Consider the following 72,089-nt stretch of genomic DNA (forward strand, 5'->3'; position numbering starts at 1 on the left):
ATCTGAACTAATACTGTTTGTTGGAGAAGGAAATGGCAAACCCCTCTCATAATCTTTGTCAAGAAGACCCCCAGTGGGGTCATAAACAGTCAGATGTGATACCACCACCACCACCACCACCACCACGATAACAACATAAACATTGCTTGTAATCATCCATCATTCTCCTTGAATAGACTTTGTAGATAGATTTATGTTCTAAATCATACTGCTCTTGGCAGCTATGTCTCTCTGCTTTGTACCAAACTCACATTTTCTGGTTGAGTCACCCTTTGCCTTTTTTTTTCAATTTTTTTGTCTCATATTTTTATTGCTATTTTTACCTTTGTTAAAATGCTACAGGAATGGAGATGACCCATGTTGATGTCTTCTGTTTGATTAGGTCATGTTGAAACTGCTGTCACTGAAGGTGGTACCTTTTCTATCTCTTAAAAAAAGTTAGTTGATGGTCTAATTCACCAGAGATGAATGAGTCAGAAATATCTCTCATATATGTGATAAATTGCTTCTTCTTTTCTTTTTGTCAGGGCAATGGAGTTAAGTGACTCGCCCATCACACAGCTAGGTAATTGTTAAGTGTCTGTGGTTGGATTTGAACTCAGGTTCTCCTGATTCCAGGGCCGATGCTCTATCTACTAAAATTGCTCCTTGAAATTTAAGATATGCTTATTTTCATTTTTTTGGGCTGACAGTTGACATGTTTTTTTTGGTAAGGCAATGGGTTAAATGACTTGCCCAAGGGCCACACAGCTAGGTAATTATTTTCTGTGGTGGAATTTGAACTCAGATCCCCCTGACTCCAGGGACAATGCTCTATCCACTATGCCACCTAGCTGTCCCATTTGCCATGTTTTCTAAAGAAATATTTCAATAACATGTAGGCATGACACATTTGAATGGTCTGTAAGACTGATTTCTTTTGATTCCAATTCCAAAACTTTTTGTTTTTCTTTTCATTGCCTTCCCTTGTGTCCTGGGGGGCAATATGGCATAGTAGAGTGAGAGCTAGCTTCAGAATCATGGAAGACCTGGGGTGAGCCCTGCCTTCTAGGTGTGGGAAGTCTATCCACCAAAGGGGATCAACCTTCGGTGTAACTTATAGTTTTAGAGAGTCACCTAGAGGAGACACAGCAAACCCTCCCCAGTGAGACTCAGTCTAGATATTGTTCCCATTGTCACAAAGGAATCAGGTGTGCAGATAAATCTCGGTCTCTCTGACCTGTCTCTGGGAGGCCCTGGTTTACATTTCATTCCCTGTTCATGCTTCTTTTGCAGAGGCTGAAAATGAGATTGGGTGCCACAACAGTGTTGTCTTTGTTTTCCATTGTGCTATAGAGTGTGCATTTGCTTCCTTGGAATCATATTTCATGATAACAACTCTGCAGTGCATTTGCATTAGGGTAATGGCTGATGGTATCTTTAATCTGGAACAGCCTGCTGTGTTTGTCCTGTGAGATGAGGTTCATTAACTGTTGCACTAACAGGATTCTCGAGAGCTTTGGCTCTCCTCTGGGTCACAAGGTGGCTTCTGGGCCTTGGAGATGTTTATGGAGGTGATCTTGTTGGGTGGGTGCGTAATATTCTCTTGGAGATCCCTTTAGATGCTTTATCCTTCCTCCTCCCCCCCCCCAAGAGCAAAACACCCCCTTCCATCTGATTTTTCTCTCCTAAGGTTATAACCCAATAATTGCTTAATTTAATTAGGTGTATCCAGGCAGTGTTGGGTTTTTTTCTAATCTTGTAAAAGATGAGGGTTAAAAAAAGAGAGAAAGAAAAACAGACACAAAAGCTTGAAAGAGGCCCTTTGGGCTCCATTAACTCTGAGTTTGTTCACCTGGAGAGTGATATTTACAATTATGCTCCTGCCTTTTTGTCCGGTCTTATTTAGACTTGCAATGTGGACATGGACGGGAACGATGAAATGGAATAGACTGTGTTTTCCATTACTTTATGGCCAATTATGGGAGAGTTACCTGAAGCTGAACAAATTGTAAATCACCGTATGAAAATTCTCCATCCTGGAGCTGAACAAAATGGAGAGCATGACCCACTCTTTCTTTTGGAGTCAGAAGCTGAATATATATATATCCTTCTCAGACCTTAGCATTCTGTTAAAATGTAGACTTCTTAGGTACGTTGCGGGGTGGGGTTCTGGGGATAGTAGTCTGGGGTTGGTGTTCTGGACAGAAATGATGAAGACTTGCATGGACTCCATGATCCAGTCCACTGGTTGACTTGTTTTTGACTTTCTTTGTGTCCCAGAGTTTATCATAGTTTATGGTACAGAATAAGCACTTAATAACCATTTGAAAATTCACTGACTTTAGCCCTGTATGAAACAAATCAGAAGAATGTGATATATATATCCTCTGCACTTTTCAGAAACATGGCAAGATCTAAAATGCCTAGAGTTTGGAACATTTTGACAATGTTAGTCCACTTACTACGAGGTTAAAACATGGTGTTTTTCTCATAATATGCACATCCAAAGAATTGGGAAAAAATGTCATCAGGGAAAGTGTGAGGGAGAAAGATGTTGGTCTTGCGGCAAGAGTGAGGGAGCAACCCGGTGCCCCATGGGTATCCTTCAAATGGCAGGAGAACATGAGGCAGAGCTTCAGCACATAGCACTCCAGGGAGGAATGAAAGCTAATTGAATAGCAAACTGGAGAAGAAGTAGGCTATAAAAAGGCTGTTCTGCCCAATGTTGGGTGGTTGCCCTACGAGGAACTTATGGGAGGATTTGGACAAAGGTTGCAAGGGATGGGAAGACATGAATGGGTTGCAATCTTTATTGTTAGAGAGAGCATTCAAATTGACATAAAAATGAGAAACATTTTTTTTTAATGTAAAAGCCTTAGGATGTATCCATACAACTGTAGGCACTCATGTTCAGAAGCCAATATATCATGCATACTTTATTCTAGAAAAGCATCTGAGGCAACAGACCTGGTGAGCATATATGTAGCCTAAAAGCAAATTAACTGTATTTTAGCAAATAGGAAGTTATTACACCAGACTCTCTAGGTGATACCTGTGATTCAATGACAATCAAGAATGATGCACATTGGTTATAGGAAAATCTTCAGACTTTCCCCTATACCTGCTCAGCTCTTCTCTGGTTCCACTGCTCACTCTCCTGGTGGCATCCACCCCAGCAATTTGGGCTGTGCCCTATCAACCCTACACAGCTTCTCACATTTTGTGGTCCCTGATCTGGGTGTTTTGAACTGTGACTTGAGGAAAGCATCCTGTGTAGAGTTCTGGCCTCAGACATTTACTAGTTGGGTGACCCTGGGCAGGTCACTTAACCCTGTTTGCCTCAGTTTTTCATCTATAAAATGAGTCAGAGGAGGAAATGGCAAACCACTCCAGTATCTTAGCCAAGAAAACCCCTAATAGAGTCATGAAAAGTCAGCATGACTGAAAAAAAATATAATTCTACAACAATGATATATGATAATCCCAGAAAGGTCAACTGGAAAAGGCTTTGAATACCAGCCCTGGTGATTAGTACCTACTTGGGGAGTGGGGAGCAGCTTACGTATATTCTGAAAGACTTAATCTTAGGTTAGCGACTGGAGGCTGAATTTTTCAACCATATCAACTTTTGAAGACTCTGCTGAGACAGATAGGGGATGATTCACTGTTTGAGGAGGTATCCAAACTAAGGAAATCACAATTCTTTCAGGTCTTGAAATTTTTTTTTATTAACTTAACTTCTTATGAAATCTGAGGGTGGTTTAATAATGAGTAGTAAAAGGCAAAGGGAGTTGGTGGTTTTGTTTGAAGTTCTAACCATTAATCATATGCATCAGATTTGCCTTAGAAGGACAATATAAAAACTTAAGTGGAACTTTTTGTTCATTTGAGATGAAGAGATTTTGACCAAACCCCCACCTCCACCCCTGAAATAATTCAGGTTATTCAAACACTGGTTTGGTTGTTTGAACTGGGGTAGAGGAAAGCTTGTCAAGATGTCAGTGGCCTTTGTGGAAATGCATTAGGAGACAGAACCACTGGGCCAAGGCAGCTTGCTCAACAGAGTATTGAGGGTTAGGAAAGAAACTCATAGATCTTTTTTTGAATAAAGGTCTCTTGAAGTAAAATATTTAAAAATATTTTTAAAGTATTTAGTAATAGAAGCATCCTTTACCAAAGTCTGTGTTTTTGAATTGTGGCCAGAAATATATATTTTTTTATTTTTTAACAATCCTTAAATAAAAGCTGCTTTCTGGTCCTAATTTCTGGTTGTTCAGTTAGAGTTGAGCTCCAAAGATGGGGTGGGGGGGAAGGAATGGAACCTGAAAAAAAACAGCAAAAAGCATGGTGATTGCTTTCCAGTTTTGTTATTTTTGTGATCATGTGTATTCTCTAAAAACATTATGCATTTGTACTTAAATAATTTCTGACTATTTATTTTAAGCATAAATAGTATGGTTATTAATCAAATAGGTATATTAGTGATATAGGGAGTAAAAGCTTTAACAATAATTTTATCCCTTTTGAAATTCAATATATGCATATAATTTATATGTAATAATGATCTTGTAATTTATATCTATCCATTTTTTCTTTCTGTTGTCCTAGCTAACCTCTCTCTCTCTCTCTCTCTGCTTTTGCAAGGCAGTGGGGTTAAGTGACTTGCCCAAGGTCACACAGTTAGGAATTAAGTGTCTGAGGTCGGATTTGAACTCAGGTACTCCTGACTCCAAGGCCAGTGCTCTATCCACTGCACCACCTAGGTGCCCCTCTAACATCTATCTCTAAGCTCTCTCCTCTCTCTCTATCTCTCTCTCTCTCTCTCTCTCTCTCTCTCTCTCTCTCTCTCTCTCTCTCCTCTCCTCTCCTTAATTTCTTGCTCATATGTTCATATAATTTTAAGAACATTAGTGAATTTTAAAATTTTGGTGGTCTGAAGCATAATTTGGGCTACATTGATCTAACTGATACCTCACAAGTCCTCAGAAGAGGAAGAAATATAAAATTGGTAGAAAAATAAATTAAAGAATGGTGCTAATTGAGGCAGCATAATGGATAGTGTGCTAACTCTCACTTCATGAGGACCTAAGTTCAAATGTGACCTCAGATACTTGCCAGCTGTGTGACCCTGGACAAATCACTTAAGTCTCAGAGAATAGAGATGGAAACATGGAAATTCACTCTAGTATTTTTTTTAAAGAAGTAGTTTATTTATTTTGAGTTTTACAATCCCCCCCCCCCCATTCTTGCTTCTTTCCCCCTACCCCCCCACAGACGTCATTCTATTAGTATTTTTTTATTTTTATTTTTATTTTTTGTTTTTGCAAGGCAATGGGGTTGAGTGGCTTGCCCAAGGCCACACAGCTAGGTAATTATTAAGTGTCTGAGACCAGATTTGAACCCAGGTACTCCTGACTCCAGGGCTGGTGCTCTATCCACTGTGCCACTTAGCTGCCCCCAGTGTTTTTTTTTAAAGAAAGAGTTTATTTATTTTGAGTTTTACAATTTCCCCCCCCATTCTTGCTTCCTTCCCCCACCCCCCACAGAAGGCATTCTGTTACTGTTTTCATTGGTTCCATGTTATACCTTGATCTCAGTTGAATGTGATGACAGAGAAATCATATTCCTAAGGAAGAAAAATAAAGTTTGAGATAGTAAAATTACATAATAATATAATGCTTCCCCCCAATTTCTTTTTGTTTGTTTGTTTTGTTTAGGTTTTTGCAAGGCAAATGGGGTTTAAGTGGCTTGCCCAAGGCCACACAGCTAGGTAATTATTAATTGTCTGAGGCTGGATTCGAACCCGGTACTCCTGACTCCAGGGCCGGTGCTTTATCTACTGCACCACCTAGCCTCCCCATTCCCTCCCACACACAATTTCACAGTAGTAGTCTTTGGTCTTTGTTCAAAGTCCATAATTCTTTCTCTGGATACAGATGATATTCTCCTTTGCAGAAAGCCCCAAATTGTCCCTGACTGTTGCACTGGTGGAATGAGCACTTCCATCAGGGTTGCTCATCACCCCCATGTTGCTGTTAGGGTGCACAGTATTATTCTGGTTCTGCTCATCTCGCTCAGCATCAATTCATGCAAATCTTTCCAGGTTTCCCTGAATTCTCATCCCTCCTGGTTTCTAATAGAGCAATAGTGTTCCATGACATACATATATCACAGTTTGTTAAGCCCCCCCCCCCCATTAAAGGACATTCACTTAATTTCCAATTCTTTGCCACCACAAACAGGGATGCTATAAATATTTTTGTAAAAGTGATGTTTTTGCCCTTTTTTATCCTCTCTTCAGGGTATAGACCCAGCAGTGGTATTGCTGGGTCAAAGGGTATGCATATTTTCATTGCCCATTGGGCATAATACCAAATTGCTTTCCAGAAAGGTTGGATGAGTTCACAGCTTCACCAACAATATATTAGTGTTCTACATTTCCCACAGCCCTTCCAACGTTGATCATTGTCCTTTCTGGTCATATTGGCCAGTCTGAGAGGTGTGAGGTGGTACCTCAGAGAAGCTTTAATTTGCATTTCTCTAATAAGTAGTGATTTGGAGCAATTTTTCACATGACTATGGATTCCTTTGATTTCCTCAGCTGTAAATCGCCTTTACATATCCTTTGATCATTTGTCAATTGGGTAATGGTTGTTTTTTTTTTTAAATTTGACTCAGTTCTCTGTATATTTTAGAAACTAGTCTTTTGTCAGAAATACTAGTTGGAAAAATTGTTTCCCAATTTACTACATTTCTTTTGATCTTGGTTACAGTGGTTTTGTCTGTGCAAAAGCTTTTTAATTTAATGTAGCCAAAATTATCTAGTTTGTTTTGAATGATGTTCTCTATCTCTCATTCTGACATTTTTTGAAAGAGAATAGATAATTGGTGTGTCATTTAAAAACCAGTTCCCCTACTACAAATCTTCATTTGCATGATTAAAAAATAAAAAGCTTGCATTTTAAGGCTTGCAAAGCACTTAAATATAACCCCATATTATCATAATACAATTATATATATAATATAAAAATAATATTAAATAAGATAAGATACATTATATCTATAATTATATATATAATTTAAAATACATATATATACACATATATAGAATGTATCTTATATTATGCTCACAGCAACTTTGGGAAGCAGATGTCAATATTTTCTTCATTTTTTAAATGAAGAAACTGAGGCTGAATTACTTGCTTAGGGTTAAATAACTTATATCTGAGAGTGGATTGGAACTCAGATCTTCCTGTCTCCAGATTCTATCCTTTACCCACAATGCCATTTTTCCTAATGGCATTGATTCATTATCATCATCAATGGCAGCAAGATATGATAGTTAAGGACCTGGCTTCAGAGTCAGAAGGACATGAATTCAAGTCCTGCTCTCAACATATATGGGAAAATCATTTAACCTGTTAATGCTCTAAGAATTTTTCCTGAGAATACAAGGTGCAAAACAACTGATAATTTTTATTATCAAGAGAGTTAGGCCCCACAACATCAAAGAAAAACAGAAAAATATAGGCATAGCAACTTATTTCAACACCATTTCTATCCCAACCCCCCTGAAAAAAGGTGAGAAAATGTAGTGATTATAATAATAATGATATTAAGTGATATAAATATAGCAGTGTAGAGTTTGCAAAACATTTTATAGAAATTATGTCATTTAGGCCTTAGGGTCAGGTAAATTTGATGGGTATTATTACCTCCATTTTGCAGATGAGGAAATGGAACTTAGAGGGGTCAATAGACTTGCCTGAAATCATATAGCTAATTAGTGTCAGAACTGGGAGATGAGACTGGGCTCTCTCTTGGCTCCAAATCTTTCTACATATACTATTTTGCATTTATAAAAAGACCACCTTTCTACAAAGGACAAATTCACTTATCTTTTAAAAATAGTAGAAGAATAACAACACTAAAAATAGCAATGATGTAGTTCTTTAAGTTATACAGAGCATTTTGTTTATAATTTCATCTGCTGAGAGAGGTTTTGACTTGTCCAGGGTCATATAATATTTTAGGCAGGAGTCAAATGCAAGTCTTTTCTGTGCTTGTAACTTCTTAATAGTGAGAGCTGGCTAAATGTGGTTTTGTTTGACCCAGGTTCCCTCTCACTAGAGACCAGACTGGTGGGATTCTTTTGGGGTAGAAGTCTTGTTTGATTGCAGATGGAACCAGATGGCATCCCTCCCAACTCTCAAAGTCTGTAATTCTGCCCATTTGTCTATTAGATTTCACTGTGTCAGTCTGATGAAAGTATAGTCAAATTATCATAGAGTTGACTGGGTAGCAAAGTAGATGGATCATTGAATCTGGAGTTGGGAGGAAGATCTTTCTTTTCCTTCTCTCCCTCTTCCCCTCCCCTCCTCCTCTCCCTCCCCCTCCCCCTCCCCTTCCCCTCCCCCTTCCCCGTCCCCTTCTCTTCCATCATGAGGAACATCCCATCACTTTAGTTGGTTCATCTTGGAAATTAGCTCAGTAACACTTCTATCTGTCTCACAGCCCTTTTGAGAGGCGCAAATAAAAAGATGAATATAAAGCATTTTGTAAACTTTAGAGTGATTTAGAAATGTCAAATATTATTATATTTCCATATTACCATCATGTATTCCTATGATCATATATTCATAATTCAGTTCAATTTGCTAAAGCTTTATTAACCAGTTATTGGGCCAATCTTGGAGGATTCAAAATTAAAAATTGCAATAATGCCTGTCTTCAAGGAACTTAGATTCTAAGCACAAAAGGATCTAAACAGATCTAGAGCTAGAAGTGACCTGAGAAGTTATCCAATTCCACCACTTTTTTGTGGGTGAGGAAACTGGGCACCAGGAAGTTGTGACTCACCCAAGATCAAACAAGTTATAATTATTACAGACAAGATTTGAACCCCCAGGTCGTCTGAGTCCTCTGAGCTCTTTTTAGTATAGAGTAGTGCCTTTTTTTTATTATTGGCTGGAAATGGCATGTACCTAGAAATTTCCTTATAAAATTTATTTTCCAACTACATGCAAATATAGTTTTCAATAATCATTTCCTGTAAGGTTTTGAATTTTACATTTTTCTCCCTTCCTTCCCCACCCCCCTGACAGAAAGCAATCTAATATAGATTACACATATATAACTATGTTAAACATATTTCCAAATTAGTCATGTTATATACAAAGAAAATCAAGTAGAAATGTCTACAAAGTAATTTCAGGGACAATAAAGGGGACAGAGCTATATTGTTGAAAATAGAATTGGAAATTCAGAGAACACAATAGTGGAGCAGGGAAAACAGAATAGACGTATGCAAAGGATGAAGCTGATATAGATGAGTATGAGAGAGAATATTATAGCCAGGGAATTAAGTTTCTGACTAAGGGTTCATAGGAATTCTTAATAGAGCAGGTGTATTACTCAGTATCTTGCTGAGTATATTCTTAGTAAAACAGTGTATTGTTAGGTCCCTCATAGTGACCACAGAAATGTTCATTTGATTCTCAACCCCTGTGCAGGAAGTGTGTGTTTGTGTGTGTGTGTGTGTGTGTGTGTATGTATATGTACATGTGTGTGTGTATGTGTGTGTGTGTGTGTGTGTGTGTGTGTGAGAGAGAGAGAGAGAGAGAGAGAGAGAGAGAGAGAGAGAGTCCAAGGTAGATATGGCCATTAATGGCAGTGCAGATGGTGAGTTCATGGTCACTTCTGATGGTTAAGGCAGGGGTCTATGGAATCCTGGGGCCTGGCTTCTAATTGTAAGCCAGATCAGCGCTGCACCTGGGCTTACTCTGCTGTTGTTCAAGTGATTAGGGGAGGCATCCACCTAAGGCAATAATAAAAGGTCAAGAAAAGAAAAGAAAATAAAAATGTACAGAGAATATCATTACACCCTGCCAAATACACTGGCACAAAAACACTGACAAAGAAATACTTAATTAAGCAATCCCAATTACAAGTAATCATAGCCTGTTTCCTTTCTCAAACAGAGGGTGCCCGGTTTATTAACCTGCTCACCTTTTAAAACATGACCTTGTATTTCAGATCCAATTACATGATGTGAATGTAGTACTGACCTTCATGTGGGTGAGAAGGAAAAGAAACACACCATAATGACAAATCTTCATATCAGCCATAGCTGTAGCCACAGAAGAAATTGCAGCAGCATCAAAACCCTTTAACAAAAGGAAAATTTGCTCAACTGACAAGGGAACACCCAAACGGAGTTCTGTGTATCCTGGAGTCTCAGCTCTGCTGCCTTCCCTTGACCAAGAGAGAATTATGGAAGATGATGGATCATTTTACATGGGAGAATACAACTTTTAGTTTTGATAGGTCCCCTTTCTAGGGGGACAAATGTATGTGCATTTTATACATCCTGGAGGGAAAATTGACAACAAAGTGAGACTTCTGAGGCATGCAGATATACATGAGCTCATCATAAAACTTTTAGGTAAAGATGGAGCCAAAGTCCAGTGGGGAATGAATAATTCTCTCTACAAAATAGCTATGAGCTCCTTCCTTACCTAAGTATTACTAGAGAAAACTGTGTACCTTGTATGACACAGGAGACCAGAATTTAAATTGCAGCACTTTTTTCCTGCCTAGGAAATAGTAGCCAGAGAGACAAAACTTCAATCGCAATTATAATTTTTCTCTAAAATCCAATAACTTTAAAAAAATTTTCAATGTTGAAAAATATGATTTGAAATGAGTGTTGTTTCTTTAACAAAAGAATCATGAAAGTATTTTGAGCAATGTCGTCTTTGTTAGAACTGAAAGTTGAGGGCAGCTAGGTGGCACAATGGATAGGACACCAACCCTGGAGTCGGGAGGACCTGAGTTCAGATCTGACCTCAGACACTTAATAATGCAATGACTCAACTTGTCTTGCCAAAAAAAAAGAACTGAGAGTTACAGCTAGGTGCCACCGTGGTTAAAGCACTGCTCCTGAAGGCAGGAGGACCTGAGTTTAAATTGATCTTAGACATTTGATATTTTCTAGCTCTGTGACCTTGGGCAAGTCACGTATTTCTGATTGCCTCATATTCAGGGTCATCTCCAGTTGTCCTGATTCCTATCTGACCATTGGACTCAGAAGACTGGAGGAAATATGAGGTTGGTGACTTAGCATAGCCCCACTCTTATTCAAATCTAATTCTCATGCTTGTCGTGACATCACCTCTCTGACGTCATGGCCTTCCTCCAGAATGAAGGACAAGCAGCAACAACGCAGATTCTCAGATAGGGATACACAGCGAGTCCATTACCAACCCAGACTTGAGGCTTGGGTTTGATAGATTCTTTCAAAGCACACATTTTGCTGGTATTGACCTTGATGTCCTAGGATGACCTGTAGAACATGGTGATGATGATGATGATGTTGACATGTATCCTTTGTTATTTAGCTGGGGGGCAGCTAGATGGCTCAGTGGAAAGAGCACCAGTCCTGAAGTTAGGAGGACCTGAATTCAAATCTGAACTCAGACACTTGATACTTACTAGCTGTGTGACCTTGGGCAAGTCACTTAACCTTGCCAAAAAAAAAGAGTTTGGGAATGAAGCCTCTAGTTCTAAATTCCAGGAGTCTATGAAATATTCCTTTCTTCACGAAGCCTTTCCTGATCCCCATGGTTAATAATGACCTGTAGAACATGATGGGGGATTAAAAAGAAGAGTCTGGTAGAGGATTAACATATACATATGTGATTATGCTTTTGAAAAAAGATAATATATTCTCAGTATGATGTTGTTGGATTTAGCATCTGGAGACTTCTGTTCTGGAGACTTCTGTGCCAATCCCATCTTGACTATTTATTGCTAATGTGACCTTGGGCTAGTAAATCTTTTAAGTATATGGGGAGAGAGTAAATGTCAAATGAATAAAGAGCTGGTTTGAGAGTCAGGAAGACTTGGCTTCAAGTCCTAACTTTGACATATACTGGCTATGTGACCTTAGCACATTTGCCCTCAGAGTTCCAGGTTACTCTTGTCACTACAAGTTGTGAAATAATGGATCTTCATTTGCAGAGGATGCTGTCTAGTCCAGTGAAAACACAAATCCATTTTTAAAAAGATGAAGAAGTAGGTATGGAGGTAGGTAGATGTCCACATGGTTTTGGCTCTTGGGTGGTGAGACTAAATTCTGGATTTTTATTATTTTATGGGCATCTTCCCTTTCTTCATAAACTTGAGAATCTGTTCCTCAGTATATCCAACACGTTCACCTGTAACATAAAGCTCTTTTGTGTATATTTGACCTAAAATTGCTGTTTTATCCATCTTTATTTTCTTCAATACAATTTTCACTTCCTCTGATTCTGTCTGGAGCTATGTTTTGATGCCAGAATACAAATGTAGGGAATTCACTTCCTGTGATGATGCAAAGTTTGCTATAAAAATCTTTTCAGTTTTTTATATCTTTCATTTGTTTTATTTTGGATTTCATCCTTTGATTAAAAAACTATTTGACACTTTACTTCCTCCACTAATATTATTGTCAACATATATAGCATTTATTTTGTTCAAAGGATTGACTCAGCCAACTTGATTCCATTTGATCCTTGCAATAACCCTGGGACATAGATGCCAGGGTATTATCCCTATTTCATGAATGAGGAAACTGAGAGGTTGTGTGACTTGCCCAGTCTAATACAGCTACTAAATGTTTGAGTCTGGATTTGAACTCTAATGTTCCTGATGCTAACCTTGAATTCTACTCACTGTACTGACTAGCTACCCACTGATTTTTTGCTCTTTTTTGAGGAAAAAATTACTCTTAATTTTCTATCATCCTTCATTATAAGACATTACTAATGGATTTATTCTCTGGATTATTGATTCCTTTGGTTGTCCTATATCTCTGTGAGACAGGTTGGTTAGTTGTTTGTTTAGTGGTTATAGTAGTATTACATTTGACTTATATCAATTAAGTATCTATATTTAACTTTTATATTGTGTCAATGTCCTTTCCTCCATCCATTTTCCATTCTTTTACATCAGGGGCTTATTTAAATAAGTCAGGTTAGAATTATTTTAGTTGCATTCCATATCCCCCCCCCATTTTCAATATTTCTTCAAACTTTATGCTATATCTGACCTTTGTTCTAACAAGTTGGTGATGTGACTGTGTGTGAGCAACTGATTCAGGAATGATTCTCTTATCTGCTAGAAGTAATTTCCTGTTAGAAGTCAATTAATTTCATTTTTAATGTGATATTATTCATTGCTTGGCAGTGTGGGCTGCTGGTTAAAACCCCCTAAGCCTCTTGGCCTGTTCGGAGAAATTTCTCCTAACTCTCAGAACAAACCTCCCACCCATTCATGTGAGCCAGGCAGTGCATCCTCCCCTTGCGGTTGAATGGTCCATGGAACTCAGGGGTATGACTAAGTCCTCAGTTGGACATCATAGATATTCAATAAATATTTACTTTCATGGGATCATGGATTTTGATTAATTTTACATTTTAATTATCTGAGTTGGGGCAGGGTAGGGGAATTATTTATGTAAAGATTATTTATAGAACACAACTTATTCCATAATCACCCAATCTTCTCTCTGTTTAGTTCCAGATTTGTACAAATTGAAGACATCATTGCCAAATGAATGAAAGGAAATTCATTCATTCAATTCAATAAACATTAAACATATTTCTATTTTGTGTAATGTACTGGAAGTCACATGATTTAAATTTAAAATGTGTCCATGTTAGAAATCCAAAAATATTTCTATAGTAATCATAAGTTTAGATCAATACAGCAAGCATTTATTTAGTGTTTGCTATGCTTTAGAAATTGTACTAGACACTGGGTGAAGAGAGCTCTTACCAAGATAAAAAGAAAAAGAAAAAAAAAGAAGGGTGAAGACCCTGTTCTCAAGGAGCTTATTATATTCTACCTCTGGCATGTTGCATGCAAACATGCTCCTGTAACAACCTGCACATCCATGATGATTCTGAAACTTTTAGCAAATATATCTGAAAATGGAATGACATTTACTTAGTGAATTGAAATTTTATGCCATTGGAATGGTTGGGGAAATTGCATTGATAGCATTATTTATGAAGAAGGGTGCATACCATTTAATTAGTTCAGACTTTTCTGCAATAGTGAGACTTTTCCAGGTTGTTGGATGAAACAAATGAACTAACTCTAATACAGCCCTTAGTCAATCATGTAAACATTTGTAGCACCAGAAAAAGAGGAGAAAAGGATGATTAGCAATCTGAAATGTCAGGAGAAAATGGTGAATTCATTTTGCTGTCCCCCGACGTTTTCATTATTGCTGTTTTATTTTTAATTGCTTATAAAAGTACAGGCTTAGCACTGTCTTTCAAAAACTGCCAATTTTCAACTGTGTTGCATCGACATTGTATATTCAAGAAAAGCAAACTTGTATTTAATACAAGACAGAGTGTTTACACATTTTTTGAAATTAGAACACTTGGCTCTAGTTTGTAATTCACTGGGTTCCTTTATAAAATTTTATGAGAGAAAACATGTCTATAGAGAACCCATTTTTCTCCCCTCTGATTTTCTGTTAATTTCTGAAGACAATTGGCTGATTTCCGAGAGAACCTTTTTCAGCTAAGAATATGCCAAACTATGTGATTTCAGTCTTAGGGAATTAATGTTTTGGAGGGTATTATCGTGACTGACTACTCTGTGGGACATATATCTAGATGTCACATGTATATCTTTGTATAATCTAGGTTTCTGTGAAGAGTTCTAATTCTTCAGAACCAGCATGAAGAGCACAGTTGATTTTTTTGACATGTTTGATTTGCCTGTGAAGGGATTTATGAGGAATTTCTCATAACTTGATGAAAACAAGACTCAAGTCCTGCAGCTAGTACTTGTAATGGTTAAAAGGGGGGAAGGGGGAAGAGGTGGTTAGTTTTCTCCAGAGAAACAATTTAAGGGAGAATCTCAGTCGACTTCAATAAAGAAAGGTTGACAGGACGACATTTTTCATTTTAACAGAATACTTTGGCAGATAGACTCAGGTCGGAGGTATCCAGTAACTGATGGTTCCTCAGTTTTCCCTCAGAAAATAACCTCAAAGACTTCGTATTCTAGAACCTTGAAATCTCCTTTTCACTCTGAAAAATGTAGCAAAGATTCTCATAGGCAGGAACTGGGTGTATTATGACTGATTGGTGGCAGAGAAAGGACTGAGTACATTTTGGCATCTATTCTCTCTATATTTTGCAATCACCTATTTGTGTATAAAAGACAATAAACTCTTTGAGAACATGAAGTAGATTTTTTTTTCCTTCCATTGTATCCCTGGAATAGAACCTGTGGACTGCCGCAATTTTATTGATTTTTGGAACTGGGGCATTGATGATTATGATTAAGGAGATAATGAATGTATTCTTGATGAATGAATGGATACTGAATGAATCATGACACTTCTCAGCATTTGAGTTTCAATTTGTCCTTTTTTTGAGAAGTTTATGCTGTGGATGCTTACCACAAGCTCCAATCTTGGACCCAAAAAGATGAAAAATGATGATGATGATGGTGGTGGCAATGATGATAATAATAGCTAACAGTGATAAATAGAAGTATTTATAGTTTTAAATATATCTATACATACATGTGTATCCACATACATGAATACACCCACACCCATAGACACATACCTATTTGTGTCTAATGGTAGACATCTCTAGGATGATGGAATAAAGGAAGAAAAAGGTGGAAAAAAAGAAATTAACATGATAACTTTATTGGATATTTGGAGGAATAGCAAGTCATACATGATGGATTTGTAGTTTCATGCACAAACATCATTTTTTATTGTGCTGTCTTGTGGAAATGCTTGTTTTATTTCCTGGACTAAAAATAAACCAAACAATCAACTAACTTACTAAATAAAGGCTAGTCTTTATGTAAAACTTTAAATTCTTCAAAGTAGTTCCCACATATAAATATCTCTTTTGTTCCTCACAGCAACTGTGGGAAATAGATGCTATTATTGCTCCCATTTTACAGATGAGGAGAGCTTAAGGGACTTGATTAAGGTTAGGATTCAACCCAATTCTTATTTGGCTTTCATAGAGGTGAACCTGTGGACCTTGAACTAAATATTTTTCTTTTTAAAAATATATTTTAATAACTATATTTAATTTGGGGGGGTATTTATTTATTGGCAAGGCAGTGGGGTTAAGTGACTTGCTCACACAGCTAGGTAATTATTAAATATCTGAGGTCATGTTTGAACTCAGGTCTTTGTGCCTCCAGGACTGGTGCTCTATCCACTGCACTACCGAGCTGCCCCAATAACTGTATTTCAACACAATTGGTTTCATAGAGATGAACCAGTGGGTCTTGAACTAATTTTTTTCTTTTAAAAAATATTTTGAAAACTGTATTTTAATATAATTTGTTTCCTTTATAATTTTATGTATTTCGTGCATTTAAAAAACATTCTGACAAGGGGTTTATAGACTTTAGCAGAATGTCAAAAGGATCTATGTCACAGAAAAGGAGAATCCTGTATGCATATCCATATCAATATATTCACATATGTAGACAGGCATATCTCATTTTATTTTGCTTTGCTTTATTGCACTTTGCAGTTCTTGAGATTTTTATAAATTGAAGATTTATGACAACTCTGTGTTGAGCTAGTCTGTTGGTACCACTTTTCCAATACCTTGTGCTCACATCATGTCTTTGGGTCCTATTATGGTAATTATCTAAATAGCGCAATCTTTTTTGTAATTATCATATCTGTTATGGTGATCTGTGATCAGTGATCTCTGATGCTATTATTGTAATTGTTTTGGAGTGTCATGAGTCACCCATACACAAGATAGTGTGACAAGCCATTCTCTGTCTCCTTCTTCCTGTACCTTGCTATTCCCTGAGATACAACAATATTGAAATCACATCAATTCATAACCCAACAATGATCTCTAAGTGTTCAAATGAAAGGAAGAGCCAATCAAAGAGTCAATCACTATTGATTTATTTTAAGAAATTTCCACAGACCTGCCCCACCCCCCGCCCCTCCCAACCTTCAGTCAACAGCCATTTACATTGAGGCGAGATTCTCTACCAACAAAAAGGTTATGATTTGCTGAAGGCTCAGATGATGGTTAGCACTTTTTAAAGCAATAAAGTATTTTTAAATTAAGGAATATAATTAAGATTTTTTAAAAGACAACATTATTGCACCTTTAATAGATGATTGGAGAGTGTGAACAACTTTTATATATGCTGGGAAAAATTTGTGTGATTCAATTTATTGTGGCATTTGCTTTATTGTGGTAGTCTGGAACTGAACCTACAATAACTCTGATATACATACCCACATGCATACTGTCTCTGAATACATACATTGATACATATATATATGAAGGGAACCCTTATTTCAAGAAATTAAACAGTCTCTCCCAGTCCCCACCTTTCTTCCCCCAGCACTTTCTTTCTCCTTGGTGATCTTTTCCTGAAAAGGGGATGGGAGAAGAGGTAAGAGTTACCCCCCTCATCTCCTTCCTTTCCTCTTCCTCCTTCTCCTCCTCTCTCCCCCTTTTCTCTTTCTCTTTCTTCTCCTCCTCTTCCTCTTCCTCCCAATACATATATCTTCCAGTATACTTTCAGAGATGAAGAAAAATAAGTTAAGTGTACTTTAGATAAATTTGAAGATGCCGAATCATAAATAATAGACACAGTTACAAAGCTGTTTGAGATTTTATGAAATTTTCACATTGAGCTCCAATAAGCCACAAGGTTAGAAGTAGGTATCTACTGCTCAATTCTCTGAGGCAAGCAATTTTGTACACTTTGAAGCATCATCTTGCTACCAAAGAATGTGATGAAAGATAAGGTTATTTTTTTCTGAGTTCATTAATGTGATAGAGTTTTGCTCTCTTTTTTTCTAGAAAACTTGGGAAAAGATACCAGTAATATTTGTGATAAAACATTCATGAGGAAACTGTATTATATTTAATCCTAAATTAAAGGAAAATATAATTGTTCTCAAGACCAAATCCCCTTTCCTTTTCTATTTTTCAAGGGAGTGAATTATGTCCTTTTTTAAAAAAACCTTTTCTTTCCTTCCTTTCACCATTCCTCCCTCTTTTCTCCCTCACTTCCATCCTTCTTTTCTCCCTCTCTTTTTCCTTCTCTTCATCCTTCCATCCTCCCTTCCTCCCTCTCTTTCCTCTTTCTTCTTTCCTTCCTTCTTCCACTCTCTTCCCTCTCTTCTTCGTCCTTGCTTCCTTCCTTCTTCACTTCCTTCCTTCTATTTCCTCCTCAATTGCTTTCTTTCTTCCCTTCTTCTCCTTTCTCCTCCCTCCCTTTCCCCCTTTTCAGCTTTCAGTATTCAGAGGTATCTGGTCTTTCTCCTTGGCAGCATCTTTCTTTTGATTGTTATTATGGTCCTAAAATAGACTAATATTTAAACCAAAATGGGTTTAAATGAGGGAGAATATTACCGATATCATGAGCTGTAGAGGATGAAGAAGAAAGGCCCACAAAATGAAAATACTTATGTTTACTCATTTACTTATGTGTTGTATCTCCCAAAATGATTTAAGATTTTTGAAACTAGGGACTATTCTTTTTTTGTCTGTGTATCCTCAGTTCTAGAGAGGATACATGACAGAGGAGATAGAGCATTGGCCTCAAAGTTAGAACCCACAGTCTTGGGTTCAATCTCTCCTACAAATATTTTGCAGTGTGACTTGGAGAAGTCATGTATTTTGCTCAATGCTCCAAACAGTTCTCTAAACCCCTTGATTACAGAAAAAGTGATCTACTCTGCACTGGTAGATGGAGTTCTTCACCTGAGAATCCCCCATGGCCATGAACTGGCAGGTCAAATTCTCATTCTTCAATGCCTGCCATAAAGTTGGTACTTAATACTTTCTTATTGATTAATTAAGAAGTGTCTTTAAATGCATTCTTTGAGAAAATGGGAGTGGATTCCATCAGGACTCCAAGGTCTTTGGAAAGATACAAAACCAAAGCTAAAACAATTCATTTGATACTTTTCCAATTTTGATTGAGTATATAGGATTACCTGAATGAAACAGTTCCTTACCTGCAGGAGCCGTAGACATATAAATCATTAACAAAGTTCACACATGCCATCATGTTTCATTTCTTATTGGATCTATTTGGTAATGATTCTTTCTAAACATGACAATGGGTGTTGAACAGATGTTCAGGTTGGTAGCTCTGTCTCCTAGATGAAAAAGAAGACAATGAATTTCTGGAGTTTTCACTGTTTTTAATTTTTTTTAACAAAAGAGGAATATCTGACCCTAGGGCATTCTGAAGACTCTTAATAGGGATATGTACCTTAAATTAAAAAAGAGTATTGTATAGGACTTGATGCAATGAGAATGATGAAAAATGTATCACTTAACGAGGTTTGCATTATTCAGAGTTATGCCTATACAAGTGTCTGCTCTAATCCCTAGCCAATATGTTGTCTTGGTAACCAGTTACCTGCACACCTGCTCAGTAACTAAAAGAAGGAGAGCATGTATGGTTATTGGCCATATTTAGTACTGAAAAAGGGATAAAAATCTAACAGAATATTAATATTTTATAAGACCATGTATCTTTCACCTTGTTATTCTACTCACTGTTTAGCAAAGGTATTCTTTTTAAATCACAAGAGTGATTGTGTCCCACTGCACCATTTTTACCCCAAGTCAAGCAAGAAAAGGGCTTAATTTTTTTTTCCCTGAGAATCTATAATCAAGTCGGTACACTGCTGACAACAGATGCCACAGCGGTGAGGGATTTTGCATCTAGGTGAGAGTGGAGGCTGGATGGAGTTCAAGCATCAGGAGAAAACCCTAGCCAGGTTTGGTGAGATCATTGGGACCACAATGATCTCTCTGCCCTGTGGTTTGATTAGTGAAGTCCCAAGAATGTCACTCCTCCTGATTAGGCTGTTCTGGAAAGATTGCAGCTGATTAATTCAAACTCTGTTAGGGGTAGCTAGACTTCTGTCACTCAGGCCATGATGGGTGAGTGGCAGAGGGTAAACCCACTTGAGGGCAACCATGTATGGTTCACATTTCTCCTATGAGGTTCAGTTGAAAGGAAATAAGAATTTTTATCCAGGAGATGAGGAGAATTTGGGGTAAGGGAGATCATAATACTTGTTTCCAAGCATTTGAAGGACAGCAATATAGAAGGTTTAACCTTTCTCTGTCTGATTCTACAGGGTCAAGCAATGGGTAGATGGCACAGACTGATTTGATAAAAAGATTTGTTCTTGTTCTTCTCGCTGTTTGTCCTTCGTTCTCAAAGATGACCAATGTTTTCATGAGGATGTGATGTCTTGCACATGAATTGGATTTAATTAAGGTAGAATAACCTTTAAAGGTTTACAGTATATGCTGTCTTTTTATCCTTACTGAAATCCTATAAGGATAAAAAGACAGCATGTATTGTAAACCTTTAAGAGTTATTCTACCTTAATTAAATTAAATTATATATTATTATGATTATATACATATACAAAGGAATAATTATATAATTATTAATGCAGATAATATAGTATTAACTATATCATATGATTTATATGATTAATAATTATATAATATATTACACATAATTAATAATTATATAGAATATTATATCCATTTTACAGATTGGGCAACTGAGGCTGAGAGAGCTTAAGTGACTTTGTCCAGAGTCATATGTCTGAGGCAGGATTTGAACTTAGGTCTTCTTGACTCCAATATCTCACTCTATCCATTGTGCCACTTTGCAATAGGAGCTGAATATTGTGAAGGGAAGATAAGCTATTCCCCCAAGAATAGTATTTAGTCTTGATTGTATGCAATGATCTCCCAATGATTAAATGTATCCCTATTTGGCACTCGGATAGAGTGCTGCACCTGTTATCAGACCACATTTTAATCCCACCTTGGACAGCGATTAGCTGTATCTCAGTGGAGGTCTTTCAGCAATGGGCCAGATTCACACAGCCAAACACTTGCTGAGCATATGGGAGAGAGAATTGTTTCTCTATGAGTTGACTAGGTGGTTGGATTAGCTATGGGATAGAGCACTAGATCTGAAGTCAGGGAGTTCAAATCCTGCCTAAGATAAAAACCACTTAACTTCTATCTCAGTCTATAAGATGAGTATTGTTCATCTTTGGGGTAACACAGAAGCACATTGGATAAGACTACTGGACTTGGAGTCAGGAAGACTTGAGTTTGAATCCTATCTCAGACACTTACTAGTTGTGTGCCCCTAGTCAAGTCACGTAACTTATAATAACCTCAGTTTCCGGATCATTATGAAGATAATAACATCCATCTCCCAGGGTTGTTGTGAGGATATCACGAGATTATATTTATAAAGTGCCTTGCAAAGCTTAAAATACTGTATAAATATTAAGTATTGCTATTATTTCTGGGCTCCTTTTCCTCTTATATTCCATAATTCTTTCAAAGAATCTCTAAATAATCTCTAATAATAAGACTAAGAAGAAGAAGAATGAAATAATGAGAGTAAGAGTTACTATTGAGCACTTTATACTTGTTACCTCATTTGATACTCATAACATCCTTGAAAGATAGGTGATTTTATTATTCCCATTTTTCAGATGGGGAAACTGAGGCAGATAGTGGTGAAATGACTTGCCTACCAGGATTATATAGCTAATAAATGTCTGAGACTGAATTTGACTCCATTTATTCTTGTCTTAGAAGGAATATCCCAAAAGAATCATCCCACAGTCTTCTGATAGGTCCATGACAAAATTAGATGTTATTTTTTTTAAGGCTTGGAGGAGAGACACTAAAATTTAGCTCAATTTCTCATTTTATAGATGAGAAAATTGGAAACTCTAACACCTGACCTTGCTTGAGGTCATATAGCTGGATCAGAGCTGGCAATCTGGATTCTGTCACATATATTTTCTCCTTTTGCAAGTAGCATCCAATAAGCTGAAACGGTGCAGTCCCATGTACCATAACAAAGGTTTTTTTTTTTTGTGCTGTTGATAACTTGTTGAATGAGCATTCTTTCCACTGAGACTCACTGTATCCACTTTGCTTGGGTGACCTTGGTGGAAATCAACTTCTCTGGGGTTCAATTTCTCAACTGGAAAACGAGAGGGTTAAATTAGATCCTTCTGACATTTGATCCTATGATCACTGAATACTGAGTCCAAAATCTGGAGTGTATTGAACTAAAGTACCCCTGCTGTTCCAACTGCCTTTAAGATTCTATGATTCTGTGTGTCTGTGTGTGTGTGTGTGTGTGTGTGTGTGTGTGTGTGTGTGTGTGTGTAAATTAGTAATTTCTCAGAGTCTCTGCTTCTTGGCCTTTTTCAGGATTCTCTTTTATAGGCTACACAACCCTAACATTATTGTGCAGTGGAACATTGAGTGCATTTTGGAATGTCATTTCAAGTGAAATCTTTGTGAGAATGTCTATAAGACGAGTATTGTTCACCTTTGAGGTAACAAAGAGGCACATTGGATAAGACTACTGGACTTGGAGTCAGGAAGACTTGAGTTTGAATCCTATCTCAGATACTTGCTAGTTGTGTGTCCCTAGTCAAGTCATTTAACTTATAATAACTTTAGTTTCCTGATCATAACATCCATCTCAGTGTTGTTGTGAGGTTAAATGAGATGATATATGTATAATGCTTTGCAAAATGTAAAGTAATAGATAAATATTGATTGTTTTTGTTGCTATTGTGTTTCAGACCTATTTTAAAAATAAAAATATCAGATTTGAGATTGATTGATAATAGCTCTCTTTTTGCCAACTGAACTAATTCATTTTATGGGGAGAGGAGGCAGGCCATCCAATACCTTAGATACCTCTGTAGTTCAAGTACATTCTGTCATTTAAAGAATCTTTGATCTCACTAATGGGGCGGGGGGCTAGATTTCCACAATCAGTACAAATGACAGCCCATCTAAACCTTCTTATCTTCATCTGTTAAGTGAATGAACTTAAATTCAAAAGTCCCTTTCAGCTTTATATCTGTGATATTATGACCTTGCTCTATTCATGTCCATGTTTTCCTACAGAGCTCTACCTAGGAGCTATCCAATATGCTAGAAACCACTCTCCAAATCCCCTTATATTCTGTCCATTTCAGTCTATTTTTTGGGTTGCCCACCTGGCCTACCTCATTGCCACTTGACAGGATCACCTTTTTTTGGAACACATGCTTCCTAATTACTGCCATCCTCAACCTGGTATTTAAAAGTTTCCACAATCTGCCTCCCACCTACTGTTCCAGGTTTATTTTATAGTATTTCTCCTCTTTTAGTTTTCATTCATTGAAACTGGTATGCTATCCATTTCCATTATACTTCATGTCCTGCCTTCCCACTCCTTTTGGTCTGTTTTGTCTTCCTCCTTACCGTGTCGAAGTTCTAGTATTTTTCAAAATATGGTTCAGGTGCTCCCTTCCTCCATGGACCCTTTCCTAATCCCCCAGTTATTTCCTTCCCCACATATGCCATGGAGGATGAAGGCCTGGAAAAAAAAACAAAGAAAGGCAAAAAACAGTCCCTGCTCTCAAAGAACTCACAATCTCATGGCAGGGGGAGACAACATGGAAACGACTGTGTATAAACAAGATAAATACAGAGAGAAGTCATAATAATTAGCTAGGACTGAGAAAGACTTCATAAAGAAGATGAGGTTTGAACTGAGACCTGAAGAAAACCAGGCCAGCCAGGAGAAGGAACTGAGGTAGAAGGGAAGAACAGTCTTTGTACAGGTTATTTTTTCTCAGTAAAAGGTAAGCTCCTTGAGGGCAGGGACTATTTCACTTTTATCTTGTATTCTTGGCACCTATCGTAGTCCCCACCCTTAACAGAGGTCTGAGGAATGGAATGTAAAGTTTTGGATAATATCTGTTTTGTGACTTCTTGCCAGCAAGTTGACGTAACTGTTGTTGGGGAGTTACTTTTTAAATTGTGTTTTACTCTTTGTGATTCCATTTGAGGTTTTCTTGGCAGAGATATTGGAGTGGTTTGCTATTTCTCTTCAGCTCATTTTACAGGTGAGAAAACCGCAGCCAACAGGATTAAGAGGCACATACAAGGTCACATAACTAGTAAAGGTCTGAGATCAAATTTGAACTCAAGTAGACGGAGTCTTCCTAATTCCAAGCCTGGCACTCTGTCTAATGCACAAATTAGCTGCCCTAAATGCAGCCATTGTTTTTTTTTTTTTGGTTTTTTTGCAAGGTAATGGGGTTAAGTGGCTTGCCCAAGACCACACAGCTAGGTAATTATTAAGTGTCTGAGGCCAGATTTGAACTCAGGTACTCCTGACTCCAGGGCCAGTGCTCTATCCACTGTGACACACCTAGCCGTCCCAGCCATTGTTATTACAAATTGTTTCAGATAACATCTCATTTAATTTTCTACAAATCTGACATTTGTGTCTTATCTATATTTTGTTCTTTAAAAAATAGTTATATTTTGGGGTGGCTAGGTGGCACAGTGGATAAAGCACCGGCCCTGGAGTCAGGAGTACCTGGGTTCAAATCCGGTCTCAGACACTTAATAATTACCTAGCTGTGTGGCCTTGGGCAAGCCACTTAATCCCATTTGCCTTGCAAAAACCTAAAAAAATAGTTATATTTCATTTATACATCATCTTTTTCATATATATGCTTCTCCTGCACAAGGGAGCAGCTGAGTTACTTTCATCTTATAATTTCAAATAGATTTCCAGAATGGTTGGACCAATTCACAACTCTATCACTAATGTACCAACATGCCTGTTTTTTTTAAAAGCTATTACAAAATTATTACCCTCTTTCATCATCTTTACTAATTTAATATATATTAAGCTTGAAGATTTCTCTGCTTATGAATGATTTGGAAAATTTCTTCAAATGGTTGCTAATAGGTTACAATTCTTTTGAGTACCATTTGTTCATATTCTCTGAATATTTGTCCATTGGGGAATGACAAATAATCTTATATTTATATTTGTACTCTAAATAGCTTGCTATCAAACTATTTTCAGAGAGATCTGATGCAAAGATTCCCCTCCTCCCCATCCACCCCATCATCAGTTTTTCTTGTTATTCCAGATGCATTGGTTTTATCCATGAAGAAACTTTTAAATTTTGTATAAACCAGAAAGTTATCTGTTTTGTTTTTTATGTGAACTTCTTTATACTTTGTTTGGTTAAAATCTCTCAAGCTGGAACTTTGCCCGAAGAGCAATAAAACTGATCATACCCTTTGACTCAGTAGTACCATTAATAGACCTATATCTAAAAGAAATCATAAAATGGGAAAAGTTCCACATATTCAAAAATAGTTAAAATATTTCTTTTTGTTGTGATAAAAAATTGGAAATGGAGGAGATGCCATCAATTGGAGAATGGCTGAACAAGTTATGGTATATGAATGTTATGAAGTATTATTGTTCTATAAGAAACCATGAATGGTCGAACTCCAGAGAAGCATGGAAAGAATTACAGGAACTGATGCTGAGTGAACCAAGAGAACATTGTACACATTAACAACAATATTGTGAGTTGATCAACTTTTGATGAATGCAGCTCTCTCAGTAATTCAGAGATCTAGATGAATCCTGAGAGATCTGTTGTGGATCATGTCATCTACATCCAGAAAAAAACCCATAGAATCTGAATTTATGCTATGTTCACTTTTTGTAAAACATCTCTTGTTTTTCCCTTTCTTTCCCATGGTTTTCTTTCTTTTCTCTCAGTTCTGATTCCTCTTAGATGAAATGACTAATGTATGAATATGTTGAACACAAATATATATATCTACAGCTTTTATTAGACTGTCTATTGCCAAGGGGAAGGAGTAGGAAAGGTAGAGTGGCAGAAAATTTTGTATCTTATAAATATACAAATGGATGAATGTGACAAAAACATGCTTAGCATGTCATTGGAAAAATAAAATATCAATAAAAATAAAAATAAATCTCTCCTCCATACTCTCAGTCATGGGTTAGGTATTATATAATTCTTCTCATTTTTGTATGGATAGACCTGTATGATTCAGGTCATATGTTCCCTTTGAGCTTAGTAAGGTATATGGTGTCATTTGGTCTAAATGAAGGTAGTTCTTAGATCTATGTTTTAGAATTTTGAACTTAGAAAAGTTGCGTTTTAAGAAAAAATCAAAAGTAATTATTTTGGAGAAAATTTGTTGAGATTTCAATTCATTTTGATTCAGCAGGCATTTAAATGTACTTATCATTTTGGAGAGAGAGAACATTCAGAATTAGTAACTATAATCCAGCCTTTAAAGTAATGGATGGGTGACACTTGAGGGAGAGGGTAATTACAAAAACAAGGATGACCATGATTGCGTTTAATACAGTGTTGGCATGAAATAAATATTAAATAAATGCTTGGTGGTGTGTTGCTGATTTGCTCAGCTTTCTTTCTATGGAAGGACCCTTCCATCCAGAATTTACTAGGAAAAGGGGTTTTCAAAATAAGGTTAATAAATTTAACTGATAGGAAAAGTATTTTTTTTTTATGAAAAAGGAAAGAAATGATCTGGAACATTGGTAGAAATGTTAGAGGTGCTTGAGACAGAATGTGTCACCCTGCTCAGATTCTGCATTTGCATGAAATATTCCTTGTTCTTTTTGACCAGACATAATCTTTCTCTTTTGAAAATGTCATAGGATTTACAATTTCTCTTGCCTTCTTTCACATTTGACTTTTTTATTCTATTTATTTGTCTAGTCATTTTTTTCCCCCTCTCTCTCCTAGATCATAAGCTCCTTGAAGGCTAGGAAAGTGTTGTAGTCATCTTTGTACACCTTTATGTCTGGCATAGTGCTTTATTGTGTGCAGGTGATCAAAAAATATTTGTTGTACTGAATCAGTTGAGAATATAGCCAGCCATCTTATCACTTTCTCAAGGGAAATGCTCTCAAGGCTTCTGCTATTTTTACCTTATTTTTGTAACATTTTGAATATAGCCTTATTTTTAATAATGAATTTTAATAATTTTAATAATATTTAAAAAGCACTAGACTTAGAATGCATCCGTTTTCATTTATGTTTTAATATTATCTCTCTTTTACAGATGAGTGATGGGTTCAAAGTATTGTCTTTGATACTTACTAGCTGTGTGACCAAACCTCATTTTTTTCTCATCTGAAAAAAGAGGAATAATAATGTCTGCAGTATCTACTCTCCTCTGGTAGAGTTGTTGTGAAGATCAAATAAAATCATGTTGATAAAAGTGCCTTGCAGGCAGCTAGATGGTGCAGTGGTTAGAGCACCGGCCCTGGAGTCAGGAGTACCCGAGTTCAAATCCGACCTCAGACACTTAATGATTACTTAGCTGTGTGGCCTTGGGCAAGTCACTTAACCCCATTTGCCTTGCAAAAACCTAAGAAAAAAAGTGCCTTGCAAACTTTAGAGCTCCTTAAGTCAATGTCAGCCATTCCTGACAATGTTTTACCAAAATGTAGGATTTTAGAGATCTGATTTGTATCATAACTAAGGTAAGCTTTTTACCTACCTCTTTGTTAGGCAATGGGGTTGTGACTTGCCCAAGTCACACAGCTGCTAAGTATCAAGTGTCTGAGGTTGAATTTAAATTTAGGTGCTCCTGACTCTAGAACTAGTGCTCTATCCACTGCACCACCTAGCTGCCCCTAGATTTTATAAAACAAAAACTCATATAGAACAGTGAATATTTTAGATACCATGCATCTTTAGTCACAAGGTGGCATCGGTAGTCACCAGACTCATCCTGGTTCCCCCCCCCCCCCCCCCAAATGACCAGATCTAGGTAAGTTTCAAGTTTACATGAACAGTTTTGTAACCTGATGAAGGAGAGTGCTGGGAAGCTCTCTATGTTTATCAGAGCGTGGATAACTTTCTGTCTTTTTTGTTCCATCTTTGGGTGGCTGCGCTCATCATTTTAATTTTAGAGGTTGTTGGTATTGATTTACACAATCAGAATTAGCTCATGAAACCCCCACTTACTAGAATCACTGATTGTTGCTTATTTAATTGAGTTTTAGTAATGGGGTATTGGCAGAATTGGCTTTCTATGATAACAGATGGGAATGTTTGGGTACTGTATACAATGTTTTACTCTTTTTTTGCTTGGAATCATTTAAAATCAATATATTAATAAAAGAATCCACTACTCAACTGTGTATTTTCAGCTTCTCCCAGTCCAAAATCTTTCCCAACCAATGTATTAGGTATAGTACAAATTGAATAGCTTTGGACTCTGACAGATGGCAGTGATTAAAGAAACTAGAGAAATTTCTACTGGAAGAGAAAACTCAGGGAGAAGTGAGGGCTGTCTTTATGAGTTTGAAAGGCTGGCAATTCTGCTTGACTGGAGGTCATAACCAGAAGCAGAGAGAGGTACATTGTGGCTTAATGGAAGGAAACTTCTTCCCCTACAATGACTGCTATCTCACAGCAGAATAGATCATCTTGGAAGATAGTCATTTCTCCATTGCAGGAAGCCTCTGATCAGAATTGGACAGTCACTGAGCATAAATATTGTCAGAGGAGATTTCTGTTCCAGTTCACCCTGAATTTGATGACTGCTGATGTCCCTCTCAACCCTGAGATCATGGTTGGCCATCTGTGACTCATTAGTTTGAGAGGTTTTTAGTTTGTTCTTTCTCATGTCTTGGTCCTTCTTGTAAATCCCATTACTTCTCATTCTACATTTTGCTCAAAAAAGGCCTTTGTAAACCTTAAAACAGTATATGAATGTTTATGATGACGGCAGCAGTTCTGACCTTGAGCGATTTGTCTTATAAACCATTTTTATAAAAAGTTATTTAAATTTTATGCAAAATGGGGCTTTTGTTGCAAAGTAAAATACTAGTAAGATTGGAACAGCAAGAATTGCATCATATAATTTAAGGGGGGGCATACACTTCAGTGAAAAAAAATCACTGACTTTTTAGTGGAGAAAAATATTTGAACACTGTGGGAGGTATGTTTGGGGTAATTGTAAATCTAGTTTTTCTGTGCATGAATGAATCTTACATTGTTACTGGGAATTCTTCAGAGACAATACAATTACCAGTGGGAAAATGCTGTGTCAGCAGATTCAGACACCAATTTTGTTGAATTCATTACTAGCTCCATATAGGAAATAAAGTGGAGATGGTAAACACATACCTGGATGACAATAATGATGATAACAACTGATATTTCTATGTAGTGTCTTAAAGTTTCCTATGTTCTTTGAATGCTCTATTTCATTTGAACCCAGGAATGCTATGATCATGTCCATTTTACAGATTAGAAACTGAGGTCTAGAGAAGTCCCAAACCTACCATGTTAACCTTATTTTTCTGAATATTTTATAGAAAAACACATTTTAATGGGCTAAAAGTTACTTGAATAATTAAAACGACTGAGGAACATTGTGGCACGATGGGTAGAGAGCTATTCTTAGAGATAGGAATACCTCAAGTCCTTCCTATGATCCTAAGTCATTTTGCCCCCTTGATATCCTCAGATAACTCTCTAACTCTCCTGAGATCCAGAAACTTAATATTTTTTGTTCACTATTTCCATATAATTGGCTTCCTTGGTAATTCCATATATTTTATTTTATGTACTTAAAAAGATGAAGCTGTGAAGGGCTATCTATATAGACATCACCAGACAAAGGCTGCATGATCCCAAACAGTTAAGACTCCCTGCTCTAATGCTATAATTGGCAAAGAAGGTACTGATCCACATTAGTGAAAGGAATTTCCTTCCTGGGAGTTCTGGAAAATAGTGAAATTATAGATCTGATTTCAAATGGAAAAACATTGTTCTAGTTGCCTCAGTTTCCCCTTTTATTTTTTCACTTGCAGAACAGTATCCCCAGCCTCTTTTCTGTACTGCTTCTAAAGGCTTCTGGTTGTTTTCTACATTTCAATCAGCCCTTTTTAGATTTTAAAGAAATTGCCTTCTGCCTTCCAAGTTCTCATCCATGACCCCAATTTAGCAATTGTTAGTCGCTAGGAATTGATTGCTAGCAAAGGGCTGCAAATAGAAAGTGGCCTTATGAGCAGAATGCACTAGGTGTCAATGAGAGAAGATTTTGATTCTGAACATGCGTGCCTGTTTGTGTCTGTGTGTGTGTGTGTGTGTGTGTGTGTAGGCAAGTATTGGTGCTATTAATTCTCCTGATAATAGAAATTAATCAACTGATCCAGGGAATTATCCAGATAGAAAGGTCTTCCTCCAAAGTGACTGATTTGACTATGAATAAGGGTCTTTCAGAAACCATTACATTAAATATATTAAATATTTGTTCAGTTGTGTTTTTCAGACACGTCTGACTCTTCATAACCCCCTCCGGGTTTCTTGGTAAGGATAATGGAGTGGTTTGCCATTTCCTTTTACAGTTCAATTTCCAGATGAGGAAACTGAGGCAAACCAGATTAAGGGATTTACCCAGAGTCACACAGCTAATAAGTGTCTGAGGCTAATGAAAATAATAAATTCAATAAAAATTTATTAAATGTTTCCCATGTGCAATACTCTAGAATAAATCTTTTTTTTAAACATATATTTTAGGGAACTTTCTAATGTAATAAGAGTTCTCCCTGGATGCCTCTTAGTATGGTAGCAGCCCTGGATAGAGTCTACTCGATGGATTGAGTTCCAGGTCTGAAATTGGGAAGACCTAGTTCAAATCTGGCCTCAGAAACTTACTGGATGCGTGACCATGGACAAGTCACTTATTTCTGTCTTCCTCAGTTTGTTCATCTGTCAAATGAGCTGGAGAAAGAAATGGCAAATCACTCTAGTGTCTCTGCCATGACTCCCCCCCCCGCAATGGGGTCATGAGGAGTTAGATGTGACTGAAAGGACTGAATAATGATGGCAAATCCTGGATAGCCTCTAAGGGTTATATCAGCAGAGCGCTGACCCAGACAGGTCCTACTTTTGTTTGTTAGAAGAGGCTCGGCCACAGGCAGGCAAATGATTTGTGAAGGAAGCAGGAAGGGATCGGATCGGGGCACAGTTAGAGGGATTAGCTTTGATTAGGAACAAAAATTGAGGGTTAGAAGGGAACTTAGAGCTCAGCCAGTCCATCTTCCCACATCCCCATTTTTCAGTTGAGGAATAAGCATTTTACAGAGAGATGAAGTGATTTTCTTGGGTTTACACAATTACAGGGTTCTAGACTCATAGCTCTAGAGATAGCAGGGAAATTTAGACTAAATCTCTCAATTTATAGTTGAGGAATCACCCAGGGAAGTTGAGTCACATCAAGTTGCAAATGTTGTAAGTATCAAAATGAAGATGTGAAACCAGGCTTTCTGGGTCCAAAAGCCATACCCTTTTTTCTGTTCTTCACCGTCCCCAAGGTCACAGGATCAGAACTAGGGGTTCTTCATCTTTCTTGTGTTCTGGACCTCTTGGCAGTCTGATGAAGTTGGAATCATGATTTTAGAAGCTTAACCTATAAAGTATTTAAGATTAAAGAAGAAATTAATTAAATTGAAATATAGTTGCCAAAATATAAAAAAATAAACTAGGGTAATAGATTCCAGTTTAATAACCCATGAGTTAGATGGGACCTTTGGAATCATCTAATCTCAAAACCTCATTTTACTGATGAAGCTAAATGATTTCCCCAAGATCACACAGGTACAGGCTCTTAGAGCTAAAAGGGATTTCATAAGCCTTTTGTTCTAAACACCTCATTTTACAGATGAGGAAACCGAGGCACTGATAGGTAAGAAATTGGTCAAGGTCACACAAATAATTAAGTGTGAGAGTTGGGATTGGCACCCAGATGCCAAAATCAATTCTCTTCACTTCTCTGACCTATACATATTAAGGAGCAAATGAGATAAAGCTTTCTAAACCATTTTTATAGGCTTAGAATCAGGTCTCATCTCTAAGTCATACTAGTGTGACCCTGGTCCTCTTAAATTCTCCATGCCCTCAAGAAACTCTCTAAATCCATTAGTTGCAGATGAGTTTCTGATTGATGGGGGAAGCATCTCCTTTGGATAAGCACCCAAATGACTGCTTACTTGTTATTTAATTTAATGAAAGCAAGTAAAATCAGAAGAACTGGCTTCTAGTCTGGGTCCCATTCTTATTTGGTTTGTTTGACATGGGTAAGTCACTTATCTCTCTGGACGTTAATTAAAATCGATTGGACCAGATGATCTCTCCAGTCACTTCTAGCCCTAACATTCTTTCATTTCAATCCTTCTATTTCTGTTGCTTCTTTTGTTCCTCTCAGAACCCTACAAAATCAGTCATTTTGAAAATTAGACTATAAAAACAAATCTGCCATTCAATTTTTACTTTCTCCTTGGTACCACTTTTAGGGTTATGTTTTCTGGTCTCCTGTCTTTGAACTGTGGATATAAAAATGGATTCATTTTCTTCTATTGTACCTTTGGTGATCATTCTTCCTTATTTTGGAAGGAAATTTGTACAGTACTCCCTGACGGTTAGCATAGTATTTGGGGTATATGCTTGCTGATTTGACTTGGAAAGCATGCTAGCAATCTGCAAACCTTCTAATGGGAGGTAACCAGATGATTCCCCCTGTGTCTCACTCTAGCTTGGTATCCCCAGTACAAATACTGCCAAACCATTTTGTGCAAAGGGTCCCCAAGTGTTCCTTCTTGCCTCGGTGCTGTTGGCCCAGACAGCCCACCAGTGAATGCTCTAAGTCAACCCAGGCACACCTGTATTTGCAGTACTGTTTAGGCTTTTTTGGCACAGGCATCCAGGTTGGTGGGTGGGGGGTGAAGAGGGGAAGCTCAGGAGAGAGCAGTTCACAATCCAGTGAGTGTGTGGGCTGCTGTACAAGGCAGACACAAAAATCTGATTTATCTTTGCAGCCTGGGAAGTTGAAGGCTGAGTTGAGATAAGACCAAAGTGTAAGAAGGCATGGAACTATTCATCTTCACCAAATTACAGAATGGCTGAGGGAGGAAGCATTATTTGAAACTTGCCAGGAACAGAGTCAGAACAAATAAAAAGAAGACTTACACATACCATAATCAGTTGCTCTCGAGTTTCTTTTAGATGGTAAAGTTCCTGGTACTGACTCCATCACAGCAGACAGCTCTCTATAAGGCATTGCTTATACAGAAGTTGATTAAAACTTCCAGAGTCTATGGCAAAAGCAAGTCATCCACAAGGAGCTTAAGGATGCCTCTCTATGGAGGAAGAAAACAGGATGTCCTGGGGATCTCTCTCCCAGCCTTTGCTGGCAAGATCCTTACCAGAGTCCTCCTTAATCATCTGATTAATCTTTTGGAAGAAGGTTACCTACCCAAGAGTCACTGTGGAATTAGAAAGGGATGTGGAACCGTTAACAGATGACTTCTGGAGAAATGTCAAGAGCTGAAGAGAGTTCTGTATAGAACAGCTGTCAAACCTGACTGAAGCCTTTATTGCTATCTGTCATGAGAGTTTGGGGGAAATCATGGCAAATTTGGACCGCCAGCCAGCAGTTCATCACTATTGTATTCCAGTTTCAAGATGGCATGCTTGGGTGGGTTCTGGATGAGGAACGATGATAGGATGTTTGTCCAGTCGCCAGTGAAGTGAAGCAAGGCCTTGAGCTTGCTTCCATACTTTTTAACATGTTTTCCATGTAATCAAACACTTTCAATGAGGATGGAAAAAACATCAAATCATCTTTCACACTTAAGATAAACTATTTAACTTGAAAAAGCTACAAGCCAGGACCAAAGTGAAGAGAGGATTAGTGTTTGACTTTTTGTTCACAGATGGTTCTGCATTCAGGGCAGTCTCTGAGGCTGAGATGCAATTGTGTATGGATCAGTTCTCTGTTCCTTGTGCTAATTTTAGCTTGATAGCCAATACCAAAAAGAGAGTCTTTTACTAGCCAGAACTGCACCATCCATACATGAAAACATTGGTTATAGCAAATGGAGAAATGTTAAATGCTGTGAATAAGTTCATTTATCTTGGCAATACACTTTCTAGGGCTATCTGGGTAGATGTCCCTTTCCATATTCATGATATAATGCTCTCTTTCCTAATCTTTATAGTCCAGCCAAATTGGCTTTTCTCTTGCTCACACATGACTTTCCCTCTCCCACTCCTTTATCCTTGTACCTGTTGTCTCTCACATCTGGAATGTTCTTATTTCCCTCACCTCTATCTCATAGAATCTCTCTCTTAAGACCCAGCTGAAGTATCTATCCACAATTCTTCCTGATGTCCCTGTTCCTAGTACCTTCCTTCCATAACCTTCTCTTATGAAACTACCTCATTTTCATATTGTTTATTCTATACACCTTTATTCAGCATATTTGAATATACACACTCCTTGAGAGAAGGGATTATTTCATTTTTGTCTTTGTATTTCCATTACTAATAATGGTCCTCAGCATATGAAAGATAGTTAATGTCAATATGGATTGATTGATTGAACATTCCTAGGTTCTTTAGTCAATCTACAAAGGACATGGATTCAAGGTCGTTTACTTTACTTGTCTTTCTGTATACTTCAGCTCATCACTTTCCTTTTTGTTACTTGTGCAGAAAAGTTTCCAGCCTCCATGGTTGTTTTTGCTTTTTTAAAATTGTTTTTTGAATTTTACAATTTCCCCCCATTCTTGCTTCCCTCCTCCCAACCTCCCACAAGGCAGTCTGATAGTCTTTACATTGTTTCCATACTATACATTGATCAAAACTGAATGTGTTGAGAGAGAAATCATATCCTTAAGGAAAAAATAAAATATAATATAAGAGATAGCAAAATTACATATTAAGATACCTTTTTTTTAAAAAAAAATAAAGATAATAGTCTTTGGTCTTTGTTTAAACTCCTTTAATTCTTCCTTTGGATACAGATACCCTAAAATTGTCCCTGATTGTTGCACTGATGGAATGAGCAAGTCCATCAAGGTTGGTCATCACCCCCATGTTGCTGTTGGTGTGTACAATGTTCTTCTGATTCTGCTCATCTCACTCAGCATCAGTTCATGCAAATCCCTCCAGGCTTCCCTGAATTCCCATCCCTCCTGGTTTCTAATAGAACTATAGTATTCCATAACATACACATACCACAATTTGTTCAGTCATTCCTCAATTGATGGACATTCATTTAATTTCCAATTCTTTGCCACCACAAATAGAGCTGCTATGAATGTTTTTGTACAAGTGATATTTTTACCCTTTTTCATGGTCTCTTCAGGCTATAGACTCATGCGGGTACACAGGCTATTCTAACGGCCATGACACAAATCATCTCCAAGTAAACCGCCACCTGGACAGTCTCAGGAGCTGGCTTGCCGCCCTGAGAGATAAGGTGAGCCGGAGTCCTTGGGAGCCAGAGTCCTTGGGAGCTGGACATTCCGCCCCACTGTCCAAGGGCACTAGACACAGCCGTACCTTATCATCTCCTCCCTAACGTCCCCTCCTACCCTGTAATGCAAGAAGCTGTACCTACACATGGCTTGCACCCCCTAACCATTACCTCATTATTTTTTGTTCTACCCCAGAAGACCTAACAGTATATATGTAATAGCTAAGCAATAATAAAATTGAGCCGGAGGCATAAGGCAGTAGTGGCTTGACTCCTTATTCTCAGCTCCCCTCCTGGAGGGAGCTCGCTGCTGTGGGCCCCAAGGAAGCAAGCCACAACAGACTCAGTAGTGATATTTCTGGATCAAAGGATATACACATTTTTATTGCCCTTTGGGCATAATTCCAAATTGCTCTCCAGAAAGTTGGATGAGTTCACAGCTCCACCAACAATGCATTAGTGTCCCAGATTTCCCACATCCCTTCCAACATTGTTCATTGTCCTTTCTGGTCATATTGGCGAGTCTGAGATGCTTTAATTTGCATTTCTCTAATCAGTAATGATCTAGAGCAATTTTTCATATGACTATGAATTGCTTTGATTTCCTCATCTGAAATTTGACTATTTGTCAATTGGGGAATGACTTCATTTTTATAAATTTGACTCAGTTCTCTGTATATTTTAGAAATGAGTCCTTTGTCAGAAATATTAGTTGTAAAAATTATTTTGCAATTTACTACATTTCTTTTGATCGTGGTTACAGTGGTTTTGTTTGTGCATAAGCTTTTTAATTTAAGGCAGTCAAAATTGTCTAGTTTGTTTTGAATGATGTTCTCCATCTCTTCTTTGGCATAAACTGCTTCCCTTTCCGTAGATCTGATGGGTAAGTCCCTTGATCTCCTAGTTTTCTAATACTATTGTTTTTTATGTCTAAATCCTGTACCCATTTTAATTGTATCTTGGTATAGGGTGTGAGATGTTGGTCTAATCCAAGTTTCTGCCATACTAACTTCCAATTTTCCTAACAGTTTTTATAGAAGAGAGAATTTTTATCCCAGAAGTTGGACTCTTTGGGTTTATCAAACAGCAGATTACTATAATTATTTCCTGCTATTGCACCTAGTCTATTCTACTGATCCACCACTCAATTCCCTTTTTTTAGGTTTTTGCAAGGCAAATGGGGTTAAAGTGGCTTGCCCAAGGCCACACAGCTAGGTAATTATGAAGTGTACTCCTGACTCCAGGGCCAGTGTTTAATCCACTGTGCACCACTCTATTTCTTAGCCAATACTACCCCCCAGGGTTTTTAAGTGGTGTGTGCCATAGCTATAAAACTGCTTCCTCAAGTTAGCCACCTAGCTTCCTTCAAGACTCAGCTCAGATCCCGCTTTCTGAGGAGCCTTTTTCATTAGTGCCTTTGTTTCTGAGACTGTTGTTAGTCAGTTGTGTCCAACTTTCATGGCATCATTTGGGGGTTTTCTTTGCAAAGATCCTGGAGTGATTTGCCATTTCCTTCTGCAACTCATTTTATAGATGAATAAATTGAAGGTTAAATGATTTGCCTGGGATTACATAGCTAATAAGTGTCAGAGGCTGGATTTGAACTCAGGAAGATGAGTCTTTCCAACTCCTTGCCCAACACTCCATCCATTACAGAATCAACTAGCTGCCCCCTGAGATTACCTTTCATTTACTGTGTGTATATCTTGCAGGTCCATATTTTCTCTTTGATTAGACTGTCTCCTCCTTGAGGACAGGGATTTGTCTTTTACTTTCTTTGTATCCTTAATGCTTACCATAGTGCCTAACAGTGCTTAATGAATGGTTTTTGACTGTTTTTTTTAAAACTGGGACACTCAGAACTGAATACACAGTTATAGCTGGATTGTGAAGGTCTTTTTAAATGTCAAATAAGGAAGTTAATATTTTATTATCAAAGCAATGGGGGAACCACTGGTGTCCCTTGGGTTTGGGAACAGCATGGTCCATCAAAACCTGGGATGTATACATAAAAGCCACTGCAAACTGGTTCATGATAAGGATTGTTTTTCTCTAAATATAAACAGGATAAGTTTAATGAGGAATCTCAAGGGAAAAACAGAGAGACAGGGAAAAAAATCCTTAAATTGCATTTTCCAGAGTTTTCCGTGATGACTTTGTGGACCCTAAGGTGGTTTGTCGTCAGCAACTCTAGCCTTGGAAAAGATGCAGCTTGCTCTGATGATATTTTTATTAGACTTGGGGGGGGGAGATTTCCTTCTAGGTAAAAAAAAAACTGCCTTGCTATTCATTGCTTAACTACAAAGAAAGGGTTTCTAGCCGGAACTCCCCAGTTCACAAAATGATAATGGGCACAGCTAAAAAGTCACTATTTTAAAAAATGTAGCAATTGAGCCAGAGACTTTCAGTGCTGCAAATTAACTTAAAATGAATGGCTTCAGAGCAGTACATTGGGTGACAGGAAGTTTATAAATGTTATGTCTCCTGAGGTGTCCCAGTAATAGTAAGTTTAGACAGAATAAGCTTTTGCTGTTAATAGTCTCCTTGGAAAGACCAATGGTCTCCTGAGAGAATGGTTAATAAGTCAGTGATTTGAGTGTGGGAAATAGAATCAAAAAGGTAGAGGGGGGTGCATTAAAAAGAAGAAAAAACAATACACTTAAAAACCTAAGGAGGGAAAAAAATTGCTAATTTGGGTCATCCATTACTTCCTTAACCAATGTGGTACTTAGGATCTTGCTATCTCCCTGTCCGTTAGAATTTTCTTTCATTTTAGTGGGATGAACGATGGCAATGCAAACCCTGAATTCTTTTGTTATTGTTGCTTTGCAGAGACTGGAGAGAAGGGATGTGGGAATGAAATGGTGGCTTTTGGCTGGCCTTACTGGGAGTGGGCTGGGAAGTGGTTTTCTGAAAGACCATCAGATGTACTGTCTGATTGGACAAGGCCGGTGTGTGGATGATGGTGTTGCCAGGAGATACACTCTTTCTCTCATTACTTTCACACGTCTCAGCGGGAATACTGGTAATGGTGAAGGGTATATGTGTATGTCACGATTTGACAGTCAACCCAGCAAGGGCATTTTAATTTTCTCACATAAGGTGTTCTCCAAGGAAACACGATTAATTGGCTTCTAAAACACTTTGACACTTTGAGATCACTGGACAAATGGTGTTATGTAAGTTCAAGAAGGGAGTGGGTAGGAGTGTGTTTATGGAGAGGACATGCACATCCGTATCTGCTTGCTCACAAACACAGCAACAGAGGTTTCTTCTCCATGAATATTTTCTCCCTTGAATCTGGGGAAGCTTTTTTAAGCAGGGAGAAGAGAAATTAGATTAGCCCTTGTTTCATGGACAATAGAGCCAGGGTTCCATATGGTATTATCCTGCACACTTAATCCAACATGTGTTTACACAAATTTTTCCTCTTTATTTTAATGGCCCTAGGAGTTAATAGCATTGTTGCTAAATAAATGAACTTATTAATTTTAATGGGCCATCCTTTTTGAAGAAACAGTTGTGGGTTGTTGGGTTTTTTAAACAAATCAGGTTCATGAAGTATTCATTCTTCTATCACTGTTTCTTGTAAATCTATTTTATCACTGATAATCAGTTTAAAATTTAGTTTGCTCTATGGCCAAATTCTCTCTCTCTCTCTCCCCTGTGTTTGTGTGTGTGTGTGTGTGTGTGTGTATGTGACATGTGGAGGAGATAGATTAGTTATTTCATCACTTTATTATGAAAAGGTCTGTCTGGAAGAGATGGTGGGTAGCAATCAATCAACCAAAAAATATTTAAATGCCTATTAACATGCCAGGCACTATATCACTAGAAGGACAAATACAAAAATGGAAATAAATTCTACTTTCAGGGAGCTTGCATTCTCATGGGGATTTTTGTTGTTTGGTCATTTCATTAGCATTGGACGTTTCATGATCACATTTGGAGTTTTCTCAACAAAGCTACTGGAGTGGTTTCCAATTTCCTTCTCCAACTCATTTTACAGATAAGGAAACTGAGGCAGAGAGGGTTAAGGCACTTGTCCAGAATTACACAATAATGCTCTGAGACCCTATTTGAAACCTGGTCTTCCCGTCTCTAGGACTTGTAGGTGGGACCAGTATTCCCATTTTTACAGATGATGTTTCATTGTTGTTGGTGGTGTTTGTTTTTGTCCTTCATTCTCAAAGAAGACCATGAATCAGGATGACTGAAAATGGCCCTGGATATGAGGCAATTAAGGTTAAGTGACTTGCCCAAGGTCACACAGGTAGGAAGTATCAAAGGTCAGGGGCCAGATTCAAACTCTGGTGCTCCTGGGGTCCTCCTGATCCCAAGGCCAGTGCTCTATCTACTGTACCATCAGGCTATCCAGAATCTTACATTTTACAGATGAGGAAACTAGTAATTTGCTCAGGGTCATAAATATCTGAGTGAGGATTTGAACTTAGATCTTTCTGCATCCCAGGTCTAGTACTCTAATCAATGTCTCACCTGGCTGTGATCATTGCCAGTGTTCATTTAATATAAGGTATCAATTCTTTTTTTGGGGGGTGGTGCTCAGGTCCTTCTTTTGGGTTCTAAACTATTATATCCCTCCATCTTTATTCATTCTTTTTCCAGATTCCAAAAAGTCAGAAGTGCCAGGTCCTACTTGGTAGGAATACAGAGGCAAAGAATGAAACAAGCCTTAACTGTGAAGAGCTTGCATTCCTTTGCGTGGCTGTTATTAGTCCCTGTTCTGTCTTTAATGGACTGAAATTCTTTATTCTTAATATTTTTTTCTTGGATTCTGTCCTCTTATAAGCCTTCCTAGTATATGATACCACTTTTCCTAATTCTGGATCAAAGTTATATTAAATTGTCTTCTCCCCTCCTTTCTTTTTTTTTTTTTAGGGTTCTTTTTTTTTTTTTGCAAGGCAAATGGGGTTAAGTGGCTTGCCCAAGGCCACACAGCTAGGTCATTATTAAGTGCGCCACCTAGCTGCCCCTAACTCCCCTCCTTTCTAATCTCATAATACTGCCTCAGTGTAACTCTTGAATCTACTCTGTCTCCCCTTTTTCTTTTTTCGAGTCTTGATCTCAATTATTCTTTATTTCTCCTCTTCCCTTATCCAATCATTTGTCAAATCTTTTTAGAGTCCCTTTTTTTTTTTTGTTTTTTTGTTTTTGCAAGGCAACGGGGTTAAGTGTCTGAGGTGGAATTTGAACTCAGGTACTCCTGACTCCAGGGCCAGTGCTCTATCCACTGTACCACCTAGCCACCTAGCCGCCCCAAGAGTCCTTTCAAAATTTTTATCTCATCTGATCCCCTTTTTCCTCTGATTCAAGCAAAACCCAATAGAAATTATTTCCTGATCTCCTCTCTCCTTGACTATAACAAGACCTTCTTAATCAATCTCCTTGACTCAAGCCCTCCCATATCAATTTAGTTTCCATGTAGTCCCTGAAGTGATATTCCTAAATCACAGGTATTCTATGTTATTCCCTTACTCATAAAGTTCCAGCCGCTTCCCATTGCCCATAGGATGAATTGTAAATTCTTTGGTTTGACATTTAAAGCCTTTCTCAATCTCCAATATATATCTTTGAGTTTATCACACATCTTCTCCTTTTACATACTCTACATTCCACCAGATTCTTTTACACAGATTCCCTGTACAGGATATTGCATCTGTTACTTCTATGCGTTTGAATAGCTGTAACCAGAGTCTGGCATTCATCTCTTGCTTATTGTCACTTCATTGAATCCCTAGCTCTCTTCCAACCTCAGTTTGACTACCACATACATCACTAAAGTTTTCCTAATTCTCCTCCCCTTTTTTGAAGTTTTATAAACTAAATTTGCACATTATTCTCTCAATAGAATGTAAGCTAATTGAAGGCAGGGTCTTTATTTTTATTTTATATTTTGTATCCCCCTAGTGACTAGCCTGGTACCCTACACATAGTTTAACCTACTCAATGCATGCCTGTTTATCGATAGAGGAATGATTTCTCTCTCACTCTGAATATTCGTGGCCTTTCTTCTGTTTTGCCCTCCTCGAAGATGAGGCATTGAGAGGGATCTCGGAGGATTCTCATTTTATAGGCTGTGCTTCTGTGCTCTCTGTCATTTTCACTGCAGGTCTATCATAGCCCTCCCCAATCTGCTAGTCTCTCCATCCCTAATAGCCATTTCACTTTCAGGGGAAGAGATATATTTTCATGGCGTCTTTTCCCCATGAAACCTCTAATGTCTCTGACTGTTATGTCTGAAGTGTTAGGGCTCAGAATTTCATTTGCTTGATCTGTGTAGCAAATTTCTGTGAACCACACATCCAGGTCCCCTCCTGATCACTGTTTTTCTTTACACATGCTATCTGCAATCGGGCCATCGTCTTCTCCACCCTAATCCCAAACTCTCATCTTGTCTAGAAAAAGGGCTCTACAGTGCTTTCTGACCATGTTCAAACTCTACTTTCCAGATCTCCCTAATATGATATATCCCCCAGTAGAAGGTGTATTCCTTGGGGGCAGAGATTATATCTGTCTGGTGAAGAGGAAATAATAAATGCTTGATCTATTTATTTATCTTTCAGTCATCTATATATAACTTCTCTGTTATGTTTGTCTATTTAATAAATTCTATCATCTCTCTGTCTGTCTGCCTACCTTTCCTTTCTTCTTTCCTCCCTCCCATCCTCCCTTCTTTCCTTCCCACCTTCATTTCTACCTTCCTTTTTCTTTTCTCTTTCTTTCTCTTTCTCTTCTCTATCTTTCTCTTTTCATCTTTCTCTCTGTCCCTTCCTTCCCTCCTTCCTTCCTTCCTTCCTTCCTTCCTTCCTTCCTTCCTTCCTTCCTTCCTTCCTTCCTTCCTTCCTTCCTTTCTCTCTCTTTCTCTCTCTTTCTTTCTTTCTCTCTCTCTCTCTCTCTCTCTCTTTCTTTCTTTCTTTCTCATCAATCCATTCAACTATCCATCTGTCTGTCCAACTATCTATCCATCCATCCATCCATACACCCACCCATCTATCCATCCATTATCTATCTATCTATCTACCTATCTATCATCTATCTATCTATCTATCTATCTATCTATCTATCTATCATCTATCTATCTATCTATCTATCTATCTATCTATCTATCTATCTAATCTGTTTGTCTGCCTGCTTACCTTTCTCTCTATCTAGTCATCTATCTATCGGACTGTGTCTATCTATCTGTCTAGGTCTGTCTGTCTATCAGATTGTCCATCTTTCTGTCTATATCTCTGTCTGTCTGATGGAATAAAGGTAAGAAATTTATTCATTCAAAAGAAAGATAGGATTAGGTGACAATGAACCCTCTCAAATTGTCTTTCAAAAAGGAGAGATGTTTCTCAGATAAGATCAACCTCTGAAGTCTTTTTGTCACTCTGACTGGTCTATAGATGGAGGAGAATGCCTTCCCCCATTTCTTCTTTGGAACAATAGAGTGAGATTTTGTCATGCCTGTGGAATTTGAAGAAGAGAAATTAGAATAGATATTACTATAAAGTCAAACAATGAATAGCCAGAATCCAACTAACCAAATACTTAATTGAGTATCATTTGCCCCTCCTTCTCAACATACATACACAGGTATGATGGAGAAGGTTCTAGGCCAGGTGTTGGTGAAGCAGGGCAGGAAATGATGCAATCCTTTGCCATGCTAAACTTGAAGATCATGCCCTTTGGGACAGGAGAGACTAATACATAGAATGCCACCCATGCTCAATGACTACTGTCTTAGCCACCCCTTTTGGGGTCACCCCCTGTGGCATATGCATTGAAGAATATATTGGAGCCAGGTGCTAAAACATTCTCCTTGTCCCACCCACCATGAAAATGAATTTAAACAAGATCCTCTGGGGTGGAGGTCTTTTTTTCTTCTTTGTTTCTCCCAAGGGAACTACCACTTTTTCTCTCTCTAAGCTAGGAATGCTCCCAAGCCTTGATACTGGACCAAAATGGCCCCAGCTCCATGTGGCCAGATTTATATTGTTCTAAGCTTTTCTTCTTTCCTCTCCTAGGCTCCCTGTCATTTCCTCCTCTCTTCTTTGAAGTTTTTTCCTAGGCTTGGGTTGTTTCTAGGTTTGTAACTAAGTTCTTTCCTGGACCTGTGTTAATCTAAGCTTCTCTCTCTTTTTCAATGAAACTATTCAGTCTGTCCTCAAGTAACTTGGTGTCTCTCCAGATGAAGTTTAAGCTGTGAACCATTTGTGCTTTGCAGACCTTTACAATTTTGTGAATATAAATCTGAGCTATTTTACATGTTCAGGGTCAGAATCATGAGTTTTTCACTTAAAGAGCTCTGATCTCTGGCAACAACACCCAATTTCCTCTCCTCATTGGAAGACCTGGATGCTATCCCAGAACTTTGGGTCAACCTCTTTATTTTATTTTTCCTTCTCTGTTCATTGAAAGCTCCTTGATGAGGAGGTATCAATTCTGAACCTAATGATTGTTTAGGGGAGAGATAAAAGGCAAAAAGAAAATAATTCCTTTTCTTAAGAAGTTTATCATGTACTGGGGGAGGGAAGAGGCACTATGTAGACAGGCACCCAAATTCATTATAAGGCACTACAAGGTTTTTTTTTTTTCTATTTTGTCTTTGCATTCCTAGAGCCATTCACATTGTCTCTCATATAATAGGTGATTAAAAATGCTTCTTGGATTGAAACAAAAGGGTGAGCTCTAAGGTCCTGTCTATCACTTTTATTAGAAAGTAGCAAGTGATAAAAATGAAGTTGAGAGTGAGAATCTATTTTAGCTTTTAAAAAATCAGAAAATGACCTACCTTCTGTGGCCTGAGGTCACTGCAGAAACAGCCCAATCTCCTCTAGCCTGGAATGATAGGGAATTACAATTATGATTCAGAATGATGACTCTGAGGCAATGCATGAACTCCAATTAGCAAAGAAAGCTTGAATTTTGTAAAATTTAATCAAAATGACAATGTTTTCCAAACCAAAATTTGGGGCATTTGATAGATGATATTTTTACTGTTATTTGGCTTGACAGAGCAGGACAGGATATTTAAATTTGGATCTTCATTCTTGCTTTTTTTTTGGATAAGATTTATAATTTCATTGGCATTACAAATACAGATAAGCACCTGCTCTGTAAATTATGATCTCACAAAGTTGGTGGCACTGAGATGTAAAACTCTATTTCTTTAAATTCAAACCTAATAGTGCCTTTCTCTCTCTCTCTCTCTCCCTCTCTCGCTCTCTCTCTCTCTCTCCCTCTCTCGCTCTCTCTCTCTCTCTCCCTCCCTCCCTCCCTTTCCTTCTCTGTCTCTGTCTCTCTTATTTCTCTTTTCCTCTCTCTTCTCTCATTCTATCTTTGTCTCTGTCTTTCTCTCTGCTTCTTTCTCCCTCTCTCTTCCCCTTATCTTCTCCCCTCTCCATTTATCTCTCTGTCTCTTTCTCTGTAGCTAGTAGGGCAGAAGTGGGACTTGAACCCAGGTCTTCAAGAATCCCCCGTCAGTTCTATATTTATTACCCTGATCTGCCTTTCTGAGATTATGCTTACAAGAAATCCAACATTTCACAGTTCAAGTGGGGTAGATATGTTATCTTGTTGTAGATCTTTGCCCATTGATATAGATTGCATTAAAGGCATGCCTGCCCAATCAGGGCAACTCTTGCCCTTGTCCTTCTCTAAATGAGCACCCAAGTCTACTAAGGGTGCAGGGGGGAGAGATTCTTTTGGGTCTTTTGAAATTTTATGAAGAAAATCAATGGAACTCATAGTCTACACCACCAGGTTTTCCTCTCTCCATTCTATCACCAACCACACAGTTCCAATCAAATAGTTCTCTGATGGCATCCTTTTTGCTACTCCTTTTGTACAAATTCTCATTTGTAATGTGCCTATGTTGCAGTTTGCTCATACACCCCATGATTCCCGACAGCATAATATGGCACAGTACAACACAACACAATATAATGCAATGCAATGCCATACAGTATAGTATTATCATTTGGGTGAACCTCAAGTTGAATTTTTGGGAAACTAAGAGGTTTCGTGACTCATAGCTATGCCATGTCACCAGAAGGATATTGGAATTCAAAAGAGAGGCCTTTGTTTTCAGACAGAAGCTTGGAGGTCATTAAAAAGACTGTACAATTTCCCAAAGGCAGTCCAACCTACCTCTCTTTCCCTGTTTAATTCTGGGCCCAGCTCATTATCTATCTCTAGTGTCTGTCCGTGATATAGACAGGTGAAATTACTGAATCAGAGAAGCAGATTAAAATTTTATAAAGGTTTTCAACAATAAAGGTTAAACCAAAAAGGATTATTGACTCAGTTAATCTATATGCATTTAACTAGAACACTCAAAGTACTAGAAAAAGCCATTCCCCAAGTGTTCTAGGTACTTAAGTTTATTAAATGTTTCATGGTAGAGTCATAGATTCAGAGTTGAATGGGCTCTTAGAGGATACTTAGTCATTTCCTCTCATTTTACAGATGAAGAAACTGAGGCCTTTAGGGACTGACAGAGAGGCTCAAGACCCTATAGAGAAGTAGGATTAATGAGTTTAGAACTCCCGTTCTCTGACTCTAAATCCAGTGCTCTCACTATATCACCCTGTCTCATCAAAGGCCGGCCTAATATGGTGACAACAAAAATTGTTATTATTGTAAGTTATGTCCAGCTCTTCATGACCCCATTTGGTGTTTCTTGGGAAAATACTACAGGATCTGCCATTTCCTATCCTGCTCACTTTACAAATGAAAAGACTGGGGCAACAGAGTTAAGTGACTTGCCTAGGGTCACACAGCTAATAAATGTCTGAGGCCAGATTAGAACTCAAAAAGATGAGTCTCCCTGACTCTGGGCCTGGTGCTCTATCCATTGAAGTGTCATTCAGCTGCCCAAATTACAGCCCCTTTTACTTATAGAGTGCTTAATGATTTACAAAGCACTTATAAATATGACTTCATTTTTGCCTTCAAAAACCCTGTGAGGAAACAGTTACCAGGGTTGCCTAACTTTTACGTCTGATGCTAGTTTTAAATTCTGGTCTTCCTGACTTCTAGCAACTGTATAATCAAAATGCTTGTATAATTGTATTTATGCACATACATGTGTCTATATAGACATACATATGTCTATGCATGGATGTGGATGTGGATGCATATTGAAGTGATTGAGTTCTCCATCCCACAGTTGCATTCAGTGTGGAACTCCCCTAACTCTTAAAATAAAAGAGACCCTCCTCCTTTTTGTCTCTCCTGAAAAAGAACCTCCAATCCTCAGAATATAAATACTTAAGAAGGAAAATCATAGAATCATTTATTTAGAACTGCAAGGGACCCTAGAAATATTTACTCCTGCCCTCTCATTTTATAAATTAAGAAACTGAGGCATAGAAGTGACCTACCTAGGGTCATATAACAAGTACGTGTCTAAAGCAAGATTTGAACCTGCCTTCAAATGCAACACTCTCTCTACTTTATTCTACCTTACTCATCGACATCAAGCTATAAAAAAGAAGCTGTAGTTTTCATATTCACTCTCCACATATATTACAGTCAACCTTAATCTAAGGACCTCCCGCATGCTGTCATTACAAGGGTAGGCCTAAATAGAAAGCCTAGCCCGAAGAGAGTTGATGTACAGTTTCTTTCTTTCCTGTGGCGTTGCTTCATGAAGACAAGCGAGAAGGGGAAGATGGTGGTAAATTATGGACAGAGACCTGTCGTATAAATATAAATTCTCTGTGTTGTGTTTGGCACTGAGGATGGAAGCTAGACTGGTGCTCCCAGCATGCCCTTTGGCTATTAGATCAGGGAGCCAAACCGCTCCACCAGGCAATGCATACAGAACAGCCCCATCGCAGGACAAAATGTTTATAAATACATCCACGCAGAGTCTCGGGAGGTGACTGAGCATTAGTAAACTTAGACAGAATAAACTTTGGCTCTAATAAGGTTCCTCCAGGAATGGTGTCTCAGGAGAGAATGTCCAATTAAGTTCTGTTAATAGAGTACTGAAATTGGAAGAGAAGAGGGGGTCAGCAAGGGATGGGATTGGAAAAAAAAAAGGACAAAAATGTATTTCTCCATTCTGTCTCCTTTCTCTCATCACCTTGGCTCTAGCCCGAATTCAAAGGGCATGACCATACAATAGGAAAAGTAAAAAGCTTGTAAAGTCTGGATGAAAAGCAGGGTGAAATTGATTTTTGGAGACTGTTTATACTGAGGTCCTAGCCAGGCAACAGACTTCAAAATGAGACAGAGGCCTTGGGGGATTCTGTTAACACTATAAGGGCTGATCCTGGCCATCCTGCTGCTCCCCTCCTTGCTTTCTGTGGAGCTGGGAATCTCCATTCAATTAAATTCACAAGTATTGCAAAGTGCCTACTGTGTGCAGAACTGCAAAGCACCAGAAACAACTCTGGCAATGAGCTCAGGTTGTGCTGGGGAAGGTGGAGGGGAGAAGGCTATGTAGCTGGGGAACCAGGGAAAGGTCATGCAAAGACACACACACACACACACACACACACACACACACACACTCTCACACACTCAGAGGATGAGAATCAGAAACAGAGAGAGACAGAGACCAGAAAGATAGGGAGAGGGGGAAAGTTTGCTACCACTGGGTACTTTGGGAAAGGCCTCATGGAGAGAGTAATATTTGAGTGGCTCAGTAGACGTGCCTCAAGGGAACGCAATCAATTGGGCAACTACAAGGGATAGTGTTCCCAGCCTGGCCTCAGGAAGACTCAGCTTCTTGAGTTCAAATTCAGCCTCTGACAGTCTCTAGGAAGGATGAACTTTTCCTTCCCTTCCTTCCTCCCTTCCTCCCTCCCTCCCACTTTCCTTCCTTCCCTCCTTCTTCCTTCTTTCTTCCCTCCTTCCCTCCTTCCTTCCTTCCCTTCTTCCTTCCTTCCTTCCTTCCTTCCTTCCTTCCTTCCTTCCTTCCTCCCTCCCTCTCTCCCTTTGTTCTCCTCCTTTCTTTCTTTCTTTCTTTCTTTCTTTCTTTCTTTCTTTCTTTCTTTCTTTCTTTCTTTCTTTCTTTCTTTCTTTCTTTCTTTCTTTCTTTCTTTCTCTCCTTCTTCCTTCCATTTATACCTAACATACTACCCTATAACGTAATGATGGTAGTTTCAGAACTTAAGAAGGCAATGTATCATGGTGAGCAAAGTGACCATTAGACCCAGTGGAATTCCACTGGGTCTAATGGTCACTTTGCTCACCATGATACATTGCTTCTAATGCTTAAAAATTGTGTTCATGAGTGCAGCCCCTTAACCTGTCTGAGTCTCAATTTCCTTATCAATAAAATGAGACTAATGATTTCATCATTGTCTCCCTTACAGGGTTGCGGTGAGGTTCAAGTGAGATAAAGTATGTGATATGCATTTTGCAAGTTGGCGAATGTTATATAAATGTCTGCTTTTATCAGTCACACACTGCCCATGGGATGTATGCACTGTCTATGATGAGCTGGTATGATATGGAGTCACATCCACAGTCATAAGAAAACTACAGCTTAGAGTTTTCAAAATCAGGGCCATCACAAATTCTTCTCCATCTTCCTCATTACGGACTTGAGTGTTGCTTTTGAAATATACTTGTTTTGATGCTAAAAGTAGAACTGAGTAAGTGGTTGACTGGACATCTCCAAGTGATGCTGAATAATTCACCGGAGGCCTTTCTTAGAGCATGGACCCAGCCCACAGACCAAAGCAAGGAAGACGTGTAGTCATAGTCATGTTTATTAAAACAGTAAATCTATCAATAAACATTTATTAAGCACCTATAATGTACCAGACACTATAAGTGCTAGGGAAATAAAGAGACAAAAATGAGTTTTCACTTCAGAAAGCTCCTATTCTAATGGAAGAGACAAGAAGTAAAAAATCTGCACTAACAACCTATGTACAGGAGAAATTGGAAGTAAGAGAGAGAAAAGCAATAGGATTAAGAGGATCACTGATTCAAAGTTGTATGGAAACTTAAAGTTCATCTCATCCAATGCTGGCATTTTATAGCTGAGGAAAGTGAAGTTCTTAGAGGTAATCAATGACTTACCCAATGTCACCAGTTAATACAGAAACAAGTTTCTTGAAACAAAAATCTATAGCTATAAAAGGAGGCTTAACTTTTGAGAAAGCAACAGTATATTCCCATATTCCCTTGGATTTTTAAGGGAACAGATAAAAGATGAATTTCACTTAGGCTGTAATGTAATGCAGTTTGGAGTTAGGGTTGGGGTGGAGTAAGAATGAGAAATGGGCAATTTTACTCTACTAAAACATATATATATATATATATATATATATATATATATATATATATATATATATATATATATATATTTATTTATATATATTGTTGGAGACTGAGGAGAATACCCATCCTTGAAAAGTTGGATCATGCCATCTTGAGTTAGAGAGGACTTTGCATAGGTTACTTAACATCTCATTTTACAAATGGGAAAGATCTTAATTTAGAAAGGCCAAAGTCATTCACAGCACCCTGAGACATCCCCAGTCATCTTGACTTTTGTCTTGCCACTGGATTTTTATGATTGTGCTGGAGAGAGTGAGGTGGATGACTTTGCAAACCTCCGCCTCATTTAATTCCAATTTATTCATAAGTGAAATCATTATCATCATGATGTCATTGGTCCTCTTTGAGAACAAAGAATGAACAAAATCAACAGTCTTGGAATATAAGCTTCTTGAGGGCAGAGAGAGGCAGTTTCATGAGTATCCTCACAGCTAACACGGTACCTAGAATATAGTAGACCTTAATTATTTGTAGATTGATTGCCTTCATGGGCACTTGGAAGTCACTGAAAATCTTTGAGGATAAGAATAACACGGTGCCCAGATTCACCTGGCAGTGACGAACTGGGCAATTTGGAAAATGAGAGACTAGAGAGCAGAAGAGCAAGTAGAAAGCTATTGTTTATTCAAGTCATTATTTAGTTAGGTTAATTGGTTCTAGAATGCCTTGAAAAAGTCATGGAATCCTTGAGATTTAAAGGATTTTAGAAATTATAAAATCTACCTTCCTCATTTTAGAGCTGAGAAAATGGAGTCACCAAAAGACTGTGGCTTGTTCAGGTTCATACAGTTAATTAGTGGCAGAGTTCAGAAAACAATCTAAGTCTCTTGACCCTCTTCCCATTAGTCCATACTTCCCACAATTCAGTTTAGTTCAAGAAACAATTATACAGAACTATTTATGTGCAAGGTACCAGAGAATGAATTAGTGTCTCCATTTTACTGAATAAAACCAAAGTTTTCCAAAAATAAATCAATCCTGAGTATAAGCAAAAGAATTTCAAGAGGGAGAGTGGGCTAATCATTGTGAGGATCAAGCATTTGCTAATGTATTGGAGGTGAAAACAGCTGTATAATGAAGGAATCTTAGGGATTCTAGGAGTTGGAGATAAGGAGGAAGTGCATGGTAGACTGCTCATGCCAAAGCATTGAATTGAGAGAAAACTCCTTGTTCCTAAACTCCATGACTGGGTGCCAATTTCTCTAATGTCAGACAATCCAGAAGTAAATGGTTGGTCTACCTGAGTGCCTAAACCTACAATGAGAAGTCAATAGACATGTTTGATGGGAATAGAGAGTGAATGAAGGGGGGGAAACATGAAAATGAGTGGTTCCTAAATTGTAGAATGTTTTAAATACCACATTTTATCCTACAGACAATAAAGAATCATTCAAGATCTTGGAGTTCACGGATGATGTGACCGGATATGTGTTTTGAGGTTATCAATTTGATCCTGGGAGGTGAGGTTATTTTGGAGAAGGGAGAAACTGGAATCAAAGAGACAAATTGGGAAATGGTTGTAAATAATGATCAGGGTTAATGTAGGCTAAAGGCAGTGGAAGAGGTGGGGAGACATGAGGAAGGATCTATATTAAAGAGTTGAACAGCAGGTTATTAAGTGAGGCAGAGGTTTAGGCAGGCGGCTGGACCATTTGCTTCTGGCGTTAGAGGAATGGAAACCCAGTCAGAAATAGAGTTCCAAGGAGTAGAGTTCTCCTCCATGGAAGCAATTCTAAGTGAACCACCAAGAATCTCTCTTATAGAAACTAAAATACTCAGCAAAGAACCCATGTGGAACATGATTGCAACCAGATAAATATAGAGACACAGAATAATTGAAATTCCAGATTGGACTTGGGTCCAAGCAATGAATGAATAATAGTTCCTGGATCTGGGTTATAAGGTCAAAGAGGGATCATAAGGATTGTTTCAAAACTAAGCAAATGAACTCTGGATGCATGAAAGATGGATTGATTCTTAATTCTAAAGTGGGATTTAGCCTTTGAGTAGGTGTTTCAGTGACCCAGGTATGAGGACTAAAGGGATACAGTATGGAATAAGTCATATGTTATTTATACCAAAATTTTCAGAATTCCTTTGGGGATAATGAACTGTCATTTTACAAGGACAGCTGCAGAATTTCTCATCCTAACTTGCCCTTCCTGTGAATGTACCTGGGGAAAATTAGCCAAAAGTTGTATCCTCCCTTTCTAAAAGTGTTTTATAACCTGCTCTCTGCCTACATTTGTACTTGTCTTGTTTAGGGGAAAATATAAGAGTTTGCTATTTGATTTTTGCATTTTTTTATTGTACCCTATCTGAAGGGCTATTCATGGTTCAGGTTACCGTCCAGTTTTGGCTGCAAATGCTAATGAAAGTTGCTGAGCATCAGTATGGTGTGATGGACAGAGAGCTTGCCTCAGAGCTTGGATGATTCTAGCTTCAAGTGTTCCTACATTGATTACATGGTGGAGTGGATATGCTGTGCCTGGAATCAGGAGACCTGAGTTCAGATCCATCTCCAGGCATTACTAGCTGTGTCAGTCTGGAGAAGTCACTTAACTTGTTTTTGCCTCAGTTTCCTCAACTATAAAGTAAGGATAATAATAAAAAGGCCAAGATCACTCAATACGTCCTGGACCATCACCAGTCATCTTGACCTTTGTCTTGTCACAGGACTTCGATGGCTCTGGGGGAGAGAGTGAGACTGATGGTTTCATTTAGCTCTGTACATCACCCCTTCATCCTCATGATGTCATTGATCCTCTTTGAAAATGAAAGATGGTTTTTATGGGTTTTTATGGGGGATCATATGAGATGTCTGGCATACAGTATGGGCTACACGAATGTTTATTTTCTTCCTTTCCATTTTGTCTGAGTGAACCTGTAAAACAATGAATTTCTAAGTTCTCTAGGCCTCTCTCCAAACTATCACTTGCAGAGAAGATGCTAATCCCTTTTGCCATTGGGGGTGTCTTCATTCAGGAATTCCCTATATCAATGAAATCACAGCTGCTGTCCCTAGTCCTGAGCTGATCATAAGAGTAGCTGACTTTCTATATGACATTAAGGTCAGTAAAAACAGCTGGCATCTATCTAATTGGGGGGGTCTGCAAAGGACTTTCTGTATCTTATGTCCTTTGAAATTGAAACATAATTCTGAGAGTGATGTTCTCTAGATTTCGTCTTCCCCCTGGACCTATGATTTAATTTGCTAAGACTTTCCTATGGTCTCCTTGTCTATCAATGCAGATTGGCAGTTGATCTGGTACTTCAATGTTGACTGGGGCACTGAGAAGTTAGGAGACTTGCCTGGGGTCACACAGCTCATGGGTGTCAGAGGCAGAGCTCGTAGAAGGCTGATTATCTATGGTATCCCACCACCTCTTTCTTCAAGAATGGGGATAGGGACTGGTCCTGTGACTGCCTTGTATGGAGAGCTCTCTTTAATAATGCAGGTCATTCCTTCCTCTTCATCTTATAGCATTAGATAAATGTCTTTTAGTCCTAAGGGGTGACTCACCCAGAGTCACAGAGTCATTTGACAGAGGCAGGATCATAGATTTAGAACTGGTAGAAGGGACTTTAGAAGGCATTTAGCTCAAACCTCTATTTTTTTTTTAACAGCTACGGAACTGAGCATCATAGAGGTTTAATAACTTGCTCAAAATAACTAGCTAGTTAGCTGGCAGGATGGATGAATAGACAGGAGAATGGTAGATAGATGGATGGAGTCCCTGCAGGGTAGTCGACTAAAAATGTATTTTTTGTAAGGCAATGGGTCTAAGCAACTTGCCCAAGGTCACACAGCTAGATAATTATTAAGTGTCGGAGACTAGATTTGAACTCAGGTACTCCTGACTCCAGGGCTACCGCTGTACTTCCCAACTGTCCCTTAATAAAATGTTTATTGACTAATTAATTGATGCTTGGATAGATGAATCGTTAGATTATTTGAATGTTTATTTTGCTAAATGCTAGAAGTACAAATAGATGTAAACCAGCCAACTCCTGCCTTCAAGGATCTATTGGGAGAAGCCTAATACATTGTATGGAATCTTTAGGTGAGAGAAGAGCTATAAGCTTCCAGGGTACAGATGGTCAGTGAGTGGTGTAGAGGGCATGTTCTAAGCAAGATAAAGTAATATTACAGCCCAGGTGATATCTGAGAACAGAGTCCGAGATACTGGTGGTGGTGGCCTATGGAGAGTTACGGCAGGGGGATGGTGCCTGGAGAGCAAGATCTCTTAGAGAAAGGATTTAAACCCAGATCCTCCTGCCTCCAAGGCCAGGATTGAATCTGTTTTACCACACTATTTTCATAATTTGAGCCCAGGTATGATTATCCCTATTTTACAGATGAGGAAAATGAGGCACAAAAAGGTTAATGGTCACACAGTAAGGTCAGAGGTAGAACCTTTTTGAACTCAGATCTTCTGACTCCAAGTGTAACTACATTCTATCTATTTAGTTTACATATATTCTCTGGTTTGCTCCTTACAAAATAAAATACCACAAAGTTGGCATTGCATGTGTTATAATCGCTAGATAAATGAGATACACAGAGAGTAAGGGTTCTAAGTTCTGTAGCCAGGAAGTTATAGAACCAGGTTCTCTGATGTCTGTTCTGTTCATCGCTCTCAAGGTGTCCTTCGTCATCATAATACTCACTTTTGCATCAGTGCACAGGCTTGCTTACCCCCTCCAATATATGTTCAAAATTTCTTTTATATGTTCAAAATTTCTTTTAAGCAATCTTTTCAGAGTGACAGCTGTCCCATTTTTCCATTTTGCTTACTTGAATCACCTGAACTGTGGCTCTACCTGAGACGTATATGTGATGGACTAATGAACATCCTATCCTTTAGGCTCATTAGATAGGCACCATTCAGGGGTATTTGCAAGGCTGCATTAGTGCCAATCTTCCATCCTTTTGTTCTAAAATAGATGTGCACATTTATGTCCGCTTCCATATGACAACTCTTCAAATACTTAAAAATAACTTTGATTTCCTCTGTAAATCTTTTCCAGTTTTCCATAACCAAGGCTTCAAATATCATGCTTTGTTGATTGTTCTGAAGTCAGAGAGACTCCTATCTGGGAAGGCAGAAGGAGATTCTCGAGAATACTGGAAAGACAAAACTAGATCCATTAATGGTTTTACTTTGTGTTTCGCAAGGATAAGCAATCTTGGACAAATTACTTAAGTTTTCTCAGCCTCAGTTTCCTCATCTGTAAAATGGAGATCAAGTCAGGAGATACAGTGTGCTATGGTGGATGCAATATAGGCAAAGCATGTGGCTTCTGTCTGCTAAGCTGAAGTCTTATTTCTAAAGTTGGGGTCAGAGAACCATGCATATCAGGATACAGAAGCAATTAGTCAGGTAGAATGTGAACTAGGAGTTTAGCATATTTCCCCCCCTCTTTTTTATATATATCATTTAATTTTAATTTCATTTTCCAATTACATGTTAAAGATAGTTTTCAACATTCATTTTTTTTTAGTTTTTGCAAGGCAGTGGGGTTAAGTGACTTGCCCAAGGCCACACAGCTAGGTAATTATTAAGTGCCTGAGGCTGGATTTGAAGCCAGGTACTCCTGACTTCATGGCTGGTGCTCTATCTACTGTGCCACCTAGTCGCCCCCTCAACATTCATTTTTTTTTATTAAAGATATTATTTGAGTTTTACAGTTTTCCCCCAATCTTGCTTCCCTCCCCCACCCCCACCCCACAGATAGCACTCCGTCAGTCTTTACTTTGTTTCCATGTTGTACCTCGATCCAAATTGGGTGTGATGAGAGAGAAATCATATCCTTAAAGAGAACAGAATTCTCAGAGGTAACCAGATCAAACCATAAGACATCTGGGTTTTGTTTTTTCCGAATTAAAGGGAATAGTCCTTGTACTTTGTTCAAACTCCACAGCTCCTTATCTGGATACAGATGGTACTCTCCTTTGCAGACAGCCCAAAATTGTTCCCAATTGTTGCCCTGATGGAATGAGCAAGTCCTTCAAGGTTGAACATCACTCCCATGTTGCTGTTAGGGTGTACAGTGTTTTTCTGGTTCTGCTCATCTCACTCAGCATCAGTTCATGCAAATCCCTCCAGGTTTCCCTGAAATCCCGTCCCTCCTGATTTCTAATAGAACAATAGTGTTCCATGACATACATATACCACAGTTTGCTAAACCATTCCCCAATTGAAGGACATTTACTGGATTTCCAATTCTTTGCCACCACAAACAGGGCTGCTATAAATATTTTTGTACAAGTAATATTTTTACCCTTTTTCCTCATCTCTTCAGGGTATAGACCCAGTAGTGGTATTGCTGGGTCAAAGGGTATGCACATTTTTGTTGCCCTTTGGGCATAGTTCCAAATAGCTCTCCAGAAGGGTTGGATGAGTTCACAGCTCCACCAACAGTGTAATAGTGTCCCAGATTTCCAACATCCCTTCCAACAGTGATCATTATCCTCCCTGGTCATACTGGCCAATCTGAGAGGTGTGAGGTGGTACCTCAACAAAGCTTTAATTTGCATTTCTCTAATAATTAATGATTTAGAGCATTTTTTCATATGGCTATGGATTGCTTTGATCTCCTCATCTGTAAATTGCCTTTGCATATCCTTTGACCATTTGTCAATTGGGGAATGGCTTTTTGTTTTAAAAATATGACTCAGTTCTCTGTATATTTTAGAAATGAGTTCTTTGTCAGAATCATTAGTTGTAAAGATTGTTTCCCAATTTACTACTTTTCTTTTGATTTTGATTACATTGGTTTTACCTGTGCAAAAACTTTTTAATTTAATGTAATCGAAATCATCTAATTGGTTTTTAGTGATGTTCTCCAACTCTTCCTTAGTCATAAACTGTTCCCCTTTCCATAGATCCGACAGGTAGACTAGTCCTTGATCTTCTAATTTGCTTATAGTATTGTTTTTTATGTCTATGTCCTGTAACCATTTGGATCTTATCTTGGTAAAGGGTGTGAGGTGTTGGTCTAATCTAAGTTTCTTCCATACTAACTTCCAATTTTCCCAGCAGTTTTTTTATCAAAGAGGGAGTTTTTATCCCAGTGGCCTGACTCTTTGGGTTTATCAAACAGCAGATTATTATAATCCTCTCCTGCTTTTACACCTAGTCTATTCCACTGGTCCACCACTCTATTTCTTAGCCAATACCAAACAGTTTTGATGACTGATGCTTTATAATATAATTTTAGATCTGGTAGTGCTAAGCCACCTTCGTTTGCATTTTTTTCATTAAGCTCCTGACAATTCTTGACTTTTTATTTCTCCATATGAATTTACTTACAATTTTTTCTAGCTCATTAAAGTAAGGATTTGGAATTTTGATTGGTAGGGCACTAAACAGATAGTTTAGTTTTGGTAGAATTGTCATTTTTATTTTATTAGCTCTACCTATCCACGAGCAGTTGATATTTGCCCAGTTATTTAAATCTAATTTAATTTGTGTGAGAAGTGTTTTATAATTGTTTTCAAAAAGATTCTGAGTCTGTCTTGGCAAATAGACTCCCAAGTATTTTACACTGTCTGAGGTTACTTTGAATGGAATTTCTCTTTCTAGCTCTTCCTGCTGTTTCTTCCTAGTCATATATAGGAAAGTTGAGGATTTATGGGGGTTTATTTTATAACCTGCAACTTTGCTAAAATTGCTAATTGTGTCCAGTAGTTTTTTAGATGATTTCTTGGGATTCTCTAGGTAGACCATCATGTCATCTGTCTCTTCCTTCCCAATTCTAATTCCTTTAATTTCTTTTTCTTCTCTAATTGCTGATGCTAACATTTCTGATACAATATTGAATAGTAGTGGTAATAATGGGCACCCTTGTTTAACCCCTGATCTTATTGGGAATGCCTCTAGCCTCTCCCCATTGAATATAATGCTTGTTGATGGTTTCAGATAGATACGGCTCATTATTTTAAGGAACAGTGCATTTATTCCTACACTCTCTAGTGTTTTTAATAGGAATGGATGCTGTATTTTGTCAAAAGCTTTTTCAGCATCTATTGATATGATCATATGGTTTCTGATAGGTTTGTTATTGATATAATTGAGTATACTAACAGTTTTCCTAATATTGAACCAACCCTGCATTCCTGGAATAAATCCTACTTGATCATAATGTATTATCCTAGTGATGACTTGTTGTAGTCATTTTGCTAAGATTTTATTTAGGATTTTTGCATCTATATTCATGAGGGAAATAGGTCTATACTTTTCTTTCTCTGTTTTAACTCTTCCTGGTTTAGGTAGCAGTACCATATTTGTTTCATAGAAAGAGTTAGGCAGAGTTCCATCTTTCCCTATTTTTCCAAAGAGTTTATATAGGATTGGAACCAATTGTTCCTTAAATGTTTGGTAGAAGTCACTTGTGAATCCATCAGGCCCTGGAGATTTTTTTTAGGGAGTTCACTAATGGCTCGTTGAATTTCTTTTTCTGAGATAGGGTTGTTCAGGTATTTAATCTCTTCTTCATTTAACCTGGGCAACTTATATTTTTGTAAATATTCATCCATTTCACTTAGATTATCAAATTTATTGGCATAAAGTTGAGCAAAATAATTTTGAATTATTACTTTAATTTCCTCCTCATTGGTGGTGAGTTCACCTTTTTCATTTATAATACTAGCAATTTGGCTTTCTTCTTTCTTTTTTAAATCAAATTGACCAGAGGTTTATCAATTTTATTGGTTTTTTCATTATACCAACTTTTGGTTTTATTTATTAATTCAATAGTTTTTTTGCTTTCAATTTTATTAATTTCTCCTTTGATTTTTAAAATTTCTAAGTTGGTATTTGGGGATTTTTGATTTGTTCTTTCTCTAATTTTTTTAGTTGCATGTTTAGTTCATTGATTTCCTCTTTCTCCAATTTATTCATATAAGCATTTAGAGCTATAATATATCCCCTGAGAGTTGCTTTGAATGAATCCCATAGGTTTTGATATGTTGTTTCATTATTATCATTATCTAGGATAAAATGGTTAATTCTTTCTATAATTTTTTTTTTTGGTCCACTCATTTTTTAAGATGAGGTTATTCAGTTTCCAATTTGCTCTGGGTCTATATCTCCTTGGCCCAGTATTGCATATGACTTTTATTGCATTGTGATCTGAGAAAGATGGATTCACTATTTCTGCCTTTCTGCAGTTGATCATTAGGTTTTTATGTCCTAGTACATGGTCAGTTTTTGTATAAGTTCCATGTACTGCAGAGAAAAAGGCATATTCCTTCCTATCCCCATTCAGTTTCCTCCATAAGTCTACCATATCTAATTTTTCTAACAATCTATTTACCTCCCTAATTTCTTTCTTGTTTGTTTTATGATTTGATTTATCTAGATCTGATAGCGGGAGGTTGAGGCCTCCTACTAGTAGAGTTTTGCTGTCTATGTCTTCCTGTAATTCTTTCAGCTTCTCCTCTAAGAATTTGGGTGCTGTCCCACTGGGTGCATATATATTCAATATTGAAATGACTTTATTGTCTATGGTACTTTTTAGGAGGATAGAGTTTCCTTCCTTATCTCTTTTAACACTATCTATTTTTGCTGCTGCTTTGTCTGAGATAAGGATTGCTACCCCTGCTTTTTTTACTTCAGCTGAAGCAAAATATATTTTGCTCCAACCTTTTACCTTTACTCTATATGTATCTCTCTGCTTCAAATGAGTTTCTTGTAAGCAGCATATTGTAGGATTCTGGTTTTTAATCCACTCTGCTATTTGCTTACTTTTTAAGGGAGAGATCATCCCATTCACATTTAAGGTTATGATTACTAATTCTTTATTGCCCTCTGTGCTATCTTCCCTCTGTTTGTATTTTTCCCCTTTCCCCCCCTTTTATCCATATTCCCCAGTATTTTGTTTTTGAATACCACCCCCTTCAGTGTGTTTGCCCTCCTATATCACTCCCTCCCCTTTCTTTCCCCTTTCCCTGTTCCCTTCCCTTCCTTTTGTTATTTCCCCTTATTTCCTCCACTCCCCTCCCCTTTCTCTGTCCCCCCCCTCCCCTTTTCCCCTTTTACTTCTTGAAAGGTTAGATGTTTTATAAGTTAACTGAGTATGTGTAGGTTGACTTTAAGCCAAGTCTGATGAGAAGAAGATTCAGGTGTTTCTCCTCTACTCCCTTCTTCCCCTCTATTACCATAGGTTTTTTGTACCTCTTAGTGTAATGAGATTTGTCCCATTCAATCCCCTCCCTCCTCCCATCTCTTTCCTGTTCCCCTTTTTAGGGAGGTAGTGTATTTTTTTTTAGATCATTCTATCTAAGTCATAGAAAATTCTGAGTGTCTGTCCCTTCTAGTTCAGTATGTTCTGTTGAATAGAGTCTAAATTCCTGAGAGTTATTAGAGTCTTTCTCCCCAGTGGAGTTAAAGCCAGTTACATCCCACTAGATATCAGTCTCGTGGATAGGTCATGTATGTCCAGCATTTCTGGCTAGGTATATTCTCTCTGTTACAGTTACATTTCTCAGGATTCTCAGGATTTATGAGCGTCTCTACCCGCCCCCCCCCCCCCCCCCCCCGCCCATGCTGGGATATAGCCAGTTTCAACTTGCTGGATTGCATTTTTTTCCTTTTACCCCCCCCCCCCTTGTTTTTTTTTTTTACCTTTTCATGTGTCTCTTGAACTTCCTGTTTGATATCTAAATTTTCTGCTTAGCTCTGGTCTTTTCATCAGAAATTTTTGGAATTCTTCCATTTTGCTAAATGTCCATCTTTTTACCTGGAAGAGAAGGCTCAGATTTGCAGGAAAGTAGATTCTTGGCTGCATTCCAAGCTCCCGTGCTCTTCAAAATATCTTGTTCCAGGCCTTTTGATCCCGTAAAGTTGATGCAGCCAGGTCCTGCGTGATCCTTACTGTGGCTCCTTGATATTTAAATTGTTTCTTTCTGGCTGCTTGCAGGATTTTCTCTTTTATCTGATAGTTCTGGAGTTTGGCCACAACATTCCTTGGTGTTTTCCTTTTAGGATCTTTTTCTGGTGGGGATCGATGTACTCTTTCAATAACTACTTTGCCCTCCAATTCCATGATGTCAGGGCAGTTTTGCATCACTAGATCCTGTAATATTAAGTCCAGGCTTTTTTTTCTCTTAAATGTTTTCAGGCAGTCCTATAATTTTCAGGTTTCCCCTCCTCGATCTATTCTCGAGGTCAGTGGTTTTGTTGATGAGGTATTTCACATTTGCTTCTATTTTTTCTATTTTTTGATTTTGTTTAACGGACTCTTGCTGTCTCGTGGAGTCATTAGTTTCTGTAGACTCCATTATTTTTTGGGGGGAGGAGTTTTCTTCATTAACCTTTTCCAATTGTTCGATTCTACTTTTGAAAGAGCTTTCCATTCGACCCACTGAGGTTTTGAGAGAATTCATTTCTTTTTGCATTTGCTCATTTGAGGATCTGAGAGAATTATTCTCATTTTGCAAGGTATTCATATTCTCCCCCAAATTTTCCAGTTGAATTTTAAACTCCTTCCTTATTCTTCAAGGAAGTCTTTCTGTGCCGGAGCCCAGATTGCATTCTCCTCAGAGGTTCCAGGTCTCTCTGGGTTGGGGTCTTTCCCTTCCAGGAATTTTTCTATGGATCCACCTTTCCGCTGACCCTTCTTCCTTATGCTAAGACCTTGAGTTGGGGGGGGCTGGTTCACCTGGGCTTGGGATCGCTAAAGGCTTTACTGAGTGCAGTTTCTCTGGCTGGCCAGTAGGAGGCGCTGGTTGCCCTCTCTGGGGTGTCCGTGACCTTGGTTGCGAGGCCTTCTCCCTTTGCTTGAGGGAGGGCATTGGAGCTATTGAGTTCTTTTGCCTCCACTCACTGGCGGGCTTTACCCCGGCCTGAGGCGGCTCCTCAGCTGGGCTGCTTCTTCTGCTCACACCCCTGGGCCTGAGGCAGAAGTCATTTGCATTTGTTTGAGAAGAGGCCTCGGTGCGGTGGAGGCGCGGGCTCCGAGTGTCTCAGCCCCGAGGAGCCCGGATGGTGTCCGCAGCTGTCCTGCCCCAGACCTCTCCCCCGGCCCCTTCCCCAAGCTCCAGGGGGACAGCCCCGACACCCCGCGGCCCCAGGCCCCCTGCGTCCGGCCCCACCGCTGCTCCAGCGGCTCCGGCTCTCGGGCCCTCAGACTCCCGGGTCCGATTCAGCTGTTGGTCCGGCTGCTCTTCCCTGGGAGCTCGGCCTCACCCGCCGGGACTCAGCCCAGGCCGCTGCGGGAGACGAGTGCTGAGCTAGATGCTCCTCTCCTGGCTTTTCTTTCTGGGGTTCCTGGTTCGGATTTCTTCTAAGAGGTTTGTTTCATGGGATAGATGGGGAAGAGATGAGGAGACTTCAGAACTGCGCCTGGCTTCTCTCCGCCATCTTGGCCTGTCTCTGTGTTCTTTCAACATTCATTTTTGTATGATTTTTGAGTTCCACATTTCCCTCCCTCCCTCCTTCCCTCCTGTCTCCCCAGGGCAGGGAATAATCCATGTGATATTTGAGCTATATCTGGTCTTTGTCCAGTGTTGCTGGAGTGCCATGGTGCTGTGCTAATATGGGAGGGGAACTATATGGATAAGACCAAGGACTTCCACAATATCTAGAAGTCATCAGAAGTCCTGTTTCCTATCAAATCAGGCCAAGGGATGAGACAGTTCCTGAAAAGGGAGTGAGGATATTTTTTTATAACCCTCCCTTCATTTTAATAAGCATAATGTGCAAATAATATCATCATAAACATAATGACATTGTCCTCTTTGTTCATAAAGTACAGGGGCATCTAGGTGGTGCAGTGGAGAGAGCACTAGCTCTGGAGTCAGGAGGTCCTGAGTTCACATTTGACCTCAGACATGTAATGTTTACTCAACTGTGTGACCTTGGGCAAGTCACTTAACCCCACTGCCTTTTGAAAACCCAAAAAAAAGGTGCCATTTATAGTGAACCTAGAACAATAGGTGGAATTTGAATAGGTGGCCTTCAGAGGGGAGGAGAGGTGGAGATTTTCCAGCTATGAGGAAAGACTAAGAAGTGGAAAAATCAAACAATTCATATTTTGAGACTGATGAGTAGTCAGGACCTTATTAAGTGGCTACTGTGCATCCTGCAGGCATTGTCCTAAGCACTGGGGCCACAAAAACAGGCAAAAACACATTGCCCTCCTTCAAGTTAACAATCTAATAGAATAGTCTTCTTTAATTGAAACCTAGAATAAGGGAGTAAGGATTGAAAGAGATGAAGACCATTGTTTAGGTGTTAAATATGAATGCTGGGATTTTTTATTTTCATGGCTAGGGAGAAACTATCAAAGTTTTTGGAGCAGGGGAATGGCATGATCAAATTGATATTGTGAAAGCATTAATATAAAAGTGATGTGCAGGATGGCTTAGATGAGGGAGACAAAGAAGACTAAGAGATCTCTCAGGGAGCCACAGTAATTTTGACAAACATTTATTAAATGCCTACTTTGGGTGAGACATTGTGCTATAGATAAAAATAAAAATAAACAAGACACTGTTTTCTGGGAGGTGGTGATATTTTGATGTGAAAAGACAACACATAATTCCTGATAGTGAGAATGAGATTAACAGAGCTCGGCATGGATAGATTTTAGATAAAAAGTGAAATTAGGAATGAATTTGAGACCTAGAGCAAGACTGAAATACCAGAAATAGAAATAGGAATGTCAGACAGAGGAGCTTTAGGATGAGTAGGGGACAAGGGGAGATGGTATTTGATTTTAGACACATTGAGCTTCTGGTGCTGGGCAGAATATTTAAATTGAAACCTCCAATGGGTACTTGGAAATGTGGAATTAGAACTGGACAGATGAGTGAATAAAAAAGAATTTATTAAACACTGTATTTCAAAGCATCATACTAACACTAGAAATACTCTGACAAAAGTGAAGATCTCTACTCTTCTTCTCTTTTTTAGGTTTTTGCAAGGCAGTGGGGTTAAGTGGCTTGCCCAAGGCCACACAGCTAGGTAATTATTAAGTGTCTGAGACTGGATTTGAACGCAGGTACTCCTGACTCCAGGGCTGCTGCTTTATCCACCTAGCTGCCCCCTGAAGATCTCTACTCTTAAGAAGCTCATATTACTTGAGGAAAACATGGTGGCTAGGTAGGAGTGTATTGGCTTGGAAAGTTAAAAGTCAAGTTGAGTGGATACCATAGGAGAGTAGATTGCTAGACTTTTTTCAATAGCAATGCAACATTGATTTGATTAGGGTTCCAGAACTGGAGAAAAAGTGGGGTGATGGGGGAAAAGTAACTGGAGAGGAGGTGGGTAGAAGAAGAGAGGGAAAATAAAACTATTTAAAGTGGGGAAATTTATTTCTTTTTTTTTTTTTTTTGGTAGTTTTTGCAAGTCTTGCCCAGGGCCACACAGCTAGGTCATTATTAAATGTCTGAGGTTGGATTTGAACTCAGGTCCTCCTGACTCCAGGGCCAGTGCTCTATCCACTGCACCACCTAGTTACTTCTGAAGGAAATATATTCTACTTTGAAATACCTCTAGGTATTAGAAAATGTTTTCTGTATATTTAACAAAATTTGTATTTTTATCTACTTTGTTTTTTCAATAATGGTTAGACTCATAGCTTTTTTTGTTGTAATAGATTTCACTATGGAGGAACACAAAGAAAAGTATTTTAAAAATCCTTGCCATTGGTTAGCATCCCTTCTCTTGTTTGGGCTTTCCTTGAGATATCCTCCATGACATGGGCCTTTTGGTGAACATTTTGTATTTCTTTTATACTTTATACTTTTATACTGACTTGTCAATACTTAGGGACAAAAATTTCTCAGTGACTCAATCTCCCAGAGAGTTGGGCAAGTCTTTAATGTATGTATGGTAGACACCTTGTGTGAGAACAGCTTTTGAAGCTGCATTTTTTTCTAATGAGTTAAATGCTTTAAAAAAATCAATAAACAATAAACACTGTGGGATCTTATATTCTCCACATCTCTCAGTCAGGTATGTGACTGGAGATGGGCTTTACTACAGAAAATTGTCCAAGAAAGCCTGTCAATTCCCATCTCATGTTTTAATTTATGAGGCTACTCTAGTTCAGGGTTCCTAACTTCTGTTCTTAATTTCTTTATTTTTTTTTTGTATCATAGACCCCTTTGATAAATTGCGGAAGTTTCTGGAACCTTCTCAAAATAATGCTTTTAAATGCATAAAATAAAATAAAAAGGATTTTAAAATGTAATTATCAAAATATTAAAAAATAGTTTCTTTAGGGGGCGGTTAGATGGTACAGTGGATAGAGCACTGGCCCTGGAGTCAGGAGTACCTGAGTTCAAATGTGGATTCAGACACTGAATAATGACCCAGCTGTGTGGACTGGGGCAATCCACTTAACCCCATTTTCCTTGCAAAAACCTAAAAAAAATATTTTCTTTAACCACAGGTTAGGAGCACAAAGATCATTCACATTTTTTTTCTAAAAACAAAATGAATGAAAAAGAATTTGTTACTTTTTTCTTTATATATAAGATTCATTTCTGGATATACCCGTTTCTCCCTTGCCCTCTAGAATTGAACCCCGTTTTTTGTAATGGTGATCTTATCTGATAAGTACACAAATTCTTGACTTCATAGTCTTTCTTTTCTCTGCCAGTGGGAAAGAGGCATATTTCATTACCTCTTATCTATTGGGAAAAGAAACTTTGTTCTTAGTTATTTTCCCATATATTTTATCTTATTATACAAAATATATTTTTATTTTCATCTTAATTTTTTAACTCCTATTTCTGGAAATATTTCTCAACTAGATCTCAGAATGGGACCCTCCCTTTTAACAAGGAAAACGATTTGAACAAGTATATCCAGCAGAGTAACTTGAAAGCAATGTTTACAGCATTCTTCCCTAGTAGCCCCTCATCTCTTTGGAGGTAGTATATAATTTATCAAAAGATGAGCGATGCAAAAGATCAGTGTTGGATATGGTGCCAGGAGAATGGGATTCACTTTTTATTTGCGTGACCTCTCTGGACCTCAGTTTCCTCATTTAGAAAAGGAGGGGACTGGATTAATTCACCTCTAAAGTCCCTTCTGGTTTGAAGCCCATGTTCCTATAAATTTTTTTGGCAATCTTCCTTGATCAGATGACCTTTGGAGTATTGTGTTCAGTCATAAGCATCATTTTTAAGAGAAGGTTATCAACAAGGAGTTAGCATGGAGGAGGGTCTCTGGAGTGGTGAAGGACCACTTCACGATCATGCCATGCCAAGATCAGCTGAAGGACGGGGGAGCTATTTTCAGGCAATGTGAGGCAATATGATAGACATCATGGAATATCTGCAGGCTGCCACAAGAAGGAGGGATTAGGTACGACTTGTCCTCCTTTGAACTCAAAAGTCAAAACTAGGATCAATGCCATACTTTGCAGAGAAGTAGAATTAAACTTGTAAGAGAAACCTGTTGAACAATGTGAGCATCCCCAAGTAGAATGCACTTCTCCAGAAGACAGGGAGTTCTCTATCAATGTAGGGTTTCAAGCAGACACATGTTTTAGATGATTTTTTCTTCATCAGAATTGTTTACTTTATCTTCACTTTCACTTTTGAGAACTTCCCATCTCTCTTGGTCTGACATAGGAAAAAGAAATCTAAAGAGTTTTAGTGCACGTGATCGTACTTAGTCTTCCTCAGAACCTTTGGGCAACAGTTTTTCCAAACTCCTAGATCTGTGCTTCACTGTATCTGACTTCTTATTAGTAACCTCATTTGTAAAATGCGAAGGCTGGGCCCAGTGAACTTTAGAGCTAGATCTAGAACCCTGACAGCTTGAAATCTGTCCTATAGGTGGGTAGTACAATGGATGGAGATTAATCTTGCTTTAGCTACCTACTAGCTGTTTGATCCTGGACAAGTCACTTAACCTCAAAGTTTCAGGTTTATCATCTGTAAAATTGAAATAACACATTACACACCTATATTTATATCTTTCTATATCTTTTATCCATCTATCTCCCTTAACTCCCTCCTTTTCTCCTTGTCTCCCTCTCCATGAATTCTCTCTCTCTCTCTCTTTATATATATATATATATGTATATACATATATTTTACATGTATACACACATATTTATATAAATATATATATATATATACACGTGTGTGTGTGTGTGTGTGTGTGTGTGTGTGTGTGTGTGTGTTTGGTAGCAAGGTGGTACCATAATGCACAGAGCACTAGGCTTGGAATCAGGGATACTCCATTTCAGAAGTTCAAATTTGGCTTCAGACACTTACTAGCTGCATAACTCTGGGCAAGTTACATAACTCTGATGGTCTCAGTTTCCACATTTTTCAAATGAACTGAAGAACTAAATAGCAAACATCCCAGTATCCCTGCCAAGAAAACCCCCTTTGGGGTCATGAAACCTGAGTAACAAAACACACATATATGTTGTGACCAGATTTAGATGACAGATCTTAGCGAGATTTGTATCCCTCTCTTATATAATCTCCAAGCTCATGAGGTCATTGAGGCAGGATGACTTGTTCTGTACCATGCAAAGGTAGGGCTAGTTGGGCAGAGGGGAGGGTCATTGTGGTTTGATAATAAAAGAAATGGAAGCTACCTGATTTAGGAAGTCTGTTTCTCCACCCTCTATACTTCCTAAATCCTTGTTAGACTCCAACATCCACATGAAGCCTTCTCTTCTCCTTTTTAGCTTGGCATGGTACTTGGAAGTCTCATGGTTATAGCTATATAAGAAATCTATTTGGGGGCAGAAAGCTAGAGAATTCAGTGGAGTGTTCACTTCACACAGATCCATACTAATATATAGAATTACTTAACAGATCAGTTGGTATCAGAGTCCATACACCAGAGCTTATTTACAGGGAGTAGTGATTATAGATTATAGTACAGTGGCATAAATATCCACATCTTGGTATGAACCAGATAGGGAACCCTCTAGGTGGTGGCGGTGGGGACTAATAGCTAAATGAACTCTTGGTTCATTTTTAGATCTCACAGAAACCTTGTCATACTGTAGAAAGCAGAATGAACAATTGTAGGATTTGGGTTCAGATTCTGCCTCTGATCCTTACCACTTGTGGGATCCAAGGTGCCTTTTTATTCCTCAGTTTCCTCATCTTTAAAGTGAGGGGGTTGCATTGTATGTGACCCTTTCAGGTCTAGAATAATCTTGGCAATAGTGCTCCTCTCTCCTTCTAATTTCTATGATTCTATTAAGGTTACCACTAGTCAACCCAGTTTTATAACAAAAGAGACATTCTGGGATCTTTCCTCACCATCACTGACATATTCAGCCAGTTTCAAAGTCTTATTGAGTGTAACTGCCCCTCATTTTACTCATACCACAACGAGGTATAGATCACGTCTCACCTATATGACTATAATTTCCTCACTGGTGTCCTTGGATCCAGTCATCCTCCATTTCTTCCTTCCTCCCCAGCCTTCTTCCATTTAATCCTTACTCCATAGTCTTCCTCCATTTCATACTTCCCCCACAGCCTTCCTCTACTTCATCCTTCCTCCTCAGAGATGACCAAAGGACAAGTCCAACCATGCTACTCCCATGCTAAACAGCAGTTATAGCCTCCCCATTGCTCCCAGTATAAGATACTCATTCTTCTGTTTGCCTTTTAAATCCCTTGATGCTCTGGCTCCAGTCTGTCCTTCAGGCTGGTTCCTTGACCTCCACAAAAGTAAAGTCAAACCAACAAACATTTTGAGAGCGCTGACAGAGGAAAAAAATAAAACTTGTTACATCCCAAGCTAAGCCAACTACTTGCAATTTCCCATAGGTGATATTCCCCATCTGGCCCCCAAGCCCTTGTACAAGTTGCTTTTCCTGTCTGAAAGGCTCTCCCTCTTCAACCTCGTCTCTTTGGAAATGTTAACTCCTGTGAAGTATTAGCTCAAATGCTACCGCCTGCAAAACACTTTGCCTAATTGCCCTATTAGTGATTAACTTTCTCTAAAATTACTATGTATTTATTTTGCATCTATTTCAGAACTTTAATTTGATCACATATCCTGAGCAGAAGGAAAGCCCTCTGAGGGTGGGAAATGTGTTCATTTTGTCCTTCTAAGACTTTCTTAGCATAGCATCTGGCCTTGTTAAACATCCAATGAATACTTGTTTAATTGATGCCTCTCTAGGTCCTTTACTATCTAAGCCTATGAATGAATGAATGAATGAATGAATGAATAATAATTTAAGTATCTACTATTTGCAAATATATATGTATATCAAAGGGGTTTTTAAAGTAGTTGAGGGCTATGTTGATGACATAATTCCACAGCTGGAAAAGGTTCTCTCCTACTCCAAAATAACTCATATCTCAGAGTATTGACTATAACTACACAATATTCTTGACCCCCATCATTTTACTCACACCAAAACTGGGTATGTATCACTTCTCACCTAGATCACTATAATTTTCTTACTAGTGTCCTTGAATCCATCCTTCCTTCATTTCTTCCTTCCTCCACAGCCTTCTTCCATTTCATCCTTCCTCCATAGTCTTCCTCCATTTCATACTCCAAGGAACTTATTTCAGAAGATGGAGTAGGCCATGAGAACATGGATGTAATGAATAAATTAGGTAGAAGGAATTAGACACACCTCAAGTCTCTGCTGATGTGAACCAGTAATCTGATCACTGACAGAGTGAGTAACAGAAGAGACTTGGTAGTATTGGAAGGAAAGTTTGTTCCACCCAATCATTGGAGTTTGGTCTTAATAGTAATGGTTCTTGTTATTGGCAGAGGTTGTCATTTAGGCATGCTCATAGCATGTTATGTTATAGCCATACATCATTCACCAAACTATTACAAACTGCCATATCTATAACAGTCCTTCACAGTTTGGTGCTCAGAGGCTTCCAATTTTGGCAGTTGTTGAAGAGGCAATGGGGATTGGTTACCAAAGATGATACAGGTTTGGCAGATCCCGTCCCAAAGGATCTTATTTATTTCTTGGTGTCTTTGGGTTCCAGAATCACTTAATATGAGGCAACTACAGTATAGTATAGAACAGTAGTGTCAAACTTAAATAGAAAAAGGGACCACTCAAACATATGCCAGTTTATTGCAGGTCCCAAATAGACTTAGAAAACCACATATTAACATTTTCTTTATCCTATTGTATTTTTATGCATTTTGCTATTTCCCAATTATCTTTTAATCTAGTTTAAACCACACTGGGATAGTTTCTTGGGCATCATGAAGAATTATGGCTCTTGAGCTTGACACCTCTGGGAGAGATTTGAGTTCAAAACCCAGTTCTGTTCTTTGTTAGATCTTGGACAATTCACTTTGACTCTCTGAACTTTCTCAGTAAAATGAGAGGTTTGCATCAGAAAAACTTTAAGACTCTAAGCTCATCAAAGTTTACATTGCCCAAGCCCTAATATGTGAAATCTTTCTTTGACATTTCTGGTCATAGAACTTGGAAGTGTTATGGTTCCAATTATATAAAGTAGTTGGAGGAAAAAAAGCTACAAAATTTAATGGAGTGTTCACGATGGACTCATTATAACACCACTGGCTTCTCCCTTTTCAAATGAATTCTAGAGAGTTCAAGTTACTTGTCCAAAGTCATAGTTCAGTTAGTATTGAACTGAATTTGACGCTAGGTCCTCTGATACTATAGCTAGTGTTTGCTTATTCTATTCTACCACATTGCTTTACAGAGGCGATTCTTTCTACAGGGATGTGATCTCGGAGTATGTCATTACAGAGAATGCATTCTCATTCTGGGTTAGTTTGGCTAAGGTAGCAATAAAATCTAGGTAAGAAGCTTGGTTCTGTCACAGAGGCAGCTGCCTTCCTGCCAAAAGCTCTATTCATTTCATGAAAACAATCTCTAAGAGGAACTGGTATTGGAGGGGCAGTCAAGATTGTTCCATTTTCAAGGTAGGAAGGGGACATATGGGTGAAGGAGATGGTCTCTGTGGCATTGAAAATGAGGGGAAAGAAACTCTAGGACCAGAGGTCATAGTCTCCACCCAAAGCCCTATGGGGTGACATGGTGATAGGAAAGAAAAGAGACTCTCCAGTCAGCACTGTAGATTAAGGGCACATGGGTACCAAGAGTACCTTGCCTGGGGGACATTATTAACAACTTAGGTAGAAAATAGGAACCGTATCAATCCAGAGCTGGAAGTGACCTCAGAGGCTAACTAGACAAACTTGTGACTGTACAGGAATTTCTTTTCTTATTTAGTGGTCAGATTTGGTCACATCAACCTGTTGTTTAGTGCTGCTCTCAGAGATCAGACGAAAGTATATAATACCTGCTCATTCCCCTTATATGATCTCCTATCCACAGAGGAGCTAAAGTACTGGAGACCATCAGCTCTTTGGAATTTAGAGTTGTAAGAGTGTTGGCAATCGTCTCTAATATTATATAGGAGGAGAAGGAATTCTAGAGAGGTTAATTGAATTATTTGATGTCACCCAAGCTAAGCAGTAAATAGTAAAGTATGGATTTGAATCTAAGGTCTCTGACACCTCTAGTGGTGTACAGAGTTCTACTTATGAAAAGATCATTATAAAGTAAATTTTTAAGAAAATAGCCATTTTAGTCCTTTGGAGATCAAATTCATAACTATGGTCACTGGATCTAGCACAGAAGGCAAAACCAAGCAAAACATTAAAAAAAAAAGAAAATGCAGGAATGAGGAAACCAAGAAGAGTTCCCTTGTGATTCTGCAGCATCATCTCTAACAAATGGCCAGAAGAGACTTGGTAGTATTGGAAGGAAAATTTTTTCCACCCAGTCATTGGGTTTTGTCTTTATAGTAATGGTTTCTATTATTGGCAGAGGTTGCCATTTAGGCATGTTCATAGCATGTTATATTATAGTCATACATCAATCACCTAATTATTTCAAACTGCTATGTCTATAAGAGTCTTTCACAGTTTGGTGTTCAGAGGCTTCAAATTCTGGTCTTCCATCCATCCATCCATCCATCCATCCATCCATCCATCCATCCATCCATCCATCTATCCATCTATAAACTCCCTCTCTCTGTCTCTCTGTCTCTGACTGTCTCTGTCTCTCTATCTCTCTGTCTCTCTCTGTCTCTCTCTCTCTCTCTCTCCATTTATCTAACCAAGGATGAGACCTTGAATCCCTTTTTCACAGAATGAATAATGAATTTACTGGTTGGAAGTGGTATGTAATCCTCTTCTTATGAAGTTATGAAGTAGACTTATTTTCCAACAGATACTTTTTTCTAGGCAGTCACTGAGAACCTATTTGCAGAGTTAAAAAAATAAAGGATTATTTTTTTTCCATGGGGGAGGAAGGGAAGGAAGGGCAGATGGTCAGGAATTGTTTAGAATATTTTGAAAGCTTAGAAGTGAAGGTTGCTTTTTTAAAAAATTGTAGTGATATTTTGTTTTTATATTACCTTCATATCTGAACATATTACTCATCCACCCTGTTCCCCAGAGAGGCATTCTTTGTAACAAAGAATAAAAAAAAGGAAAAATAATCAGTCCAGCAAAACTAATCAACATACCAAAGAAGGCTGACAGAAGCTATAATATT

The sequence above is a fragment of the Macrotis lagotis genome, chromosome 2 (assembly GCF_037893015.1).
Source record: "Macrotis lagotis isolate mMagLag1 chromosome 2, bilby.v1.9.chrom.fasta, whole genome shotgun sequence".
Taxonomy (NCBI): domain Eukaryota; kingdom Metazoa; phylum Chordata; class Mammalia; order Peramelemorphia; family Peramelidae; genus Macrotis; species Macrotis lagotis.